Source organism: Electrona antarctica (assembly GCF_951216825.1).
Source record: "Electrona antarctica genome assembly, contig: scaffold_25, whole genome shotgun sequence".
Classification (NCBI taxonomy): domain Eukaryota; kingdom Metazoa; phylum Chordata; class Actinopteri; order Myctophiformes; family Myctophidae; genus Electrona; species Electrona antarctica.
In genome coordinates this window covers 842,077-914,165 of record NW_027637034.1, presented here as the reverse complement: position 1 = coordinate 914,165, position 72,089 = coordinate 842,077, and the positions used below count along the sequence as shown (strand labels likewise).

The window sequence follows — 72,089 nt, the reverse complement described above, 5'->3', positions numbered from 1 at the left end:
GAGGAGGGGGGCATACTCCAGCCCGCAGAAGCAGCACCAGGCGTCACGAGATGTGACATCACGGACCCCTTCGCCAGCGCAGAGACGGGCGGAGCGGACACGGTGCCAGCGGACACGGCCCCTGAGGGGCGAAGAGACAGGGCTACCAGCCATCCAGACTGGGAGCAGATGGAGCCTGTCACAACGGAGGAGCCTGGTGCCTGCAGTATCCATGCAGGGAAGCCAGAGCCCTCTACCATGGGCAACGAACCCACGACAGGACAAGCCCTCAGTCAGTACCGTAGCAGGCCAAGAGCGGCTACGGGCAGAGCTGAGGGAACCGAGCCTGTCACAACGGAGGCACAGCCTGGTGCTTCCTGCAGTAACCATGCAGGGGGCCCAGGGCCCTCTACACCAACCCTCAGTCAGAGTCCTAGCAGGCCAAGAGCGGCTACGGGCAGAGCTGAGGGAACCGACGTTCCGCAGCCTTCGACAGAGGAGGAATGGCCGAACATCGAAGTGGGAAACCAACGAGCGGCAGACGTCGCACCTGTGAACGACACAGGACAAGGAGAACCGACAGCAGCGGCAGAGCAGCTGTCAACAAGAGCGGAACAGGTAAGCGGCCGTCCAGAGAGACTGGAGGCTGTCTACGCCTCACCGTTCATCATCAGAGCCATGCCCACAAACGGCGTGGGCAAGGCCGACGAGTCATCAAACCTTCTCACCACAGAAACGCCGAGCGTGATTTGTGGCATTACTGGTGCCAGTCTACGCGATCAACGGGCGGAGGAGCATGACACACACACCAAGCACCCTGGGGTGACTTTCGTGAGGGGTCCCGTGAGGGGTCCAGGCGAGCCAGAGAAGCACCCTGGGGTGACTTTCGTGAGGGGTCCCGTGAGGGGTCCAGGCGAGCCAGAGAAGCACCCTGGGGTGACTTTCGTGAGGGGTCCCGTGAGGGGTCCAGGCGAGCCAGAGACCGGTCCGGTCTTGAAGTTTGGGTGTGGTTATGAAACGACACATCTGCCGACGCATCTGTTGGGCAGAAATGGCTTTGATAAGAACAAGGCCACAATAACGCCTTTTCTGATTGATCCTGAAAAAGGAACGAGACCATGGAAGAACGCTTTCATGCCAGCGAGATCAGAACTGGGACAGGAGAGTAGCATGTGAAATGCTTCTCCACCCATTTTGTTCCTACAGCAGGGAACAATTGGGGCTTCAGTGACAACAAGATGTCACAAACACAGCACACACACACACACACACACACGCACGCACACACACACACTCACACACGAGATGTGTGTCTGATCTGTGCATAATAAATGTGATGATGTATGTGGGTTCGTTATATCTGTACAATACCAAAGTTGCAGGTAAATGGATTTAATTTGTGCCAATTAAGTCCTTATGGACAATGGACAAATGTGAAAGAATGCTGGTAAAATGATTATGTTTCCTTCGATTGGGAGGGGGGAACACTGTCTCTCAAAGTGCAAGTGGGTTTTGTGCGTGAGCGCGTGTGCGCGCACGCACAAACTAACACAGGCACGAGCACAAAGACTGCATGTGTGAAAGACACATAATGTGGTTAAAATGTTGCAAGGATTTGCAATTTTCAATTGGGTTGCTTTTGGTAAAAGTCAAAGTAAAAAATCCAAAAAGTCAAATGACACCAAGTTGTTGAGATGCAAAATCGATTATTTTGTTAAAAACACAATTTGAGGTTCCTAACACAGTGACAAAATACTAAGGCAAGTTTGTGATCATGATTGATTAGGAAACAACCAGGGGTAATAAACTGCATTGTTTGAACATGTGTTTACCAACTGGGCCCCATTCTGCAACCAAAAGAGTCGTTTCAGGTGGGGGGAGCGCAGGAAGAATGTTTCTTAAGATAAGGAACCAGTCTTGTGTGGAAATAAACTGTCTTCTTAAACAAGGGGGTTGTTTAGATAAGTCTGAAGCTTTGTCCGGGCAAACAGCCATAAAAATTAAACGGACAGAGGTGACCAAAAGTTCATGTCAGTTAGGTGACCCCTAACTGACATGAAACAGCATCTCTCCTACAAAGTGGAGATGCACTGTATCACATTATTACTACAAGTATTACATAAGTTTGATTAGCTGTAACTGAATTTAATACTTAAGGGTGCGTTGGGATAATTACAAAAAATGTCCACGATATCGACGCATGTAAACCTTTTATTATTTTCATTGTTTTATTGATTTATGCAGTTAATGGGTTGTGTTTTATTTTAATGTGTTTTTCAAAGTTGTATAATGTTATAACTTCAGTATGTGGATCCAGTATTATTTAACAGGTTCCGAAATTACTAAAAATGGCATGCGCCCAAATATCAAAAAATAATATTTCCGAAAAAAAATTAATATCAAAAATAATCTTTCAGTTTATGAAAAATGAATAACCATATCAATTTTCATAACTGACGTGAGGAGTGTTTGGTTAATTATGGGTGTGCGAGATGTATTCTCAGATATTGGGGAAGAAAATATATATAGATTATGGTGTCTAGGTGTGTTCCCAAAGAAGAGAGAATTACAGCAATTGGTGAGTTAAGGAGAGCCTAGGAGGTCGTAAATGCCAGGCCACTTCCTTGCTGGGGGGTTGGCTGTTGGCCAGCATTCCAGCTGTGAAGGGTCTAATAGTTTATGGCACCTCTCAGGGCAGTGTCAACTCACACAAATAGAACATGGAAAATGGGGGATGAAGTAACCAATCTTTAATTCCTCTTCAATTGTTTAAATGTGTTCTAATAACCTACCAATATATTGGGTTGGTAAAAAGGCTAAATGATAAATACCTGTAATAATCTAAACAGTTTAAAGTAGTTGGGCATTACAGGGACTGTGTAGGAGCTGCTGTAGCCAGAGGTGCAAGCAGGATGGTCTGTGGGATCTGATTGGCTGAAAGTGTTTGTATGGAGGTGGGATCAGTCAGAAGGCTGCATTGACTATTCTGTATGGCACAAAGTGCAATTAGATTCACCAATACCATCGAACGTGACATGTCTAGGCAGAGACCAGCGGTAATTATATGCTATAATGTATTATGCGATGTAATTGTGCATTATTAATAATTGATGTAATATGATGTTTAGATTGTAACCAAATGTCATCTGTGTTCTTGTCTCCCGATCATTGATCAATTACCATCTGATGAATGCTAAGGTAGATTTAAAACCACTTAATCACTTAATCAATGTGCCACTTAATGTGCCACATGATAAGCGTACCATGATCTGGGACAGTCTTAGAGTGTTCAAATGATAGCTAGAATTCCTACCAACAGAGCAGATAGAACTGTACCAATAGGACTGTAATCCAGAATCCGGGATACTGTCATCTTGTGTTGGGGGAAGTTAGGGGAAGTGTGAACAGAACGTGTGAATGTATGATTGTAAGTGTTTAATTAATATGAATTAATAAAAACCCTATAAAATGCACGTTTGAGTTCATCAAATATAAGCTATCATTGGAGCATTTAGTTCACCTGTGCGTGTTAGTCACTTTAACTCTGCCTAGTGCAAGGGCTGGTCGGAGCCTCGGCACAACATCGCCAAATAACCGAACACTTGGTATGCCAGAGCAATCCCTCTTGGATGCTGGACAAACAACCTGCAGCTATTTCATTCAGGAAGACGATACATGGAGATTTAAGGTATGACTGCAACTAATATTGGAGTAACAACTTCATCTCTGAAATGTTCAAGAATAGGCTGTCTTTGCACGTCATTCAATCAGATCACTAAAAATGTTTTGTTTTGTGTTTTCCAGGAACCAGAGGAGTATTACACAGTGCAGGAGTTAAAGGCAGAACTGCTAATAGAGGATGTTATGTATACACTTACATGTGTGATTTGCTCACTGGAAGAAGTGTTCTCCTCCCTGCGTTGCGATGCTGATGAAACATCTTGTGACGTCTTCATGGACCTGTTGAAACGAATGCTTCATCTGGATCCAGAGGGGAGGATAACACCTGACCAGGTGTTGGACCATCCCTTCATCACCATGCCTCACCTATGACCGTCTCAAGGTGTTTGTGGGGTCAACCATTGCAAATGTAATGCACTCCCAGTTATTGGTATTGGATTTTGTGTACAGTACATGTTTGACAATGACAACGCCACAATATGGTGATGTCGGCCAACACTGATCCAGACAGGACACTATGCTACCTAAGACACTTCAGTCAACTGAAACTGAGATCATGTGTGACCCATGGGGTGTACCATTTGTGATCACAGTACTCTTAGTAGTTATACTGTAAGAACACATGCACTATCACTGACTGTTACTATATGACTATATACTATACACACTGCTGTTGCAGTGCTGCTAATAGATGATGTTATGTATACACTTACATGTGTGATATTATCTGCTGCTAAGTGTTGTCTCTCACCTGCACAACAGACTGTGATTCTATATTAGTATATTATATACATTTCATGTGTTTATTTTACATTTAATATTGCACTTGCAAGTTTATATTGTACATACCAGTACTGTATATGACATCACATCAAACTGCATTTGATTGAGTTTTTCTTTCTCTTCTGCACTGTAATGTTTTATGTATTTTTGTTTTAAAATAAGCATTTCTAATTGTATGTATTATTCCCTTGCACATTATGTAGGCCTATATTAGACATGTTATATTAGACATTGTGTTATGTTCACATCATTGGCTGCATTCCAACTGAGAAGAAATTAGCACAATACATTTTGTAAATAATTGTTCTATTGATATATGTTTTAAGTTGTAAACATGGTTGAAATAAAACGTGTTACCTTGAAATATGCGTTGTGTACGTTCTTAAATATGGCCCAGAACAGGTTTTAAAACATTCATATTTTCCAGTTAACTTATATCTCTACATTTATTGATTGTATACTAGATAGAACGTCCTTGCGGTCATGTTTCCATCCATACATGTCCTATATATGTATTAGTAAAGGCTAACTCTTAGCCTGCCGCCATTAATTAATCCCTCGATTGCGTATTGCCATGGTTTAATCACGCGTGACACTTACTTTGAAGAGCCAAATATCCGTAATCGCATTTTACTATGAAACCATTCCGTGTGTGTTGACGAAGCTGGTGCTCGTTCTCTCGGTCGGTGGTGGAAAAAGTGGACCGCGAGTATCACAGCGCCTGCTACAGGCCGTTGAAAACGCTTGTCTGGGACAAAGCGTCCTCTGCAATGTCGCTTCTGTGAGATAAAGCCGTCTGAAACCAGAGCCGGCAATGTAAGTGGATGCGCGCGCATTTTCAAAATGGCCGCGCCCATTGTGTCAGAAGCATAACAAAGCTAACTGACGGTAGATTTCGATACGATCGTATTAAAACATGCATTAATGAATACATCGCTGTTAAAACGGCTTTTCCGTTTGTGGCAGGCTACAAGATTCTACGTTTTAAAATTCCTATGTTCCTGGCGGCTAAACGATTAAATTAGTGTCTATTTGGGGGTCCTTGGCGTGACGTTTGGGAACCACTGATATACAGCAGGGTATAAAGCCTTTTAAAACAAACAGCAGCATGTTGTGCACTCACTGTAAGTAAACATTGCACTTTAACATTTGTCACCACAAACAATAATAGCAATGATTGTTACAAGAACATATAGCCATTTTAACACACCCGAAAAATTGCACACTAGAAAGCTGAAAGAGTGATAACAGTTCCATGTGATGATAGACCTATTACTGTAGTTCTGCTGAAACTCATCAGAGTCAAAGAGGTGTGAAATGGTCTCAGTTCATCCAAAATGTGATCATTAGCAGGTGATCTGTCCAATGCCAGACAACGAGTGACCATTAACACGTTAATCTCTGCATTTTAATGCATATAGTGAATGAAGCATCAGCCATCATCATTTAGCATGTGTACATTTTAACATGGGGAAAGAATGTGGGGTTTGTTCATTATTTAGCATTTGAAAAACATTGAATACAAGTGCATTCATCACCACCATATTGAGAGAGAACCCTGCAAAAATGTATCAGCTTATGTTTTTGTTCAGTGTATTTTCATTCAATCCCTTCCAGTTTCACTATGACTTATATGACTGGATATGGAGACAGTAACCTCTGTTACTGAACAAACAAATAATTAATATAGGATATAATTGAATAAGTATAATGATGTATCCTGATTTATCTTGACTTATCCTGATCATTTATTAATACTATGGACACATGTTTCTGCACACAGGCCTACACATTACACAATGGGATTTCACTGTAAATATAGATAAGAAATGAAATGAAACCAATAGCGCACAATAGGATATGAGACTTTGATTTGACAATATACTTATTTGCTGTTCCAGTCCTGTACAGAAACCAGACCACTGTCTTCTATACTAAAGTGGAAACAAATTGAACCTACATTACAACCTAACACATAAAATACAAGGGGTGCTGTATATAGGCTACTTGTAAAAGACAAGATGTGAAGGCTTGTCTACTATTTATAAATATTGTTTGAAACAAATAGGCCTAACTGTTTTACTTCCGTTTTCTTGTTTTTAATAAATGTTTAAAGTCAAGATTTGTTTTTTATCTGTGGTTTGTAAGTGTTCCAAGATAAATTAAGATAAATTGGATGTAAATCACAGTATGAGCAGTTGTTTCTTCACCAGAGCTGGTTCTCCTTGGTTCTGATGTTACTGAAATAATGTGGAGAAATCCTCAAGATGAATGGCTCTGCTGCAGTAACAATTAATTCATATCCACTTATTCAATAGTTAGATTGTACATATTTATCCAGATACTGAGTAAGTCATTTTTGGATGAACTACTATACTGCTTTTTAAGGTTTATTATAAACCAGCAGTTGTTATGCACCACATGTGGAAGAACTCCCAGAAAACAGCAGGTATGCTGGCACTCTTATTTATTTTACATCACAATGAAATACTGTTCTGTTTCCCACTGCATTTGATTGAGTTTTTCTTTCTCTTCTGCACTGTAATGTTTTATGTATTTTTGTTTTAGTTATGATTTTATATATGTTTCCTGATGTGTGCAAAGCACATTGAAATGCCTTGTTGGAATTTGCTATACCAATAACGTTATTTTATATTTATGCTGGCTCCTGCTTTGACTTTAAGAAACTCCTCAATGGATCACTAGACTAGTAGACTAAATATTGTTCAACCAAAGTGGACTGTTATGTTCAAGTGGACTCTGTTTTCGACCATTGAATGTTTTTTCTCCAGATTAACTGGAAAACCAGTTCTTAAAGGGGCATTCCACTCATTTTCAACATTTTACTATGTCATTATATACCTTAGACAATATTAGACAAGTTGTTTTGATTTTGTACCAAAACTCCCCAGCCACATAGACAAAGCCAACACTCAATGGAAATCAGACTTTGAATAGGGGACACATTAGCACATTCCAAACCAGCCTGGGACAAGAAGCATAGAGGTGTCACTGACACCAAATGGGCCATTAGACACCGGGCTCAGGAAACAAAAGAGAAACACATGTAAATTTGTCTTTGTTGAAATGGAGCCATGGGGTGAATTAACCCCAATAAGGCTAAATAAACCAAAAGTCCTACAACAATAAGGTAAACTTAAACTCTTAAACTTAAACTGGAGATAAACTAAGAGTGATTGGATTAGGCTTCCTTCAAGTACATGGCGAATGCACTCATTCCTTGCAATGTACTTACATACACTTACCAAAACCAGTTCTTAAAGGGGCATTCCACTCATTTTCAACATTTTACTATGTCATTATATACCTTAGAGCTGTTGTGTGGAAATAATTTTAAAAAAGTCACCCCATTCTGTTTCCTAGAACTGGAGGTCTGAAAAAAACACCATTAACGTGGTGACATCTTGGTGATGTCATCAAGCTTTATTTAAAATCCAGCTTTTAGCAGTGCTTCAGTTGTGCCAATACAAATATTTGTAACAAAAATAATAATAATACACAAAACCAAAACTAATAGACATCAACAACAACAGGGGACAACTAAGCTCTTTCATGTAGGCCAATGGGGGCCACAGCCCAATACCCCCCCCCCCCCCTCCCTGCCTCCCCCTTCCCCTCAACAACAAACACCTTGTGAAAGGTGTTACCTGATTGGCCAGAGAGGGCCGTGCTACTCTGACCAACCAGGTTACAGCTTCACTAAGTACCCTGACTAGACTGCATATATAGTGTTGGTAAATCAGTGTTTTCTTCAGAGCAGATCATTTGAACCTACAGAAAGCAGCAGGAGAAAGATAGAGGACAAACACACCATGACTACATTAATGACCAGGAGACAACAGGAGAGCAAAGGATTAAAACTCAAAGTAGGAGGTCTGAAAAAGCATCGCTTTGAACCATACCAGCGCTCTTCAAGGACATGTACAGGTAAGCATCAACCACACAGTACACTTCTCGTCTTATCTTGAAATAAAATGTATTATGCAACTTGAGTAAATACATGTGAATTACACATGTTTCCATTTACCTGCAGTTTTATTTCTATATATTACTTACTGTCAAGGCTAATGTGAAACTATTCGCCTGCTAGTCAAACTTGTACATAATCGTAGCTTGATGAATTCATTGTGTTAGTGATACAATTAATGTGTAACTCAGCTCATGTATTTGTTGAGCCGAGCGTATCAATCACAGCTTTAATAGTTCACAGCTTTAATTGATCATGTTTGGGGAGTATTATTTTGTGTATGATATTCCATGAGTCACTCACAAGGGTCTAAAATTATCTCTCTTCTCTCTGTAGGTGCTCAGAAGAAGCAGTTGCCTTTTCAAAAACCTTCCGTGGGCAAATCCGTCGAGGTCACCACCCCAATGGCCGACGTCCTGACTACGATCGTCCCCCGACACTCCATAATGTCCTTCCCCACTAGCTCTGATCCAGAGTGGGACAGAGTCGAGCAGGACGCAATGAACTGCTTGTTTAGCTCGGATCCAGAGGGGGGCAGAGTCAAGCTGGACGGCGTGTTCAACACTGTTGATGTCCCGTCCCCAACACCACTGGTCATGGTGACCTCCAGCTCCTCCCAACACTTGGACGGTCCAGAGAGTTACATGGTGTCTGAGATGGACCTGCTGGACAGAGGTCAGTACCTGGTCCAGAGCTTCATGGGGGAAGGAAGCTTTGGGACGGTGGCCAAAGCCATCAGCACGTTCACCGGTGACACAGTGGCCATCAAGATATTGAAGAATCGCCACAATCACGATGAATTGGCAGCACATGAGGTAAGCAATAGCATTGTTCTTGAAGATTTTAATATTTGGCTCTGATTTATCATTAAGTTATCTAATCTAAATCTTTCTTGTATTCCTAGATGGCTGTGTTGCAAATGATGAAAGTCCTGGACCCTGACACGTGTGGAACAGTGAGATTTTACGACAGCTTTGTGCATAAAGGATTGAGATGCATGGTGTTTGAGTCTCTGGATGTTAATCTCCTGGATTTCTTGAACGAGAGACATGCCCCTATGTCCATGATGGAGACGAGATGCATCATACAGCAGGTATGGCTTTGACAATTACATTTTAAAGTGATGGAAAAAATATTGATACAAAGATACTGAGTTGAATTTCTGAATTTCTGATCATGCTCTTTATTCTTGTCTTGCAGCTTGCCATTGCACTCCAGGCCCTGAAGGGAATCGGTCTGATCCACACAGACATCAAACTAGACAACATCATGCTGGTGAACCAACGACAACAACCCCTCAAAGTCAAACTCATTGACTTTGGTCTGGCCGTTCCTGTCTCTGAGACCAAGCAACGGAGGATCAGACCTCCTCTTGAGTATAGGTGAGCCTTATTATCTGCTTCACTGAAAGCTCAATGCAAACAAATATTAAAATGGAAGTGTAACGAGTGCAATTGAGAACTTGAAGAAACTTGAAAGTTGCTAACATTATCCTTTTCTTTTACAACCCACAGATCACCAGAACTCTTCCTGGGCCTCCCGATCACAGAGGCACTTGACATGTGGTCACTGGGCTGTATGGTGGTTAATGGGATGCTGTTCCGTGATCTCTTTGGCGGGAAGACTGAATATGATGTGGTGAGTATTGTGCTGATGCACTGTACATTACTACATGCATCCTGACTGTACTCTTTAATTCATAGTTATAGCCTAACACTGTTAATGAAATATTCTCAATATGTGAAATATCCTGTGTTTTTTCTACAGGTTCAATCCATCCTCTTGACACTTGGTATGCCAGAGCAATCCCTCTTGGATGCTGGACAAACAACCTGCAGCTATTTCATTCAGGAAGACGATACATGGAGATTTAAGGTATGACTGCAACTAATATTGGAGTAACAACTTCATCTCTGAAATGTTCAAGAATAGGCTGTCTTTGCACGTCATTCAATCAGATCACTAAAAATGTTTTGTTTTGTGTTTTCCAGGAACCAGAGGAGTATTACACAGTGCAGGAGTTAAAGGCAGAACTGCTAATAGAGGATGTTATGTATACACTTACATGTGTGATTGGCTCACTGGAAGAAGTGTTCTCCTCCCTGCGTTGCGATGCTGATGAAACATCTTGTGACGTCTTCATGGACCTGTTGAAACGAATGCTTCATCTGGATCCAGAGGGGAGGATAACACCTGACCAGGTGTTGGACCATCCCTTCATCACCATGCCTCACCTATGACCGTCTCAAGGTGTTTGTGGGGTCAACCATTGCAAATGTAATGCACTCCCAGTTATTGGTATTGGATTTTGTGTACAGTACATGTTTGACAATGACAACGCCACAATATGGTGATGTCGGCCAACACTGATCCAGACAGGACACTATGCTACCTAAGACACTTCAGTCAACTGAAACTGAGATCATGTGTGACCCATGGGGTGTACCATTTGTGATCACAGTACTCTTAGTAGTTATACTGTAAGAACACATGCACTATCACTGACTGTTACTATATGACTATATACTATACACACTGCTGTTGCAGTGCTGCTAATAGATGATGTTATGTATACACTTACATGTGTGATATTATCTGCTGCTAAGTGTTGTCTCTCACCTGCACAACAGACTGTGATTCTATATTAGTATATTATATACATTTCATGTGTTTATTTTACATTTTGTATTTAATATTGCACTTGCAAGTTTATATTGTACATACCAGTACTGTATATGACATCACATCAAACTGCATTTGATTGAGTTTTTCTTTCTCTTCTGCACTGTAATGTTTTATGTATTTTTGTTTTAAAATAAGCATTTCTAATTGTATGTATTATTCCCTTGCACATTATGTAGGCCTATATTAGACATGTTATATTAGACATTGTGTTATGTTCACATCATTGGCTGCATTCCAACTGAGAAGAAATTAGCACAATACATTTTGTAAATAATTGTTCTATTGATATATGTTTTAAGTTGTAAACATGGTTGAAATAAAACGTGTTACCTTGAAATATGCGTTGTGTACGTTCTTAAATATGGCCCAGAACAGGTTTTAAAACATTCATATTTTCCAGTTAACTTATATCTCTACATGTATTGATTGTATACTAGATAGAACGTCCTTGCGGTCATGTTTCCATCCATCCATGTCCTATATATGTATTAGTAAAGGCTATTAAATTAGTGTCTATTTGGGGGTCCTTGGCGTGACGTTTGGGAACCACTGATATACAGCAGGGTATAAAGCCTTTTAAAACAAACAGCAGCATGTTGTGCACTCACTGTAAGTAAACATTGCACTTTAACATTTGTCACCACAAACAATAATAGCAATGATTGTTACAAGAACATATAGCCATTTTAACACACCTGAAACATTGCACACTAGAAAGCTGAAAGAGTGATAACAGTTCCATGTGATGATAGACCTATTACTGTAGTTCTGCTGAAACTCATCAGAGTCAAAGAGGTGTGAAATGGTCTCAGTTCATCCAAAATGTGATCATTAGCAGGTGATCTGTCCAATGCCAGACAACGAGTGACCATTAACACGTTAATCTCTGCATTTGAATGCATATAGTGAATGAAGCATCAGCCATCATCATTTAGCATGTGTACATTTTAACATGGGGAAAGAATGTGGGGTTTGTTCATTATTTAGCATTTGAAAAACATTGAATACAAGTGCATTCATCACCACCATATTGAGAGAGAACCCTGCAAAAATGTATCAGCTTATGTTTTTGTTCAGTGTATTTTCATTCAATCCCTTCCAGTTTCACTATGACTTATATGACTGGATATGGAGACAGTAACCTCTGTTACTGAACAAACAAATAATTAATATAGGATATAATTGAATAAGTATAATGATATATCCTGATTTATCTTGACTTATCCTGATCATTTATTAATACTATGGACACATGTTTCTGCACACAGGCCTACACATTACACAATGGGATTTCACTGTAAATATAGATAAGAAATGAAATGAAACCAATAGCGCACAATAGGATATGAGACTTTGATTTGACAATATACTTATTTGCTGTTCCAGTCCTGTACAGAAACCAGACCACTGTCTTCTATACTAAAGTGGAAACAAATTGAACCTACATTACAACCTAACACATAAAATACAAGGGGTGCTGTATATAGGCAAAAGAGAAACACATGTACATTTTTCTTTGTTGAAATGGAGCCATGGGGTGAATTAACCCCAATAAGGCTAAATAAACCAAAAGTCCTACAACAATAAGGTAAACTTAAACTCTTAAACTTAAACTGGAGATAAACTAAGAGTGATTGGATTAGGCTTCCTTCAAGTACATGGCGAATGCACTCATTCCTTGCAATGTACTTACATACACTTACCAAAACCAGTTCTTAAAGGGGCATTCCACTCATTTTCAACATTTTACTATGTCATTATATACCTTAGAGCTGTTGTGTGGAAATAATTTTAAAAAAGTCACCCCATTCTGTTTCCTAGAACTGGAGGTCTGAAAAAAACACCATTAACGTGGTGACATCTTGGTGATGTCATCAAGCTTTATTTAAAATCCAGCTTTTAGCAGTGCTTCAGTTGTGCCAATACAAATATTTGTAACAAAAATAATAATAATACACAAAACCAAAACTAATAGACATCAACAACAACAGGGGACAACTAAGCTCTTTCATGTAGGCCAATGGGGGCCACAGCCCAATACCCCCCCCCCCCCCTCCCTGCCTCCCCCTTCCCCTCAACAACAAACACCTTGTGAAAGGTGTTACCTGATTGGCCAGAGAGGGCCGTGCTACTCTGACCAACCAGGTTACAGCTTCACTAAGTACCCTGACTAGACTGCATATATAGTGTTGGTAAATCAGTGTTTTCTTCAGAGCAGATCATTTGAACCTACAGAAAGCAGCAGGAGAAAGATAGAGGACAAACACACCATGACTACATTAATGACCAGGAGACAACAGGAGAGCAAAGGATTAAAACTCAAAGTAGGAGGTCTGAAAAAGCATCGCTTTGAACCATACCAGCGCTCTTCAAGGACATGTACAGGTAAGCATCAACCACACAGTACACTTCTCGTCTTATCTTGAAATAAAATGTATTATGCAACTTGAGTAAATACATGTGAATTACACATGTTTCCATTTACCTGCAGTTTTATTTCTATATATTACTTACTGTCAAGGCTAATGTGAAACTATTCGCCTGCTAGTCAAACTTGTACATAATCGTAGCTTGATGAATTCATTGTGTTAGTGATACAATTAATGTGTAACTCAGCTCATGTATTTGTTGAGCCGAGCGTATCAATCACAGCTTTAATAGTTCACAGCTTTAATTGATCATGTTTGGGGAGTATTATTTTGTGTATGATATTCCATGAGTCACTCACAAGGGTCTAAAATTATCTCTCTTCTCTCTGTAGGTGCTCAGAAGAAGCAGTTGCCTTTTCAAAAACCTTCCGTGGGCAAATCCGTCGAGGTCACCACCCCAATGGCCGACGTCCTGACTACGATCGTCCCCCGACACTCCATAATGTCCTTCCCCACTAGCTCTGATCCAGAGTGGGACAGAGTCGAGCAGGACGCAATGAACTGCTTGTTTAGCTCGGATCCAGAGGGGGGCAGAGTCAAGCTGGACGGCGTGTTCAACACTGTTGATGTCCCGTCCCCAACACCACTGGTCATGGTGACCTCCAGCTCCTCCCAACACTTGGACGGTCCAGAGAGTTACATGGTGTCTGAGATGGACCTGCTGGACAGAGGCCAGTACCTGGTCCAGAGCTTCATGGGGGAAGGAAGCTTTGGGACGGTGGCCAAAGCCATCAGCACGTTCACCGGTGACACAGTGGCCATCAAGATATTGAAGAATCGCCACAATCACGATGAATTGGCAGCACATGAGGTAAGCAATAGCATTGTTCTTGAAGATTTTAATATTTGGCTCTGATTTATCATTAAGTTATCTAATCTAAATCTTTCTTGTATTCCTAGATGGCTGTGTTGCAAATGATGAAAGTCCTGGACCCTGACACGTGTGGAACAGTGAGATTTTACGACAGCTTTGTGCATAAAGGATTGAGATGCATGGTGTTTGAGTCTCTGGATGTTAATCTCCTGGATTTCTTGAACGAGAGACATGCCCCTATGTCCATGATGGAGACGAGATGCATCATACAGCAGGTATGGCTTTGACAATTACATTTTAAAGTGATGGAAAAAATATTGATACAAAGATACTGAGTTGAATTTCTGAATTTCTGATCATGCTCTTTATTCTTGTCTTGCAGCTTGCCATTGCACTCCAGGCCCTGAAGGGAATCGGTCTGATCCACACAGACATCAAACTAGACAACATCATGCTGGTGAACCAACGACAACAACCCCTCAAAGTCAAACTCATTGACTTTGGTCTGGCCGTTCCTGTCTCTGAGACCAAGCAACGGAGGATCAGACCTCCTCTTGAGTATAGGTGAGCCTTATTATCTGCTTCACTGAAAGCTCAATGCAAACAAATATTAAAATGGAAGTGTAACGAGTGCAATTGAGAACTTGAAGAAACTTGAAAGTTGCTAACATTATCCTTTTCTTTTACAACCCACAGATCACCAGAACTCTTCCTGGGCCTCCCGATCACAGAGGCACTTGACATGTGGTCACTGGGCTGTATGGTGGTTAATGGGATGCTGTTCCGTGATCTCTTTGGCGGGAAGACTGAATATGATGTGGTGAGTATTGTGCTGATGCACTGTACATTACTACATGCATCCTGACTGTACTCTTTAATTCATAGTTATAGCCTAACACTGTTAATGAAATATTCTCAATATGTGAAATATCCTGTGTTTTTTCTACAGGTTCAATCCATCCTCTTGACACTTGGTATGCCAGAGCAATCCCTCTTGGATGCTGGACAAACAACCTGCAGCTATTTCATTCAGGAAGACGATACATGGAGATTTAAGGTATGACTGCAACTAATATTGGAGTAACAACTTCATCTCTGAAATGTTCAAGAATAGGCTGTCTTTGCACGTCATTCAATCAGATCACTAAAAATGTTTTGTTTTGTGTTTTCCAGGAACCAGAGGAGTATTACACAGTGCAGGAGTTAAAGGCAGAACTGCTAATAGAGGATGTTATGTATACACTTACATGTGTGATTGGCTCACTGGAAGAAGTGTTCTCCTCCCTGCGTTGCGATGCTGATGAAACATCTTGTGACGTCTTCATGGACCTGTTGAAACGAATGCTTCATCTGGATCCAGAGGGGAGGATAACACCTGACCAGGTGTTGGACCATCCCTTCATCACCATGCCTCACCTATGACCGTCTCAAGGTGTTTGTGGGGTCAACCATTGCAAATGTAATGCACTCCCAGTTATTGGTATTGGATTTTGTGTACAGTACATGTTTGACAATGACAACGCCACAATATGGTGATGTCGGCCAACACTGATCCAGACAGGACACTATGCTACCTAAGACACTTCAGTCAACTGAAACTGAGATCATGTGTGACCCATGGGGTGTACCATTTGTGATCACAGTACTCTTAGTAGTTATACTGTAAGAACACATGCACTATCACTGACTGTTACTATATGACTATATACTATACACACTGCTGTTGCAGTGCTGCTAATAGATGATGTTATGTATACACTTACATGTGTGATATTATCTGCTGCTAAGTGTTGTCTCTCACCTGCACAACAGACTGTGATTCTATATTAGTATATTATATACATTTCATGTGTTTATTTTACATTTTGTATTTAATATTGCACTTGCAAGTTTATATTGTACATACCAGTACTGTATATGACATCACATCAAACTGCATTTGATTGAGTTTTTCTTTCTCTTCTGCACTGTAATGTTTTATGTATTTTTGTTTTAAAATAAGCATTTCTAATTGTATGTATTATTCCCTTGCACATTATGTAGGCCTATATTAGACATGTTATATTAGACATTGTGTTATGTTCACATCATTGGCTGCATTCCAACTGAGAAGAAATTAGCACAATACATTTTGTAAATAATTGTTCTATTGATATATGTTTTAAGTTGTAAACATGGTTGAAATAAAACGTGTTACCTTGAAATATGCGTTGTGTACGTTCTTAAATATGGCCCAGAACAGGTTTTAAAACATTCATATTTTCCAGTTAACTTATATCTCTACATGTATTGATTGTATACTAGATAGAACGTCCTTGCGGTCATGTTTCCATCCATCCATGTCCTATATATGTATTAGTAAAGGCTATTAAATTAGTGTCTATTTGGGGGTCCTTGGCGTGACGTTTGGGAACCACTGATATACAGCAGGGTATAAAGCCTTTTAAAACAAACAGCAGCATGTTGTGCACTCACTGTAAGTAAACATTGCACTTTAACATTTGTCACCACAAACAATAATAGCAATGATTGTTACAAGAACATATAGCCATTTTAACACACCTGAAACATTGCACACTAGAAAGCTGAAAGAGTGATAACAGTTCCATGTGATGATAGACCTATTACTGTAGTTCTGCTGAAACTCATCAGAGTCAAAGAGGTGTGAAATGGTCTCAGTTCATCCAAAATGTGATCATTAGCAGGTGATCTGTCCAATGCCAGACAACGAGTGACCATTAACACGTTAATCTCTGCATTTGAATGCATATAGTGAATGAAGCATCAGCCATCATCATTTAGCATGTGTACATTTTAACATGGGGAAAGAATGTGGGGTTTGTTCATTATTTAGCATTTGAAAAACATTGAATACAAGTGCATTCATCACCACCATATTGAGAGAGAACCCTGCAAAAATGTATCAGCTTATGTTTTTGTTCAGTGTATTTTCATTCAATCCCTTCCAGTTTCACTATGACTTATATGACTGGATATGGAGACAGTAACCTCTGTTACTGAACAAACAAATAATTAATATAGGATATAATTGAATAAGTATAATGATATATCCTGATTTATCTTGACTTATCCTGATCATTTATTAATACTATGGACACATGTTTCTGCACACAGGCCTACACATTACACAATGGGATTTCACTGTAAATATAGATAAGAAATGAAATGAAACCAATAGCGCACAATAGGATATGAGACTTTGATTTGACAATATACTTATTTGCTGTTCCAGTCCTGTACAGAAACCAGACCACTGTCTTCTATACTAAAGTGGAAACAAATTGAACCTACATTACAACCTAACACATAAAATACAAGGGGTGCTGTATATAGGCAAAAGAGAAACACATGTAAATTTTTCTTTGTTGAAATGGAGCCATGGGGTGAATTAACCCCAATAAGGCTAAATAAACCAAAAGTCCTACAACAATAAGGTAAACTTAAACTCTTAAACCTTAACTGGAGATAAACTAAGAGTGATTGGATTAGGCTTCCTTCAAGTACATGGCGAATGCACTCATTCCTTGCAATGTACTTACATACACTTACCAAAACCAGTTCTTAAAGGGGCATTCCACTCATTTTCAACATTTTACTATGTCATTATATACCTTAGAGCTGTTGTGTGGAAATAATTTTAAAAAAGTCACCCCATTCTGTTTCCTAGAACTGGAGGTCTGAAAAAAACACCATTAACGTGGTGACATCTTGGTGATGTCATCAAGCTTTATTTAAAATCCAGCTTTTAGCAGTGCTTCAGTTGTGCCAATACAAATATTTGTAACAAAAATAATAATAATACACAAAACCAAAACTAATAGACATCAACAACAACAGGGGACAACTAAGCTCTTTCATGTAGGCCAATGGGGGCCACAGCCCAATACCCCCCCCCCCCTCCCTGCCTCCCCCTTCCCCTCAACAACAAACACCTTGTGAAAGGTGTTACCTGATTGGCCAGAGAGGGCCGTGCTACTCTGACCAACCAGGTTACAGCTTCACTAAGTACCCTGACTAGACTGCATATATAGTGTTGGTAAATCAGTGTTTTCTTCAGAGCAGATCATTTGAACCTACAGAAAGCAGCAGGAGAAAGATAGAGGACAAACACACCATGACTACATTAATGACCAGGAGACAACAGGAGAGCAAAGGATTAAAACTCAAAGTAGGAGGTCTGAAAAAGCATCGCTTTGAACCATACCAGCGCTCTTCAAGGACATGTACAGGTAAGCATCAACCACACAGTACACTTCTCGTCTTATCTTGAAATAAAATGTATTATGCAACTTGAGTAAATACATGTGAATTACACATGTTTCCATTTACCTGCAGTTTTATTTCTATATATTACTTACTGTCAAGGCTAATGTGAAACTATTCGCCTGCTAGTCAAACTTGTACATAATCGTAGCTTGATGAATTCATTGTGTTAGTGATACAATTAATGTGTAACTCAGCTCATGTATTTGTTGAGCCGAGCGTATCAATCACAGCTTTAATAGTTCACAGCTTTAATTGATCATGTTTGGGGAGTATTATTTTGTGTATGATATTCCATGAGTCACTCACAAGGGTCTAAAATTATCTCTCTTCTCTCTGTAGGTGCTCAGAAGAAGCAGTTGCCTTTTCAAAAACCTTCCGTGGGCAAATCCGTCGAGGTCACCACCCCAATGGCCGACGTCCTGACTACGATCGTCCCCCGACACTCCATAATGTCCTTCCCCACTAGCTCTGATCCAGAGTGGGACAGAGTCGAGCAGGACGCAATGAACTGCTTGTTTAGCTCGGATCCAGAGGGGGGCAGAGTCAAGCTGGACGGCGTGTTCAACACTGTTGATGTCCCGTCCCCAACACCACTGGTCATGGTGACCTCCAGCTCCTCCCAACACTTGGACGGTCCAGAGAGTTACATGGTGTCTGAGATGGACCTGCTGGACAGAGGCCAGTACCTGGTCCAGAGCTTCATGGGGGAAGGAAGCTTTGGGACGGTGGCCAAAGCCATCAGCACGTTCACCGGTGACACAGTGGCCATCAAGATATTGAAGAATCGCCACAATCACGATGAATTGGCAGCACATGAGGTAAGCAATAGCATTGTTCTTGAAGATTTTAATATTTGGCTCTGATTTATCATTAAGTTATCTAATCTAAATCTTTCTTGTATTCCTAGATGGCTGTGTTGCAAATGATGAAAGTCCTGGACCCTGACACGTGTGGAACAGTGAGATTTTACGACAGCTTTGTGCATAAAGGATTGAGATGCATGGTGTTTGAGTCTCTGGATGTTAATCTCCTGGATTTCTTGAACGAGAGACATGCCCCTATGTCCATGATGGAGACGAGATGCATCATACAGCAGGTATGGCTTTGACAATTACATTTTAAAGTGATGGAAAAAATATTGATACAAAGATACTGAGTTGAATTTCTGAATTTCTGATCATGCTCTTTATTCTTGTCTTGCAGCTTGCCATTGCACTCCAGGCCCTGAAGGGAATCGGTCTGATCCACACAGACATCAAACTAGACAACATCATGCTGGTGAACCAACGACAACAACCCCTCAAAGTCAAACTCATTGACTTTGGTCTGGCCGTTCCTGTCTCTGAGACCAAGCAACGGAGGATCAGACCTCCTCTTGAGTATAGGTGAGCCTTATTATCTGCTTCACTGAAAGCTCAATGCAAACAAATATTAAAATGGAAGTGTAACGAGTGCAATTGAGAACTTGAAGAAACTTGAAAGTTGCTAACATTATCCTTTTCTTTTACAACCCACAGATCACCAGAACTCTTCCTGGGCCTCCCGATCACAGAGGCACTTGACATGTGGTCACTGGGCTGTATGGTGGTTAATGGGATGCTGTTCCGTGATCTCTTTGGCGGGAAGACTGAATATGATGTGGTGAGTATTGTGCTGATGCACTGTACATTACTACATGCATCCTGACTGTACTCTTTAATTCATAGTTATAGCCTAACACTGTTAATGAAATATTCTCAATATGTGAAATATCCTGTGTTTTTTCTACAGGTTCAATCCATCCTCTTGACACTTGGTATGCCAGAGCAATCCCTCTTGGATGCTGGACAAACAACCTGCAGCTATTTCATTCAGGAAGACGATACATGGAGATTTAAGGTATGACTGCAACTAATATTGGAGTAACAACTTCATCTCTGAAATGTTCAAGAATAGGCTGTCTTTGCACGTCATTCAATCAGATCACTAAAAATGTTTTGTTTTGTGTTTTCCAGGAACCAGAGGAGTATTACACAGTGCAGGAGTTAAAGGCAGAACTGCTAATAGAGGATGTTATGTATACACTTACATGTGTGATTGGCTCACTGGAAGAAGTGTTCTCCTCCCTGCGTTGCGATGCTGATGAAACATCTTGTGACGTCTTCATGGACCTGTTGAAACGAATGCTTCATCTGGATCCAGAGGGGAGGATAACACCTGACCAGGTGTTGGACCATCCCTTCATCACCATGCCTCACCTATGACCGTCTCAAGGTGTTTGTGGGGTCAACCATTGCAAATGTAATGCACTCCCAGTTATTGGTATTGGATTTTGTGTACAGTACATGTTTGACAATGACAACGCCACAATATGGTGATGTCGGCCAACACTGATCCAGACAGGACACTATGCTACCTAAGACACTTCAGTCAACTGAAACTGAGATCATGTGTGACCCATGGGGTGTACCATTTGTGATCACAGTACTCTTAGTAGTTATACTGTAAGAACACATGCACTATCACTGACTGTTACTATATGACTATATACTATACACACTGCTGTTGCAGTGCTGCTAATAGATGATGTTATGTATACACTTACATGTGTGATATTATCTGCTGCTAAGTGTTGTCTCTCACCTGCACAACAGACTGTGATTCTATATTAGTATATTATATACATTTCATGTGTTTATTTTACATTTAATATTGCACTTGCAAGTTTATATTGTACATACCAGTACTGTATATGACATCACATCAAACTGCATTTGATTGAGTTTTTCTTTCTCTTCTGCACTGTAATGTTTTATGTATTTTTGTTTTAAAATAAGCATTTCTAATTGTATGTATTATTCCCTTGCACATTATGTAGGCCTATATTAGACATGTTATATTAGACATTGTGTTATGTTCACATCATTGGCTGCATTCCAACTGAGAAGAAATTAGCACAATACATTTTGTAAATAATTGTTCTATTGATATATGTTTTAAGTTGTAAACATGGTTGAAATAAAACGTGTTACCTTGAAATATGCGTTGTGTACGTTCTTAAATATGGCCCAGAACAGGTTTTAAAACATTCATATTTTCCAGTTAACTTATATCTCTACATGTATTGATTGTATACTAGATAGAACGTCCTTGCGGTCATGTTTCCATCCATCCATGTCCTATATATGTATTAGTAAAGGCTATTAAATTAGTGTCTATTTGGGGGTCCTTGGCGTGACGTTTGGGAACCACTGATATACAGCAGGGTATAAAGCCTTTTAAAACAAACAGCAGCATGTTGTGCACTCACTGTAAGTAAACATTGCACTTTAACATTTGTCACCACAAACAATAATAGCAATGATTGTTACAAGAACATATAGCCATTTTAACACACCTGAAACATTGCACACTAGAAAGCTGAAAGAGTGATAACAGTTCCATGTGATGATAGACCTATTACTGTAGTTCTGCTGAAACTCATCAGAGTCAAAGAGGTGTGAAATGGTCTCAGTTCATCCAAAATGTGATCATTAGCAGGTGATCTGTCCAATGCCAGACAACGAGTGACCATTAACACGTTAATCTCTGCATTTGAATGCATATAGTGAATGAAGCATCAGCCATCATCATTTAGCATGTGTACATTTTAACATGGGGAAAGAATGTGGGGTTTGTTCATTATTTAGCATTTGAAAAACATTGAATACAAGTGCATTCATCACCACCATATTGAGAGAGAACCCTGCAAAAATGTATCAGCTTATGTTTTTGTTCAGTGTATTTTCATTCAATCCCTTCCAGTTTCACTATGACTTATATGACTGGATATGGAGACAGTAACCTCTGTTACTGAACAAACAAATAATTAATATAGGATATAATTGAATAAGTATAATGATATATCCTGATTTATCTTGACTTATCCTGATCATTTATTAATACTATGGACACATGTTTCTGCACACAGGCCTACACATTACACAATGGGATTTCACTGTAAATATAGATAAGAAATGAAATGAAACCAATAGCGCACAATAGGATATGAGACTTTGATTTGACAATATACTTATTTGCTGTTCCAGTCCTGTACAGAAACCAGACCACTGTCTTCTATACTAAAGTGGAAACAAATTGAACCTACATTACAACCTAACACATAAAATACAAGGGGTGCTGTATATAGGCAAAAGAGAAACACATGTAAATTTTTCTTTGTTGAAATGGAGCCATGGGGTGAATTAACCCCAATAAGGCTAAATAAACCAAAAGTCCTACAACAATAAGGTAAACTTAAACTCTTAAACTTAAACTGGAGATAAACTAAGAGTGATTGGATTAGGCTTCCTTCAAGTACATGGCGAATGCACTCATTCCTTGCAATGTACTTACATACACTTACCAAAACCAGTTCTTAAAGGGGCATTCCACTCATTTTCAACATTTTACTATGTCATTATATACCTTAGAGCTGTTGTGTGGAAATAATTTTAAAAAAGTCACCCCATTCTGTTTCCTAGAACTGGAGGTCTGAAAAAAACACCATTAACGTGGTGACATCTTGGTGATGTCATCAAGCTTTATTTAAAATCCAGCTTTTAGCAGTGCTTCAGTTGTGCCAATACAAATATTTGTAACAAAAATAATAATAATACACAAAACCAAAACTAATAGACATCAACAACAACAGGGGACAACTAAGCTCTTTCATGTAGGCCAATGGGGGCCACAGCCCAATACCCCCCCCCCCTCCCTGCCTCCCCCTTCCCCTCAACAACAAACACCTTGTGAAAGGTGTTACCTGATTGGCCAGAGAGGGCCGTGCTACTCTGACCAACCAGGTTACAGCTTCACTAAGTACCCTGACTAGACTGCATATATAGTGTTGGTAAATCAGTGTTTTCTTCAGAGCAGATCATTTGAACCTACAGAAAGCAGCAGGAGAAAGATAGAGGACAAACACACCATGACTACATTAATGACCAGGAGACAACAGGAGAGCAAAGGATTAAAACTCAAAGTAGGAGGTCTGAAAAAGCATCGCTTTGAACCATACCAGCGCTCTTCAAGGACATGTACAGGTAAGCATCAACCACACAGTACACTTCTCGTCTTATCTTGAAATAAAATGTATTATGCAACTTGAGTAAATACATGTGAATTACACATGTTTCCATTTACCTGCAGTTTTATTTCTATATATTACTTACTGTCAAGGCTAATGTGAAACTATTCGCCTGCTAGTCAAACTTGTACATAATCGTAGCTTGATGAATTCATTGTGTTAGTGATACAATTAATGTGTAACTCAGCTCATGTATTTGTTGAGCCGAGCGTATCAATCACAGATTTAATAGTTCACAGCTTTAATTGATCATGTTTGGGGAGTATTATTTTGTGTATGATATTCCATGAGTCACTCACAAGGGTCTAAAATTATCTCTCTTCTCTCTGTAGGTGCTCAGAAGAAGCAGTTGCCTTTTCAAAAACCTTCCGTGGGCAAATCCGTCGAGGTCACCACCCCAATGGCCGACGTCCTGACTACGATCGTCCCCCGACACTCCATAATGTCCTTCCCCACTAGCTCTGATCCAGAGTGGGACAGAGTCGAGCAGGACGCAATGAACTGCTTGTTTAGCTCGGATCCAGAGGGGGGCAGAGTCAAGCTGGACGGCGTGTTCAACACTGTTGATGTCCCGTCCCCAACACCACTGGTCATGGTGACCTCCAGCTCCTCCCAACACTTGGACGGTCCAGAGAGTTACATGGTGTCTGAGATGGACCTGCTGGACAGAGGCCAGTACCTGGTCCAGAGCTTCATGGGGGAAGGAAGCTTTGGGACGGTGGCCAAAGCCATCAGCACGTTCACCGGTGACACAGTGGCCATCAAGATATTGAAGAATCGCCACAATCACGATGAATTGGCAGCACATGAGGTAAGCAATAGCATTGTTCTTGAAGATTTTAATATTTGGCTCTGATTTATCATTAAGTTATCTAATCTAAATCTTTCTTGTATTCCTAGATGGCTGTGTTGCAAATGATGAAAGTCCTGGACCCTGACACGTGTGGAACAGTGAGATTTTACGACAGCTTTGTGCATAAAGGATTGAGATGCATGGTGTTTGAGTCTCTGGATGTTAATCTCCTGGATTTCTTGAACGAGAGACATGCCCCTATGTCCATGATGGAGACGAGATGCATCATACAGCAGGTATGGCTTTGACAATTACATTTTAAAGTGATGGAAAAAATATTGATACAAAGATACTGAGTTGAATTTCTGAATTTCTGATCATGCTCTTTATTCTTGTCTTGCAGCTTGCCATTGCACTCCAGGCCCTGAAGGGAATCGGTCTGATCCACACAGACATCAAACTAGACAACATCATGCTGGTGAACCAACGACAACAACCCCTCAAAGTCAAACTCATTGACTTTGGTCTGGCCGTTCCTGTCTCTGAGACCAAGCAACGGAGGATCAGACCTCCTCTTGAGTATAGGTGAGCCTTATTATCTGCTTCACTGAAAGCTCAATGCAAACAAATATTAAAATGGAAGTGTAACGAGTGCAATTGAGAACTTGAAGAAACTTGAAAGTTGCTAACATTATCCTTTTCTTTTACAACCCACAGATCACCAGAACTCTTCCTGGGCCTCCCGATCACAGAGGCACTTGACATGTGGTCACTGGGCTGTATGGTGGTTAATGGGATGCTGTTCCGTGATCTCTTTGGCGGGAAGACTGAATATGATGTGGTGAGTATTGTGCTGATGCACTGTACATTACTACATGCATCCTGACTGTACTCTTTAATTCATAGTTATAGCCTAACACTGTTAATGAAATATTCTCAATATGTGAAATATCCTGTGTTTTTTCTACAGGTTCAATCCATCCTCTTGACACTTGGTATGCCAGAGCAATCCCTCTTGGATGCTGGACAAACAACCTGCAGCTATTTCATTCAGGAAGATGATACATGGAGATTTAAGGTATGACTGCAACTAATATTGGAGTAACAACTTCATCTCTGAAATGTTCAAGAATAGGCTGTCTTTGCACGTCATTCAATCAGATCACTAAAAATGTTTTGTTTTGTGTTTTCCAGGAACCAGAGGAGTATTACACAGTGCAGGAGTTAAAGGCAGAACTGCTAATAGAGGATGTTATGTATACACTTACATGTGTGATTGGCTCACTGGAAGAAGTGTTCTCCTCCCTGCGTTGCGATGCTGATGAAACATCTTGTGACGTCTTCATGGACCTGTTGAAACGAATGCTTCATCTGGATCCAGAGGGGAGGATAACACCTGACCAGGTGTTGGACCATCCCTTCATCACCATGCCTCACCTATGACCGTCTCAAGGTGTTTGTGGGGTCAACCATTGCAAATGTAATGCACTCCCAGTTATTGGTATTGGATTTTGTGTACAGTACATGTTTGACAATGACAACGCCACAATATGGTGATGTCGGCCAACACTGATCCAGACAGGACACTATGCTACCTAAGACACTTCAGTCAACTGAAACTGAGATCATGTGTGACCCATGGGGTGTACCATTTGTGATCACAGTACTCTTAGTAGTTATACTGTAAGAACACATGCACTATCACTGACTGTTACTATATGACTATATACTATACACACTGCTGTTGCAGTGCTGCTAATAGATGATGTTATGTATACACTTACATGTGTGATATTATCTGCTGCTAAGTGTTGTCTCTCACCTGCACAACAGACTGTGATTCTATATTAGTATATTATATACATTTCATGTGTTTATTTTACATTTTGTATTTAATATTGCACTTGCAAGTTTATATTGTACATACCAGTACTGTATATGACATCACATCAAACTGCATTTGATTGAGTTTTTCTTTCTCTTCTGCACTGTAATGTTTTATGTATTTTTGTTTTAAAATAAGCATTTCTAATTGTATGTATTATTCCCTTGCACATTATGTAGGCCTATATTAGACATGTTATATTAGACATTGTGTTATGTTCACATCATTGGCTGCATTCCAACTGAGAAGAAATTAGCACAATACATTTTGTAAATAATTGTTCTATTGATATATGTTTTAAGTTGTAAACATGGTTGAAATAAAACGTGTTACCTTGAAATATGCGTTGTGTACGTTCTTAAATATGGCCCAGAACAGGTTTTAAAACATTCATATTTTCCAGTTAACTTATATCTCTACATGTATTGATTGTATACTAGATAGAACGTCCTTGCGGTCATGTTTCCATCCATCCATGTCCTATATATGTATTAGTAAAGGCTATTAAATTAGTGTCTATTTGGGGGTCCTTGGCGTGACGTTTGGGAACCACTGATATACAGCAGGGTATAAAGCCTTTTAAAACAAACAGCAGCATGTTGTGCACTCACTGTAAGTAAACATTGCACTTTAACATTTGTCACCACAAACAATAATAGCAATGATTGTTACAAGAACATATAGCCATTTTAACACACCTGAAACATTGCACACTAGAAAGCTGAAAGAGTGATAACAGTTCCATGTGATGATAGACCTATTACTGTAGTTCTGCTGAAACTCATCAGAGTCAAAGAGGTGTGAAATGGTCTCAGTTCATCCAAAATGTGATCATTAGCAGGTGATCTGTCCAATGCCAGACAACGAGTGACCATTAACACGTTAATCTCTGCATTTGAATGCATATAGTGAATGAAGCATCAGCCATCATCATTTAGCATGTGTACATTTTAACATGGGGAAAGAATGTGGGGTTTGTTCATTATTTAGCATTTGAAAAACATTGAATACAAGTGCATTCATCACCACCATATTGAGAGAGAACCCTGCAAAAATGTATCAGCTTATGTTTTTGTTCAGTGTATTTTCATTCAATCCCTTCCAGTTTCACTATGACTTATATGACTGGATATGGAGACAGTAACCTCTGTTACTGAACAAACAAATAATTAATATAGGATATAATTGAATAAGTATAATGATATATCCTGATTTATCTTGACTTATCCTGATCATTTATTAATACTATGGACACATGTTTCTGCACACAGGCCTACACATTACACAATGGGATTTCACTGTAAATATAGATAAGAAATGAAATGAAACCAATAGCGCACAATAGGATATGAGACTTTGATTTGACAATATACTTATTTGCTGTTCCAGTCCTGTACAGAAACCAGACCACTGTCTTCTATACTAAAGTGGAAACAAATTGAACCTACATTACAACCTAACACATAAAATACAAGGGGTGCTGTATATAGGCTACTTGTAAAAGACAAGATGTGAAGGCTTGTCTACTATTTATAAATATTGTTTGAAACAAATAGGCCTAACTGTTTTACTTCCGTTTTCTTGTTTTTAATAAATGTTTAAAGTCAAGATTTGTTTTTTATCTGTGGTTTGTAAGTGTTCCAAGATAAATTAAGATAAATTGGATGTAAATCACAGTATGAGCAGTTGTTTCTTCACCAGAGCTGGTTCTCCTTGGTTCTGATGTTACTGAAATAATGTGGAGAAATCCTCAAGATGAATGGCTCTGCTGCAGTAACAATTAATTCATATCCACTTATTCAATAGTTAGATTGTACATATTTATCCAGATACTGAGTAAGTCATTTTTGGATGAACTACTATACTGCTTTTTAAGGTTTATTATAAACCAGCAGTTGTTATGCACCACATGTGGAAGAACTCCCAGAAAACAGCAGGTATGCTGGCACTCTTATTTATTTTACATCACAATGAAATACTGTTCTGTTTCCCACTGCATTTGATTGAGTTTTTCTTTCTCTTCTGCACTGTAATGTTTTATGTATTTTTGTTTTAGTTATGATTTTATATATGTTTCCTGATGTGTGCAAAGCACATGGAAATGCCTTGTTGGAATTTGCTATACCAATAACGTTATTTTATATTTATGCTGGCTCCTGCTTTGACTTTAAGAAACTCCTCAATGGATCACTAGACTAGTAGACTAAATATTGTTCAACCAAAGTGGACTGTTATGTTCAAGTGGACTCTGTTTTCGACCATTGAATGGTTTTTCTCCAGATTAACTGGAAAACCAGTTCTTAAAGGGGCATTCCACTCATTTTCAACATTTTACTATGTCATTATATACCTTAGACAATATTAGACAAGTTGTTTTGATTTTGTACCAAAACTCCCCAGCCACATAGACAAAGCCAACACTCAATGGAAATCAGACTTTGAATAGGGGACACATTAGCACATTCCAAACCAGCCTGGGACAAGAAGCATAGAGGTGTCACTGACACCAAATGGGCCATTAGACACCGGGCTCAGGAAACAAAAGAGAAACACATGTACATTTTTCTTTGTTGAAATGGAGCCATGGGGTGAATTAACCCCAATAAGGCTAAATAAACCAAAAGTCCTACAACAATAAGGTAAACTTAAACTCTTAAACTTAAACTGGAGATAATCTAAGAGTGATTGGATTAGGCTTCCTTCAAATACATGGCGAATGCACTCATTCCTTGCAATGTACTTACATACACTTACCAAAACCAGTTCTTAAAGGGGCATTCCACTCATTTTCAACATTTTACTATGTCATTATATACCTTAGAGCTGTTGTGTGGAAATAATTTTAAAAAAGTCACCCCATTCTGTTTCCTAGAACTGGAGGTCTGAAAAAAACACCATTAACGTGGTGACATCTTGGTGATGTCATCAAGCTTTATTTAAAATCCAGCTTTTAGCAGTGCTTCAGTTGTGCCAATACAAATATTTGTAACAAAAATAATAATAATACACAAAACCAAAACTAATAGACATCAACAACAACAGGGGACAACTAAGCTCTTTCATGTAGGCCAATGGGGGCCACGGCCCAATACCCCCCCCCCTCCCTGCCTCCCCCTTCCCCTCAACAACAAACACCTTGTGAAAGGTGTTACCTGATTGGCCAGAGAGGGCCGTGCTACTCTGACCAACCAGGTTACAGCTTCACTAAGTACCCTGACTAGACTGCATATATAGTGTTGGTAAATCAGTGTTTTCTTCAGAGCAGATCATTTGAACCTACAGAAAGCAGCAGGAGAAAGATAGAGGACAAACACACCATGACTACATTAATGACCAGGAGACAACAGGAGAGCAAAGGATTAAAACTCAAAGTAGGAGGTCTGAAAAAGCATCACTTTGAACCATACTAGCGCTCTTCAAGGACATGTACAGGTAAGCATCAACCACACAGTACACTTCTCGTCTTATCTTGAAATAAAATGTATTATGCAACTTGAGTAAATACATGTGAATTACACATGTTTCCATTTACCTGCAGTTTTATTTCTATATATTACTTACTGTCAAGGCTAATGTGAAACTATTCGCCTGCTAGTCAAACTTGTACATAATCGTAGCTTGATGAATTCATTGTGTTAGTGATACAATTAATGTGTAACTCAGCTCATGTATTTGTTGAGCCGAGCGTATCAATCACAGATTTAATAGTTCACAGCTTTAATTGATCATGTTTGGGGAGTATTATTTTGTGTATGATATTCCATGAGTCACTCACAAGGGTCTAAAATTAATCTCTCTTCTCTCTGTAGGTGCTCAGAAGAAGCAGTTGCCTTTTCAAAAACCTTCCGTGGGCAAATCCGTCGAGGTCACCACCCCAATGGCCGACGTCCTGACTACGATCGTCCCCCGACCCTCCATAATGTCCTTCCCCACTAGCTCTGATCCAGAGTGGGACAGAGTCGAGCAGGACGCAATGAACTGCTTGTTTAGCTCGGATCCAGAGGGGGGCAGAGTCAAGCTGGACGGCGTGTTCAACACTGTTGATGTCCCGTCCCCAACACCACTGGTCATGGTGACCTCCAGCTCCTCCCAACACTTGGACGGTCCAGAGAGTTACATGGTGTCTGAGATGGACCTGCTGGACAGAGGCCAGTACCTGGTCCAGAGCTTCATGGGGGAAGGAAGCTTTGGGACGGTGGCCAAAGCCATCAGCACGTTCACCGGTGACACAGTGGCCATCAAGATATTGAAGAATCGCCACAATCACGATGAATTGGCAGCACATGAGGTAAGCAATAGCATTGTTCTTGAAGATTTTAATATTTGGCTCTGATTTATCATTAAGTTATCTAATCTAAATCTTTCTTGTATTCCTAGATGGCTGTGTTGCAAATGATGAAAGTCCTGGACCCTGACACGTGTGGAACAGTGAGATTTTACGACAGCTTTGTGCATAAAGGATTGAGATGCATGGTGTTTGAGTCTCTGGATGTTAATCTCCTGGATTTCTTGAACGAGAGACATGCCCCTATGTCCATGATGGAGACGAGATGCATCATACAGCAGGTATGGCTTTGACAATTACATTTTAAAGTGATGGAAAAAATATTGATACAAAGATACTGAGTTGAATTTCTGAATTTCTGATCATGCTCTTTATTCTTGTCTTGCAGCTTGCCATTGCACTCCAGGCCCTGAAGGGAATCGGTCTGATCCACACAGACATCAAACTAGACAACATCATGCTGGTGAACCAACGACAACAACCCCTCAAAGTCAAACTCATTGACTTTGGTCTGGCCGTTCCTGTCTCTGAGACCAAGCAACGGAGGATCAGACCTCCTCTTGAGTATAGGTGAGCCTTATTATCTGCTTCACTGAAAGCTCAATGCAAACAAATATTAAAATGGAAGTGTAACGAGTGCAATTGAGAACTTGAAGAAACTTGAAAGTTGCTAACATTATCCTTTTCTTTTACAACCCACAGATCACCAGAACTCTTCCTGGGCCTCCCGATCACAGAGGCACTTGACATGTGGTCACTGGGCTGTATGGTGGTTAATGGGATGCTGTTCCGTGATCTCTTTGGCGGGAAGACTGAATATGATGTGGTGAGTATTGTGCTGATGCACTGTACATTACTACATGCATCCTGACTGTACTCTTTAATTCATAGTTATAGCCTAACACTGTTAATGAAATATTCTCAATATGTGAAATATCCTGTGTTTTTTCTACAGGTTCAATCCATCCTCTTGACACTTGGTATGCCAGAGCAATCCCTCTTGGATGCTGGACAAACAACCTGCAGCTATTTCATTCAGGAAGACGATACATGGAGATTTAAGGTATGACTGCAACTAATATTGGAGTAACAACTTCATCTCTGAAATGTTCAAGAATAGGCTGTCTTTGCACGTCATTCAATCAGATCACTAAAAATGTTTTGTTTTGTGTTTTCCAGGAACCAGAGGAGTATTACACAGTGCAGGAGTTAAAGGCAGAACTGCTAATAGAGGATGTTATGTATACACTTACATGTGTGATTGGCTCACTGGAAGAAGTGTTCTCCTCCCTGCGTTGCGATGCTGATGAAACATCTTGTGACGTCTTCATGGACCTGTTGAAACGAATGCTTCATCTGGATCCAGAGGGGAGGATAACACCTGACCAGGTGTTGGACCATCCCTTCATCACCATGCCTCACCTATGACCGTCTCAAGGTGTTTGTGGGGTCAACCATTGCAAATGTAATGCACTCCCAGTTATTGGTATTGGATTTTGTGTACAGTACATGTTTGACAATGACAACGCCACAATATGGTGATGTCGGCCAACACTGATCCAGACAGGACACTATGCTACCTAAGACACTTCAGTCAACTGAAACTGAGATCATGTGTGACCCATGGGGTGTACCATTTGTGATCACAGTACTCTTAGTAGTTATACTGTAAGAACACATGCACTATCACTGACTGTTACTATATGACTATATACTATACACACTGCTGTTGCAGTGCTGCTAATAGATGATGTTATGTATACACTTACATGTGTGATATTATCTGCTGCTAAGTGTTGTCTCTCACCTGCACAACAGACTGTGATTCTATATTAGTATATTATATACATTTAATGTGTTTATTTTACATTTTGTATTTAATATTGCACTTGCAAGTTTATATTGTACATACCAGTACTGTATATGACATCACATCAAACTGCATTTGATTGAGTTTTTCTTTCTCTTCTGCACTGTAATGTTTTATGTATTTTTGTTTTAAAATAAGCATTTCTAATTGTATGTATTATTCCCTTGCACATTATGTAGGCCTATATTAGACATGTTATATTAGACATTGTGTTATGTTCACATCATTGGCTGCATTCCAACTGAGAAGAAATTAGCACAATACATTTTGTAAATAATTGTTCTATTGATATATGTTTTAAGTTGTAAACATGGTTGAAATAAAACGTGTTACCTTGAAATATGCGTTGTGTACGTTCTTAAATATGGCCCAGAACAGGTTTTAAAACATTCATATTTTCCAGTTAACTTATATCTCTACATTTATTGATTGTATACTAGATAGAACGTCCTTGCGGTCATGTTTCCATCCATCCATGTCCTATATATGTATTAGTAAAGGCTATTAAATTAGTGTCTATTTGGGGGTCCTTGGCGTGACGTTTGGGAACCACTGATATACAGCAGGGTATAAAGCCTTTTAAAACAAACAGCAGCATGTTGTGCACTCACTGTAAGTAAACATTGCACTTTAACATTTGTCACCACAAACAATAATAGCAATGATTGTTACAAGAACATATAGCCATTTTAACACACCTGAAACATTGCACACTAGAAAGCTGAAAGAGTGATAACAGTTCCATGTGATGATAGACCTATTACTGTAGTTCTGCTGAAACTCATCAGAGTCAAAGAGGTGTGAAATGGTCTCAGTTCATCCAAAATGTGATCATTAGCAGGTGATCTGTCCAATGCCAGACAACGAGTGACCATTAACACGTTAATCTCTGCATTTGAATGCATATAGTGAATGAAGCATCAGCCATCATCATTTAGCATGTGTACATTTTAACATGGGGAAAGAATGTGGGGTTTGTTCATTATTTAGCATTTGAAAAACATTGAATAAAAGTGCATTCATCACCACCATATTGAGAGAGAACCCTGCAAAAATGTATCAGCTTATGTTTTTGTTCAGTGTATTTTCATTCAATCCCTTCCAGTTTCACTATGACTTATATGACTGGATATGGAGACAGTAACCTCTGTTACTGAACAAACAAATAATTAATATAGGATATAATTGAATAAGTATAATGATATATCCTGATTTATCTTGACTTATCCTGATCATTTATTAATACTATGGACACATGTTTCTGCACACAGGCCTACACATTACACAATGGGATTTCACTGTAAATATAGATAAGAAATTAAATGAAACCAATAGCGCACAATAGGATATGAGACTTTGATTTGACAATATACTTATTTGCTGTTCCAGTCCTGTACAGAAACCAGACCACTGTCTTCTATACTAAAGTGGAAACAAATTGAACCTACATTACAACCTAACACATAAAATACAAGGGGTGCTGTATATAGGCTACTTGTAAAAGACAAGATGTGAAGGCTTGTCTACTATTTATAAATATTGTTTGAAACAAATAGGCCTAACTGTTTTACTTCCGTTTTCTTGTTTTTAATAAATGTTTAAAGTCAAGATTTGTTTTTTATCTGTGGTTTGTAAGTGTTCCAAGATAAATTAAGATAAATGGGATGTAAATCACAGTATGAGCAGTTGTTTCTTCACCAGAGCTGGTTCTCCTTGGTTCTGATGTTACTGAAATAATGTGGAGAAATCCTCAAGATGAATGGCTCTGCTGCAGTAACAATTAATTCATATCCACTTATTCAATAGTTAGATTGTACATATTTATCCAGATACTGAGTAAGTCATTTTTGGATTAACTACTATACTGCTTTTTAAGGTTTATTATAAACCAGCAGTTGTTATGCACCACATGTGGAAGAACTCCCAGAAAACAGCAGGTATGCTGGCACTCTTATTTATTTTACATCACAATGAAATACTGTTCTGTTTCCCACTGCATTTGATTGAGTTTTTCTTTCTCTTCTGCACTGTAATGTTTTATGTATTTTTGTTTTAGTTATGATTTTATATATGTTTCCTGATGTGTGCAAAGCACATTGAAATGCCTTGTTGGAATTTGCTATACCAATAACGTTATTTTATATTTATGCTGGCTCCTGCTTTGACTTTAAGAAACTCCTCAATGGATCACTAGACTAGTAGACTAAATATTGTTCAACCAAAGTGGACTGTTATGTTCAAGTGGACTCTGTTTTCGACCATTGAATGGTTTTTCTCCAGATTAACTGGAAAACCAGTTCTTAAAGGGGCATTCCACTCATTTTCAACATTTTACTATGTCATTATATACCTTAGAGCTGCATTAAACATGCCAAAATATTAGACAAGTTGTTCTGATTTTGTACCAAAACTCCCCAGCCACATAGACAAAGCCAACACTCAATGGAAATCAGACTTTGAATAGGGGACACATTAGCACATTCCAAACCAGCCTGGGACAAGAAGCATAGAGGTGTCACTGACACCAAATGGGCCATTAGACACCGGGCTCAGGAAACAAAAGAGAAACACATGTAAATTTGTCTTTGTTGAAATGGAGCCATGGGGTGAATTAACCCCAATAAGGCTAAATAAACCAAAAGTCCTACAACAATAAGGTAAACTTAAACTCTTAAACTTAAACTGGAGATAATCTAAGAGTGATTGGATTAGGCTTCCTTCAAGTACATGGCGAATGCACTCATTCCTTGCAATGTACTTACATACATACACTTACATACACTTACATATGTTGCGACCTTCGGTCGCAACATATGTAGGTACATTGCACTGAAGTCCCCAGGTCCCCCCAGTCGAGCTTGTACCTGTAACTTGGGGGAAGTCTATTATAATTATTACTGATTCTCCAGTAAAGACATGTTGCCTCTACAAAAACCACACTACAAATGAAAGAAATGAAAGAGAACACACACCCATTGATTCTGATTGGACGGAATTAAACAATGGCCAAGTAAACCACACCCATCAACAAAGCTAATTGGCCGAATGACTATGAGTCACGCCCACCATTAGGAACACATAAAACCAGGGCTCCAGCACAACTAATCATTCTCTAACAGAATCTTGCCTGAGGAAGGACCAACCAGTCCGAAACGTCTACTTTTCCAGCTCTCCTTTATATTTGATTCCGTCGTGAGTGAAGCGCCACCGTCGAGTCATGAGAGGTATTCTGAAAAGAAAGTTTGAGGAGGTCGACGATGAAGATCCATTCTACTCCTCACCTCCATCATCGTCCCTGCCTTCTCCTGCCTCCACGGAATGGGATTCTGATGGGGAGAGCAGCTCCTCAGAAAGCCAGGACTTTACAACTAATGGTTCTGCTTCACCTGCTGCCAGTCAACCCATCCAGTCTATTCTGAAGAGGCCAAAGCTGGAAGGGAGGCAGAGCAACGTGCGCTTTGATCTGGTGACGGTGTTCTACTTCCCACAATGCCAGGGTTTCACTAGCGTACCCTTTCGCGGGGGTGCCAGTCTGGGCATGTTGCACAGGCACAGCACTCTCCGCAGATACACAATGGCAGAGCACGCCCTGGAACAACGGAGTTGGCGCAGAGAGAGACTACGAGAGAGACGGAGAGAGGAGAAGCTTGAGGCTTTGAGACACCAGTTGATGGCCAATGTTATCATTGACCAGAGAGAATATGAGCGACTGACTGCAGACCAGGTCCCAGACGGAGACACTGACGTCCACATCACAGACGCCGAGCTGGAGGATGGGAACAGCTTCCTGCAGCCGTACTCCTACAAGCACAGACAGGCACTCCTGCGAGCAGCAGGTGTGAAGCACATTGACAAAGAGGAGAAGAGACAGCTGCATTCCCTGCGTGTCTTCAGGGAGGACTCTGGATGCAATTGCCAGGGTTTCTGTGAGCCAGAGACTTGTGAATGCAGTCTGGCAGGAATCAAGTGCCAGATGGACGCATGCCTCCCATGCTGCACTAAAGACGGCTGCGCAAACATTCAGGGACGCGTAGAGTTCAACTCCAGACGCGTGCAGACCCACTACATCGACACCGTCATGAGGCTAGAACTAGAGAGGCTACTACAAGATGATACGCCTGACCGTAGAGACAAGCTGGACGGCGTGTTCAACTCTGTTGATGTCCCGTCCCCAACACCACTGGTCATGGTGACCTCCAGCTCCTCCCAACACTCGGACGGTCCAGAGAGTTACATGGTGTCTGAGATGGACCTGCTGGACAGAGGCCAGTACCTGGTCCAGAGCTTCATGGGGGAAGGAAGCTTTGGGACGGTGGCCAAAGCCATCAGCACGTTCACCGGTGACACAGTGGCCATCAAGATATTGAAGAATCGCCACAATCACGATGAATTGGCAGCACATGAGGTAAGCAATAGCATTGTTCTTGAAGATTTTAATATTTGGCTCTGATTTATCATTAAGTTATCTAATCTAAATCTTTCTTGTATTCCTAGATGGCTGTGTTGCAAATGATGAAAGTCCTGGACCCTGACACGTGTGGAACAGTGAGATTTTACGACAGCTTTGTGCATAAAGGATTGAGATGCATGGTGTTTGAGTCTCTGGATGTTAATCTCCTGGATTTCTTGAACGAGAGACATGTCCATATGTCCATGATGGAGACGAGATGCATCATACAGCAGGTATGGCTTTGACAATTACATTTTAAAGTAATGGAAAAAATATTGATACAAAGATACTGAGTTGAATTTCTGAATTTCTGATCATGCTCTTTATTCTTGTCTTGCAGCTTGCCATTGCACTCCAGGCCCTGAAGGGAATCGGTCTGATCCACACAGACATCAAACTAGACAACATCATGCTGGTGAACCAACGAGAACAACCCCTCAAAGTCAAACTCATTGACTTTGGTCTGGCCGTTCCTGTCTCTGAGACCAAGCAACGGAGGATCAGACCTCCTCTTCAGTATAGGTGAGCCTTATTATCTGCTTCACTGAAAGCTCAATGCAAACAAATATTAAAATGGAAAGTGTAACGAGTGCAATTGAGAACTTGAAGAAACTTGAAAGTTGCTAACATTATCCTTTTCTTTTACAACCCACAGATCACCAGAACTCTTCCTGGGCCTCCCGATCACAGAGGCACTTGACATGTGGTCACTGGGCTGTATGGTGGTTAATGGGATGCTGTTCCGTGATCTCTTTGGCGGGAAGACTGAATATGATGTGGTGAGTATTGTGCTGATGCACTGTACATTACTACATGCATCCTGACTGTACTCTTTAATCCATAGTTATAGCCTAACACTGTTAATGAAATATTCTCAATATGTGAAATATCCTGTGTTTTTTCTACAGGTTCAATCCATCCTCTTGACACTTGGTATGCCAGAGCAATCCCTCTTGGATGCTGGACAAACAACCTGCAGCTATTTCATTCAGGAAGACGATACATGGAGATTTAAGGTATGACTGCAACTAATATTGGAGTAACAACTTCATCTCTGAAATGTTCAAGAATAGGCTGTCTTTGCACGTCATTCAATCAGATCACTAAAAATGTTTTGTTTTGTGTTTTCCAGGAACCAGAGGAGTATTACACAGTGCAGGAGTTAAAGGCAGAACTGCTAATAGAGGATGTTATGTATACACTTACATGTGTGATTTGCTCACTGGAAGAAGTGTTCTCCTCCCTGCGTTGCGATGCTGATTAAACATCTTGTGACGTCTTCATGGACCTGTTGAAACGAATGCTTCATCTGGATCCAGAGGGGAGGATAACACCTGACCAGGTGTTGGACCATCCCTTCATCACCATGCCTCACCTATGACCGTCTCAAGGTGTTTGTGGGGTCAACCATTGCAAATGTAATGCACTCCCAGTTATTGGTATTGGATTTTGTGTACAGTACATGTTTGACTATGACAACGCCACAATATGGTGATGTCGGCCAACACTGATCCAGACAGGACACTATGCTACCTAAGACACTTCAGTCAACTGAAACTGAGATCATGTGTGACCCATGGGGTGTACCATTTGTGATCACAGTACTCTTAGTAGTTATACTGTAAGAACACATGCACTATCACTGACTGTTACTATATGACTATATACTATACACACTGCTGTTGCAGTGCTGCTAATAGATGATGTTATGTATACACTTACATGTGTGATATTATCTGCTGCTAAGTGTTGTCTCTCACCTGCACAACAGACTGTGATTCTATATTAGTATATTATATACATTTCATGTGTTTATTTTACATTTTGTATTTAATATTGCACTTGCAAGTTTATATTGTACATACCAGTACTGTATATGACATCACATCAAACTGCATTTGATTGAGTTTTTCTTTCTCTTCTGCACTGTAATGTGTTATGTATTTTTGTTTTAAAATAAGCATTTCTAATTGTATGTATTATTCCCTTGCACATTATACTATATTAGACATGTTATATTAGACATTGTGTTATGTTCACATCATTGGCTGCATTCCAACTGAGAAGAAATTAGCACAATACATTTTGTAAATAATTGTTCTATTGATATATGTTTTAAGTTGTAAACATGGTTGAAATAAAACGTGTTACCTTGAAATATGCGTTGTGTACGTTCTTAAATATGGCCCAGAACAGGTTTTAAAACATTCATATTTTCCAGTTAACTTATATCTCTACATTTATTGATTGTATACTAGATAGAACGTCCTTGCGGTCATGTTTCCATCCATACATGTCCTATATATGTATTAGTAAAGGCTATTAAATTAGTGTCTATTTGGGGGTCCTTGGCGTGACGTTTGGGAACCACTGATATACAGCAGGGTATAAAGCCTTTTAAAACAAACAGCAGCATGTTGTGCACTCACTGTAAGTAAACATTGCACTTTAACATTGTCACCACAAACAATAATAGCAATGATTGTTACAAGAAAATATAGCCATTTTAACACACCTGAAACATTGGACACTAGAAAGCTGAAAGAGTGATAACAGTTCCATGTGATGATAGACCTATTACTGTAGTTCTGCTGAAACTCATCAGAGTCAAAGAGGTGTGAAATGGTCTCAGTTCATCCAAAATGTGATCATTAGCAGGTGATCTGTCCAATGCCAGACAACGAGTGACCATTAACACGTTAATCTCTGCATTTGAATGCATATAGTGAATGAAGCATCAGCCATCATCATTTAGCATGTGTACATTTTAACATGGGGAAAGAATGTGGGGTTTGTTCATTATTTAGCATTTGAAAAACATTGAATAAAAGTGCATTCATCACCACCATATTGAGAGAGAACCCTGCAAAAATGTATCAGCTTATGTTTTTGTTCAGTGTATTTTCATTCAATCCCTTCCAGTTTCACTATGACTTATATGACTGGATATGGAGACAGTAACCTCTGTTACTGAACAAACAAATAATTAATATAGGATATAATTGAATAAGTATAATGATATATCCTGATTTATCTTGACTTATCCTGATCATTTATTAATACTATGGACACATGTTTCTGCACACAGGCCTACACATTACACAATGGGATTTCACTGTAAATATAGATAAGAAATGAAATGAAACCAATAGCGCACAATAGGATATGAGACTTTGATTTGACAATATACTTATTTGCTGTTCCAGTCCTGTACAGAAACCAGACCACTGTCTTCTATACTAAAGTGGAAACAAATTGAACCTACATTACAACCTAACACATAAAATACAAGGGGTGCTGTATATAGGCTACTTGTAAAAGACAAGATGTGAAGGCTTGTCTACTATTTATAAATATTGTTTGAAACAAATAGGCCTAACTGTTTTACTTCCGTTTTCTTGTTTTTAATAAATGTTTAAAGTCAAGATTTGTTTTTTATCTGTGGTTTGTAAGTGTTCCAAGATAAATTAAGATAAATGGGATGTAAATCACAGTATGAGCAGTTGTTTCTTCACCAGAGCTGGTTCTCCTTGGTTCTGATGTTACTGAAATAATGTGGAGAAATCCTCAAGATGAATGGCTCTGCTGCAGTAACAATTAATTCATATCCACTTATTCAATAGTTAGATTGTACATATTTATCCAGATACTGAGTAAGTCATTTTTGGATTAACTACTATACTGCTTTTTAAGGTTTATTATAAACCAGCAGTTGTTATGCACCACATGTGGAAGAACTCCCAGAAAACAGCAGGTATGCTGGCACTCTTATTTATTTTACATCACAATGAAATACTGTTCTGTTTCCCACTGCATTTGATTGAGTTTTTCTTTCTCTTCTGCACTGTAATGTTTTATGTATTTTTGTTTTAGTTATGATTTTATATATGTTTCCTGATGTGTGCAAAGCACATTGAAATGCCTTGTTGGAATTTGCTATACCAATAACGTTATTTTATATTTATGCTGGCTCCTGCTTTGACTTTAAGAAACTCCTCAATGGATCACTAGACTAGTAGACTAAATATTGTTCAACCAAAGTGGACTGTTATGTTCAAGTGGACTCTGTTTTCGACCATTGAATGGTTTTTCTCCAGATTAACTGGAAAACCAGTTCTTAAAGGGGCATTCCACTCATTTTCAACATTTTACTATGTCATTATATACCTTAGAGCTGCATTAAACATGCCAAATATTAGACAAGTTGTTCTGATTTTGTACCAAAACTCCCCAGCCACATAGACAAAGCCAACACTCAATGGAAATCAGACTTTGAATAGGGGACACATTAGCACATTCCAAACCAGCCTGGGACAAGAAGCAACATATGTAGGTACATTGCACTGAAGTCCCCAGGTCCCCCCAGTCGAGCTTGTACCTGTAACTTGGGGGAAGTCTATTATAATTATTACTGATTCTCCAGTAAAGACATGTTGCCTCTACAAAAACCACACTACAAATGAAAGAAACCAGAACAAGAGAACACACACCCATTGATTCTGATTGGACGGAATTAAACAATGGCCAAGTAAACCACACCCATCAACAAAGCTAATTGGCCGAATGACTATGAGTCACGCCCACCATTAGGAACACATAAAACCAGGGCTCCAGCACAACTAATCATTCTCTAACAGAATCTTGCCTGAGGAAGGACCAACCAGTCCGAAACGTCTACTTTTCCAGCTCTCCTTTATATTTGATTCCGTCGTGAGTGAAGCGCCACCGTCGAGTCATGAGAGGTATTCTGAAAAGAAAGTTTGAGGAGGTCGACGATGAAGATCCATTCTACTCCTCACCTCCATCATCGTCCCTGCCTTCTCCTGCCTCCACGGAATGGGATTCTGATGGGGAGAGCAGCTCCTCAGAAAGCCAGGACTTTACAACTAATGGTTCTGCTTCACCTGCTGCCAGTCAACCCATCCAGTCTATTCTGAAGAGGCCAAAGCTGGAAGGGAGGCAGAGCAACGTGCGCTTTGATCTGGTGACGGTGTTCTACTTCCCACAATGCCAGGGTTTCACTAGCGTACCCTTTCGCGGGGGTGCCAGTCTGGGCATGTTGCACAGGCACAGCACTCTCCGCAGATACACAATGGCAGAGCACGCCCTGGAACAACGGAGTTGGCGCAGAGAGAGACTATGAGAGAGACGGAGAGAGGAGAAGCTTGAGGCTTTGAGACACCAGTTGATGGCCAATGTTATCATTGACCAGAGAGAATATGAGCGACTGACTGCAGACCAGGTCCCAGACGGAGACACTGACGTCCACATCACCGACGCCGAGCTGGAGGATGGGAACAGCTTCCTGCAGCCGTACTCCTACAAGCACAGACAGGCACTCCTGCGAGCAGCAGGTGTGAAGCACATTGACAAAGAGGAGAAGAGACAGCTGCATTCCCTGCGTGTCTTCAGGGAGGACTCTGGATGCAATTGCCAGGGTTTCTGTGAGCCAGAGACTTGTGAATGCAGTCTGGCAGGAATCAAGTGCCAGATGGACGCATGCCTCCCATGCTGCACTAAAGACGGCTGCGCAAACATTCAGGGACGCGTAGAGTTCAACTCCAGACGCGTGCAGACCCACTACATCGACACCGTCATGAGGCTAGAACTAGAGAGGCTACTACAAGATGATACGCCTGACCGTAGAGACAAGCTGGACGGCGTGTTCAACTCTGTTGATGTCCCGTCCCCAACACCACTGGTCATGGTGACCTCCAGCTCCTCCCAACACTCGGACGGTCCAGAGAGTTACATGGTGTCTGAGATGGACCTGCTGGACAGAGGCCAGTACCTGGTCCAGAGCTTCATGGGGGAAGGAAGCTTTGGGACGGTGGCCAAAGCCATCAGCACGTTCACCGGTGACACAGTGGCCATCAAGATATTGAAGAATCGCCACAATCACGATGAATTGGCAGCACATGAGGTAAGCAATAGCATTGTTCTTGAAGATTTTAATATTTGGCTCTGATTTATCATTAAGTTATCTAATCTAAATCTTTCTTGTATTCCTAGATGGCTGTGTTGCAAATGATGAAAGTCCTGGACCCTGACACGTGTGGAACAGTGAGATTTTACGACAGCTTTGTGCATAAAGGATTGAGATGCATGGTGTTTGAGTCTCTGGATGTTAATCTCCTGGATTTCTTGAACGAGAGACATGTCCATATGTCCATGATGGAGACGAGATGCATCATACAGCAGGTATGGCTTTGACAATTACATTTTAAAGTAATGGAAAAAATATTGATACAAAGATACTGAGTTGAATTTCTGAATTTCTGATCATGCTCTTTATTCTTGTCTTGCAGCTTGCCATTGCACTCCAGGCCCTGAAGGGAATCGGTCTGATCCACACAGACATCAAACTAGACAACATCATGCTGGTGAACCAACGACAACAACCCCTCAAAGTCAAACTCATTGACATTGGTCTGGCCGTTCCTGTCTCTGAGACCAAGCAACGGAGGATCAGACCTCCTCTTCAGTATAGGTGAGCCTTATTATCTGCTTCACTGAAAGCTCAATGCAAACAAATATTAAAATGGAAAGTGTAACGAGTGCAATTGAGAACTTGAAGAAACTTGAAAGTTGCTAACATTATCCTTTTCTTTTACAACCCACAGATCACCAGAACTCTTCCTGGGCCTCCCGATCACAGAGGCACTTGACATGTGGTCACTGGGCTGTATGGTGGTTAATGGGATGCTGTTCCGTGATCTCTTTGGCGGGAAGACTGAATATGATGTGGTGAGTATTGTGCTGATGCACTGTACATTACTACATGCATCCTGACTGTACTCTTTAATCCATAGTTATAGCCTAACACTGTTAATGAAATATTCTCAATATGTGAAATATCCTGTGTTTTTTCTACAGGTTCAATCCATCCTCTTGACACTTGGTATGCCAGAGCAATCCCTCTTGGATGCTGGACAAACAACCTGCAGCTATTTCATTCAGGAAGACGATACATGGAGATTTAAGGTATGACTGCAACTAATATTGGAGTAACAACTTCATCTCTGAAATGTTCAAGAATAGGCTGTCTTTGCACGTCATTCAATCAGATCACTAAAAATGTTTTGTTTTGTGTTTTCCAGGAACCAGAGGAGTATTACACAGTGCAGGAGTTAAAGGCAGAACTGCTAATAGAGGATGTTATGTATACACTTACATGTGTGATTTGCTCACTGGAAGAAGTGTTCTCCTCCCTGCGTTGCGATGCTGATGAAACATCTTGTGACGTCTTCATGGACCTGTTGAAACGAATGCTTCATCTGGATCCAGAGGGGAGGATAACACCTGACCAGGTGTTGGACCATCCCTTCATCACCATGCCTCACCTATGACCGTCTCAAGGTGTTTGTGGGGTCAACCATTGCAAATGTAATGCACTCCCAGTTATTGGTATTGGATTTTGTGTACAGTACATGTTTGACTATGACAACGCCACAATATGGTGATGTCGGCCAACACTGATCCAGACAGGACACTATGCTACCTAAGACACTTCAGTCAACTGAAACTGAGATCATGTGTGACCCATGGGGTGTACCATTTGTGATCACAGTACTCTTAGTAGTTATACTGTAAGAACACATGCACTATCACTGACTGTTACTATATGACTATATACTATACACACTGCTGTTGCAGTGCTGCTAATAGATGATGTTATGTATACACTTACATGTGTGATATTATCTGCTGCTAAGTGTTGTCTCTCACCTGCACAACAGACTGTGATTCTATATTAGTATATTATATACATTTCATGTGTTTATTTTACATTTTGTATTTAATATTGCACTTGCAAGTTTATATTGTACATACCAGTACTGTATATGACATCACATCAAACTGCATTTGATTGAGTTTTTCTTTCTCTTCTGCACTGTAATGTGTTATGTATTTTTGTTTTAAAATAAGCATTTCTAATTGTATGTATTATTCCCTTGCACATTATACTATATTAGACATGTTATATTAGACATTGTGTTATGTTCACATCATTGGCTGCATTCCAACTGAGAAGAAATTAGCACAATACATTTTGTAAATAATTGTTCTATTGATATATGTTTTAAGTTGTAAACATGGTTGAAATAAAACGTGTTACCTTGAAATATGCGTTGTGTACGTTCTTAAATATGGCCCAGAACAGGTTTTAAAACATTCATATTTTCCAGTTAACTTATATCTCTACATTTATTGATTGTATACTAGATAGAACGTCCTTGCGGTCATGTTTCCATCCATACATGTCCTATATATGTATTAGTAAAGGCTATTAAATTAGTGTCTATTTGGGGGTCCTTGGCGTGACGTTTGGGAACCACTGATATACAGCAGGGTATAAAGCCTTTTAAAACAAACAGCAGCATGTTGTGCACTCACTGTAAGTAAACATTGCACTTTAACATTGTCACCACAAACAATAATAGCAATGATTGTTACAAGAAAATATAGCCATTTTAACACACCTGAAACATTGGACACTAGAAAGCTGAAAGAGTGATAACAGTTCCATGTGATGATAGACCTATTACTGTAGTTCTGCTGAAACTCATCAGAGTCAAAGAGGTGTGAAATGGTCTCAGTTCATCCAAAATGTGATCATTAGCAGGTGATCTGTCCAATGCCAGACAACGAGTGACCATTAACACGTTAATCTCTGCATTTGAATGCATATAGTGAATGAAGCATCAGCCATCATCATTTAGCATGTGTACATTTTAACATGGGGAAAGAATGTGGGGTTTGTTCATTATTTAGCATTTGAAAAACATTGAATAAAAGTGCATTCATCACCACCATATTGAGAGAGAACCCTGCAAAAATGTATCAGCTTATGTTTTTGTTCAGTGTATTTTCATTCAATCCCTTCCAGTTTCACTATGACTTATATGACTGGATATGGAGACAGTAACCTCTGTTACTGAACAAACAAATAATTAATATAGGATATAATTGAATAAGTATAATGATATATCCTGATTTATCTTGACTTATCCTGATCATTTATTAATACTATGGACACATGTTTCTGCACACAGGCCTACACATTACACAATGGGATTTCACTGTAAATATAGATAAGAAATGAAATGAAACCAATAGCGCACAATAGGATATGAGACTTTGATTTGACAATATACTTATTTGCTGTTCCAGTCCTGTACAGAAACCAGACCACTGTCTTCTATACTAAAGTGGAAACAAATTGAACCTACATTACAACCTAACACATAAAATACAAGGGGTGCTGTATATAGGCTACTTGTAAAAGACAAGATGTGAAGGCTTGTCTACTATTTATAAATATTGTTTGAAACAAATAGGCCTAACTGTTTTACTTCCGTTTTCTTGTTTTTAATAAATGTTTAAAGTCAAGATTTGTTTTTTATCTGTGGTTTGTAAGTGTTCCAAGATAAATTAAGATAAATGGGATGTAAATCACAGTATGAGCAGTTGTTTCTTCACCAGAGCTGGTTCTCCTTGGTTCTGATGTTACTGAAATAATGTGGAGAAATCCTCAAGATGAATGGCTCTGCTGCAGTAACAATTAATTCATATCCACTTATTCAATAGTTAGATTGTACATATTTATCCAGATACTGAGTAAGTCATTTTTGGATTAACTACTATACTGCTTTTTAAGGTTTATTATAAACCAGCAGTTGTTATGCACCACATGTGGAAGAACTCCCAGAAAACAGCAGGTATGCTGGCACTCTTATTTATTTTACATCACAATGAAATACTGTTCTGTTTCCCACTGCATTTGATTGAGTTTTTCTTTCTCTTCTGCACTGTAATGTTTTATGTATTTTTGTTTTAGTTATGATTTTATATATGTTTCCTGATGTGTGCAAAGCACATTGAAATGCCTTGTTGGAATTTGCTATACCAATAACGTTATTTTATATTTATGCTGGCTCCTGCTTTGACTTTAAGAAACTCCTCAATGGATCACTAGACTAGTAGACTAAATATTGTTCAACCAAAGTGGACTGTTATGTTCAAGTGGACTCTGTTTTCGACCATTGAATGGTTTTTCTCCAGATTAACTGGAAAACCAGTTCTTAAAGGGGCATTCCACTCATTTTCAACATTTTACTATGTCATTATATACCTTAGAGCTGCATTAAACATGCCAAATATTAGACAAGTTGTTCTGATTTTGTACCAAAACTCCCCAGCCACATAGACAAAGCCAACACTCAATGGAAATCAGACTTTGAATAGGGGACACATTAGCACATTCCAAACCAGCCTGGGACAAGAAGCATAGAGGTGTCACTGACACCAAATGGGCCATTAGACACCGGGCTCAGGAAACAAAAGAGAAACACATGTAAATTTTTCTTTGTTGAAATGGAGCCATGGGGTGAATTAACCCCAATAAGGCTAAATAAACCAAAAGTCCTACAACAATAAGGTAAACTTAAACTCTTAAACTTAAACTGGAGATAATCTAAGAGTGATTGGATTAGGCTTCCTTCAAGTACATGGCGAATGCACTCATTCCTTGCAATGTACTTACATACACTTACATATGTTGCGACCTTCGGTCGCAACATATGTAGGTACATTGCACTGAAGTCCCCAGGTCCCCCCAGTCGAGCTTGTACCTGTAACTTGGGGGAAGTCTATTATAATTATTACTGATTCTCCAGTAAAGACATGTTGCCTCTACAAAAACCACACTACAAATGAAAGAAACCAGAACAAGAGAACACACACCCATTGATTCTGATTGGACGGAATTAAACAATGGCCAAGTAAACCACACCCATCAACAAAGCTAATTGGCCGAATGACTATGAGTCACGCCCACCATTAGGAACACATAAAACCAGGGCTCCAGCACAACTAATCATTCTCTAACAGAATCTTGCCTGAGGAAGGACCAACCAGTCCGAAACGTCTACTTTTCCAGCTCTCCTTTATATTTGATTCCGTCGTGAGTGAAGCGCCACCGTCGAGTCATGAGAGGTATTCTGAAAAGAAAGTTTGAGGAGGTCGACGATGAAGATCCATTCTACTCCTCACCTCCATCATCGTCCCTGCCTTCTCCTGCCTCCACGGAATGGGATTCTGATGGGGAGAGCAGCTCCTCAGAAAGCCAGGACTTTACAACTAATGGTTCTGCTTCACCTGCTGCCAGTCAACCCATCCAGTCTATTCTGAAGAGGCCAAAGCTGGAAGGGAGGCAGAGCAACGTGCGCTTTGATCTGGTGACGGTGTTCTACTTCCCACAATGCCAGGGTTTCACTAGCGTACCCTTTCGCGGGGGTGCCAGTCTGGGCATGTTGCACAGGCACAGCACTCTCCGCAGATACACAATGGCAGAGCACGCCCTGGAACAACGGAGTTGGCGCAGAGAGAGACTACGAGAGAGACGGAGAGAGGAGAAGCTTGAGGCTTTGAGACACCAGTTGATGGCCAATGTTATCATTGACCAGAGAGAATATGAGCGACTGACTGCAGACCAGGTCCCAGACGGAGACACTGACGTCCACATCACCGACGCCGAGCTGGAGGATGGGAACAGCTTCCTGCAGCCGTACTCCTACAAGCACAGACAGGCACTCCTGCGAGCAGCAGGTGTGAAGCACATTGACAAAGAGGAGAAGAGACAGCTGCATTCCCTGCGTGTCTTCAGGGAGGACTCTGGATGCAATTGCCAGGGTTTCTGTGAGCCAGAGACTTGTGAATGCAGTCTGGCAGGAATCAAGTGCCAGATGGACGCATGCCTCCCATGCTGCACTAAAGACGGCTGCGCAAACATTCAGGGACGCGTAGAGTTCAACTCCAGACGCGTGCAGACCCACTACATCGACACCGTCATGAGGCTAGAACTAGAGAGGCTACTACAAGATGATACGCCTGACCGTAGAGACAAGCTGGACGGCGTGTTCAACTCTGTTGATGTCCCGTCCCCAACACCACTGGTCATGGTGACCTCCAGCTCCTCCCAACACTCGGACGGTCCAGAGAGTTACATGGTGTCTGAGATGGACCTGCTGGACAGAGGCCAGTACCTGGTCCAGAGCTTCATGGGGGAAGGAAGCTTTGGGACGGTGGCCAAAGCCATCAGCACGTTCACCGGTGACACAGTGGCCATCAAGATATTGAAGAATCGCCACAATCACGATGAATTGGCAGCACATGAGGTAAGCAATAGCATTGTTCTTGAAGATTTTAATATTTGGCTCTGATTTATCATTAAGTTATCTAATCTAAATCTTTCTTGTATTCCTAGATGGCTGTGTTGCAAATGATGAAAGTCCTGGACCCTGACACGTGTGGAACAGTGAGATTTTACGACAGCTTTGTGCATAAAGGATTGAGATGCATGGTGTTTGAGTCTCTGGATGTTAATCTCCTGGATTTCTTGAACGAGAGACATGTCCATATGTCCATGATGGAGACGAGATGCATCATACAGCAGGTATGGCTTTGACAATTACATTTTAAAGTAATGGAAAAAATATTGATACAAAGATACTGAGTTGAATTTCTGAATTTCTGATCATGCTCTTTATTCTTGTCTTGCAGCTTGCCATTGCACTCCAGGCCCTGAAGGGAATCGGTCTGATCCACACAGACATCAAACTAGACAACATCATGCTGGTGAACCAACGACAACAACCCCTCAAAGTCAAACTCATTGACTTTGGTCTGGCCGTTCCTGTCTCTGAGACCAAGCAACGGAGGATCAGACCTCCTCTTCAGTATAGGTGAGCCTTATTATCTGCTTCACTGAAAGCTCAATGCAAACAAATATTAAAATGGAAAGTGTAACGAGTGCAATTGAGAACTTGAAGAAACTTGAAAGTTGCTAACATTATCCTTTTCTTTTACAACCCACAGATCACCAGAACTCTTCCTGGGCCTCCCGATCACAGAGGCACTTGACATGTGGTCACTGGGCTGTATGGTGGTTAATGGGATGCTGTTCCGTGATCTCTTTGGCGGGAAGACTGAATATGATGTGGTGAGTATTGTGCTGATGCACTGTACATTACTACATGCATCCTGACTGTACTCTTTAATCCATAGTTATAGCCTAACACTGTTAATGAAATAGTCTCAATATGTGAAATATCCTGTGTTTTTTCTACAGGTTCAATCCATCCTCTTGACACTTGGTATGCCAGAGCAATCCCTCTTGGATGCTGGACAAACAACCTGCAGCTATTTCATTCAGGAAGACGATACATGGAGATTTAAGGTATGACTGCAACTAATATTGGAGTAACAACTTCATCTCTGAAATGTTCAAGAATAGGCTGTCTTTGCACGTCATTCAATCAGATCACTAAAAATGTTTTGTTTTGTGTTTTCCAGGAACCAGAGGAGTATTACACAGTGCAGGAGTTAAAGGCAGAACTGCTAATAGAGGATGTTATGTATACACTTACATGTGTGATTTGCTCACTGGAAGAAGTGTTCTCCTCCCTGCGTTGCGATGCTGATGAAACATCTTGTGACGTCTTCATGGACCTGTTGAAACGAATGCTTCATCTGGATCCAGAGGGGAGGATAACACCTGACCAGGTGTTGGACCATCCCTTCATCACCATGCCTCACCTATGACCGTCTCAAGGTGTTTGTGGGGTCAACCATTGCAAATGTAATGCACTCCCAGTTATTGGTATTGGATTTTGTGTACAGTACATGTTTGACTATGACAACGCCACAATATGGTGATGTCGGCCAACACTGATCCAGACAGGACACTATGCTACCTAAGACACTTCAGTCAACTGAAACTGAGATCATGTGTGACCCATGGGGTGTACCATTTGTGATCACAGTACTCTTAGTAGTTATACTGTAAGAACACATGCACTATCACTGACTGTTACTATATGACTATATACTATACACACTGCTGTTGCAGTGCTGCTAATAGATGATGTTATGTATACACTTACATGTGTGATATTATCTGCTGCTAAGTGTTGTCTCTCACCTGCACAACAGACTGTGATTCTATATTAGTATATTATATACATTTCATGTGTTTATTTTACATTTTGTATTTAATATTGCACTTGCAAGTTTATATTGCACATACCAGTACTGTATATGACATCACATCAAACTACAGTGCAGAAGAGAAAGAAAAACTTGATTGAGTTTTTCTTTCTCTTCTGCACTGTAATGTGTTATGTATTTTTGTTTTAAAATAAGCATTTCTAATTGTATGTATTATTCCCTTGCACATTATACTATATTAGACATGTTATATTAGACATTGTGTTATGTTCACATCATTGGCTGCATTCCAACTGAGAAGAAATTAGCACAATACATTTTGTAAATAATTGTTCTATTGATATATGTTTTAAGTTGTAAACATGGTTGAAATAAAACGTGTTACCTTGAAATATGCGTTGTGTACGTTCTTAAATATGGCCCAGAACAGGTTTTAAAACATTCATATTTTCCAGTTAACTTATATCTCTACATGTATTGATTGTATACTAGATAGAACGTCCTTGCGGTCATGTTTCCATCCATCCATGTCCTATATATGTATTAGTAAAGGCTATTAAATTAGTGTCTATTTGGGGGTCCTTGGCGTGACGTTTGGGAACCACTGATATACAGCAGGGTATAAAGCCTTTTAAAACAAACAGCAGCATGTTGTGCACTCACTGTAAGTAAACATTGCACTTTAACATTGTCACCACAAACAATAATAGCAATGATTGTTACAAGAAAATATAGCCATTTTAACACACCTGAAACATTGGACACTAGAAAGCTGAAAGAGTGATAACAGTTCCATGTGATGATAGACCTATTACTGTAGTTCTGCTGAAACTCATCAGAGTCAAAGAGGTGTGAAATGGTCTCAGTTCATCCAAAATGTGATCATTAGCAGGTGATCTGTCCAATGCCAGACAACGAGTGACCATTAACACGTTAATCTCTGCATTTGAATGCATATAGTGAATGAAGCATCAGCCATCATCATTTAGCATGTGTACATTTTAACATGTGGAAAGAATGTGGGGTTTGTTCATTATTTAGCATTTGAAAAACATTGAATAAAAGTGCATTCATCACCACCATATTGAGAGAGAACCCTGCAAAAATGTATCAGCTTATGTTTTTGTTCAGTGTATTTTCATTCAATCCCTTCCAGTTTCACTATGACTTATATGACTGGATATGGAGACAGTAACCTCTGTTACTGAACAAACAAATAATTAATATAGGATATAATTGAATAAGTATAATGATATATCCTGATTTATCTTGACTTATCCTGATCATTTATTAATACTATGGACACATGTTTCTGCACACAGGCCTACACATTACACAATGGGATTTCACTGTAAATATAGATAAGAAATGAAATGAAACCAATAGCGCACAATAGGATATGAGACTTTGATTTGACAATATACTTATTTGCTGTTCCAGTCCTGTACAGAAACCAGACCACTGTCTTCTATACTAAAGTGGAAACAAATTGAACCTACATTACAACCTAACACATAAAATACAAGGGGTGCTGTATATAGGCTACTTGTAAAAGACAAGATGTGAAGGCTTGTCTACTATTTATAAATATTGTTTGAAACAAATAGGCCTAACTGTTTTACTTCCGTTTTCTTGTTTTTAATAAATGTTTAAAGTCAAGATTTGTTTTTTATCTGTGGTTTGTAAGTGTTCCAAGATAAATTAAGATAAATGGGATGTAAATCACAGTATGAGCAGTTGTTTCTTCACCAGAGCTGGTTCTCCTTGGTTCTGATGTTACTGAATTAATGTGGAGAAATCCTCAAGATGAATGGCTCTGCTGCAGTAACAATTAATTCATATCCACTTATTCAATAGTTAGATTGTACATATTTATCCAGATACTGAGTAAGTCATTTTTGGATTAACTACTATACTGCTTTTTAAGGTTTATTATAAACCAGCAGTTGTTATGCACCACATGTGGAAGAACTCCCAGAAAACAGCAGGTATGCTGGCACTCTTATTTATTTTACATCACAATGAAATACTGTTCTGTTTCCCACTGCATTTGATTGAGTTTTTCTTTCTCTTCTGCACTGTAATGTTTTATGTATTTTTGTTTTAGTTATGATTTTATATATGTTTCCTGATGTGTGCAAAGCACATTGAAATGCCTTGTTGGTATTTGCTATACCAATAACGTTATTTTATATTTATGCTGGCTCCTGCTTTGACTTTAAGAAACTCCTCAATGGATCACTAGACTAGTAGACTAAATATTGTTCAACCAAAGTGGACTGTTATGTTCAAGTGGACTCTGTTTTCGACCATTGAATGGTTTTTCTCCAGATTAACTGGAAAACCAGTTCTTAAAGGGGCATTCCACTCATTTTCAACATTTTACTATGTCATTATATACCTTAGAGCTGCATTAAACATGCCAAATATTAGACAAGTTGTTCTGATTTTGTACCAAAACTCCCCAGCCACATAGACAAAGCCAACACTCAATGGAAATCAGACTTTGAATAGGGGACACATTAGCACATTCCAAACCAGCCTGGGACAAGAAGCATAGAGGTGTCACTGACACCAAATGGGCCATTAGACACCGGGCTCAGGAAACAAAAGAGAAACACATGTAAATTTGTCTTTGTTGAAATGGAGCCATGGGGTGAATTAACCCCAATAAGGCTAAATAAACCAAAAGTCCTACAACAATAAGGTAAACTTAAACTCTTAAACTTAAACTGGAGATAATCTAAGAGTGATTGGATTAGGCTTCCTTCAAGTACATGGCGAATGCACTCATTCCTTGCAATGTACTTACATACACTTACATATGTTGCGACCTTCGGTCGCAACATATGTAGGTACATTGCACTGAAGTCCCCAGGTCCCCCCAGTCGAGCTTGTACCTGTAACTTGGGGGAAGTCTATTATAATTATTACTGATTCTCCAGTAAAGACATGTTGCCTCTACAAAAACCACACTACAAATGAAAGAAACCAGAACAAGAGAACACACACCCATTGATTCTGATTGGACGGAATTAAACAATGGCCAAGTAAACCACACCCATCAACAAAGCTAATTGGCCGAATGACTATGAGTCACGCCCACCATTAGGAACACATAAAACCAGGGCTCCAGCACAACTAATCATTCTCTAACAGAATCTTGCCTGAGGAAGGACCAACCAGTCCGAAACGTCTACTTTTCCAGCTCTCCTTTATATTTGATTCCGTCGTGAGTGAAGCGCCACCGTCGAGTCATGAGAGGTATTCTGAAAAGAAAGTTTGAGGAGGTCGACGATGAAGTTCCATTGTACTCCTCACCTCCATCATCGTCCCTGCCTTCTCCTGCCTCCACGGAATGGGATTCTGATGGGGAGAGCAGCTCCTCAGAAAGCCAGGACTTTACAACTAATGGTTCTGCTTCACCTGCTGCCAGTCAACCCATCCAGTCTATTCTGAAGAGGCCAAAGCTGGAAGGGAGGCAGAGCAACGTGCGCTTTGATCTGGTGACGGTGTTCTACTTCCCACAATGCCAGGGTTTCACTAGCGTACCCTTTCGCGGGGGTGCCAGTCTGGGCATGTTGCACAGGCACAGCACTCTCCGCAGATACACAATGGCAGAGCACGCCCTGGAACAACGGAGTTGGCGCAGAGAGAGACTACGAGAGAGACGGAGAGAGGAGAAGCTTGAGGCTTTGAGACACCAGTTGATGGCCAATGTTATCATTGACCAGAGAGAATATGAGCGACTGACTGCAGACCAGGTCCCAGACGGAGACACTGACGTCCACATCACCGACGCCGAGCTGGAGGATGGGAACAGCTTCCTGCAGCCGTACTCCTACAAGCACAGACAGGCACTCCTGCGAGCAGCAGGTGTGAAGCACATTGACAAAGAGGAGAAGAGACAGCTGCATTCCCTGCGTGTCTTCAGGGAGGACTCTGGATGCAATTGCCAGGGTTTCTGTGAGCCAGAGACTTGTGAATGCAGTCTGGCAGGAATCAAGTGCCAGATGGACGCATGCCTCCCATGCTGCACTAAAGACGGCTGCGCAAACATTCAGGGACGCGTAGAGTTCAACTCCAGACGCGTGCAGACCCACTACATCGACACCGTCATGAGGCTAGAACTAGAGAGGCTACTACAAGCTGATACGCCTGACCGTAGAGACAAGCTGGACGGCGTGTTCAACTCTGTTGATGTCCCGTCCCCAACACCACTGGTCATGGTGACCTCCAGCTCCTCCCAACACTCGGACGGTCCAGAGAGTTACATGGTGTCTGAGATGGACCTGCTGGACAGAGGCCAGTACCTGGTCCAGAGCTTCATGGGGGAAGGAAGCTTTGGGACGGTGGCCAAAGCCATCAGCACGTTCACCGGTGACACAGTGGCCATCAAGATATTGAAGAATCGCCACAATCACGATGAATTGGCAGCACATGAGGTAAGCAATAGCATTGTTCTTGAAGATTTTAATATTTGGCTCTGATTTATCATTAAGTTATCTAATCTAAATCTTTCTTGTATTCCTAGATGGCTGTGTTGCAAATGATGAAAGTCCTGGACCCTGACACGTGTGGAACAGTGAGATTTTACGACAGCTTTGTGCATAAAGGATTGAGATGCATGGTGTTTGAGTCTCTGGATGTTAATCTCCTGGATTTCTTGAACGAGAGACCATCCCTTCATCACCATGCCTCACCTATGACCGTCTCAAGGTGTTTGTGGGGTCAACCATTGCAAATGTAATGCACTCCCAGTTATTGGTATTGGATTTTGTGTACAGTACATGTTTGACTATGACAACGCCACAATATGGTGATGTCGGCCAACACTGATCCAGACAGGACACTATGCTACCTAAGACACTTCAGTCAACTGAAACTGAGATCATGTGTGACCCATGGGGTGTACCATTTGTGATCACAGTACTCTTAGTAGTTATACTGTAAGAACACATGCACTATCACTGACTGTTACTATATGACTATATACTATACACACTGCTGTTGCAGTGCTGCTAATAGATGATGTTATGTATACACTTACATGTGTGATATTATCTGCTGCTAAGTGTTGTCTCTCACCTGCACAACAGACTGTGATTCTATATTAGTATATTATATACATTTCATGTGTTTATTTTACATTTTGTATTTAATATTGCACTTGCAAGTTTATATTGTACATACCAGTACTGTATATGACATCACATCAAACTGCATTTGATTGAGTTTTTCTTTCTCTTCTGCACTGTAATGTGTTATGTATTTTTGTTTTAAAATAAGCATTTCTAATTGTATGTATTATTCCCTTGCACATTATACTATATTAGACATGTTATATTAGACATTGTGTTATGTTCACATCATTGGCTGCATTCCAACTGAGAAGAAATTAGCACAATACATTTTGTAAATAATTGTTCTATTGATATATGTTTTAAGTTGTAAACATGGTTGAAATAAAACGTGTTACCTTGAAATATGCGTTGTGTACGTTCTTAAATATGGCCCAGAACAGGTTTTAAAAAATTCATATTTTCCAGTTAACTTATATCTCTACATGTATTGATTGTATACTAGATAGAACGTCCTTGCGGTCATGTTTCCATCCATCCATGTCCTATATATGTATTAGTAAAGGCTATTAAATTAGTGTCTATTTGGGGGTCCTTGGCGTGACGTTTGGGAACCACTGATATACAGCAGGGTATAAAGCCTTTTAAAACAAACAGCAGCATGTTGTGCACTCACTGTAAGTAAACATTGCACTTTAACATTGTCACCACAAACAATAATAGCAATGATTGTTACAAGAAAATATAGCCATTTTAACACACCTGAAACATTGGACACTAGAAAGCTGAAAGAGTGATAACAGTTCCATGTGATGATAGACCTATTACTGTAGTTCTGCTGAAACTCATCAGAGTCAAAGAGGTGTGAAATGGTCTCAGTTCATCCAAAATGTGATCATTAGCAGGTGATCTGTCCAATGCCAGACAACGAGTGACCATTAACACGTTAATCTCTGCATTTGAATGCATATAGTGAATGAAGCATCAGCCATCATCATTTAGCATGTGTACATTTTAACATGGGGAAAGAATGTGGGGTTTGTTCATTATTTAGCATTTGAAAAACATTGAATAAAAGTGCATTCATCACCACCATATTGAGAGAGAACCCTGCAAAAATGTATCAGCTTATGTTTTTGTTCAGTGTATTTTCATTCAATCCCTTCCAGTTTCACTATGACTTATATGACTGGATATGGAGACAGTAACCTCTGTTACTGAACAAACAAATAATTAATATAGGATATAATTGAATAAGTATAATGATATATCCTGATTTATCTTGACTTATCCTGATCATTTATTAATACTATGGACACATGTTTCTGCACACAGGCCTACACATTACACAATGGGATTTCACTGTAAATATAGATAAGAAATGAAATGAAACCAATAGCGCACAATAGGATATGAGACTTTGATTTGACAATATACTTATTTGCTGTTCCAGTCCTGTACAGAAACCAGACCACTGTCTTCTATACTAAAGTGGAAACAAATTGAACCTACATTACAACCTAACACATAAAATACAAGGGGTGCTGTATATAGGCTACTTGTAAAAGACAAGATGTGAAGGCTTGTCTACTATTTATAAATATTGTTTGAAACAAATAGGCCTAACTGTTTTACTTCCGTTTTCTTGTTTTTAATAAATGTTTAAAGTCAAGATTTGTTTTTTATCTGTGGTTTGTAAGTGTTCCAAGATAAATTAAGATAAATGGGATGTAAATCACAGTATGAGCAGTTGTTTCTTCACCAGAGCTGGTTCTCCTTGGTTCTGATGTTACTGAAATAATGTGGAGAAATCCTCAAGATGAATGGCTCTGCTGCAGTAACAATTAATTCATATCCACTTATTCAATAGTTAGATTGTACATATTTATCCAGATACTGAGTAAGTCATTTTTGGATTAACTACTATACTGCTTTTTAAGGTTTATTATAAACCAGCAGTTGTTATGCACCACATGTGGAAGAACTCCCAGAAAACAGCAGGTATGCTGGCACTCTTATTTATTTTACATCACAATGAAATACTGTTCTGTTTCCCACTGCATTTGATTGAGTTTTTCTTTCTCTTCTGCACTGTAATGTTTTATGTATTTTTGTTTTAGTTATGATTTTATATATGTTTCCTGATGTGTGCAAAGCACATTGAAATGCCTTGTTGGTATTTGCTATACCAATAACGTTATTTTATATTTATGCTGGCTCCTGCTTTGACTTTAAGAAACTCCTCAATGGATCACTAGACTAGTAGACTAAATATTGTTCAACCAAAGTGGACTGTTATGTTCAAGTGGACTCTGTTTTCGACCATTGAATGGTTTTTCTCCAGATTAACTGGAAAACCAGTTCTTAAAGGGGCATTCCACTCATTTTCAACATTTTACTATGTCATTATATACCTTAGAGCTGCATTAAACATGCCAAATATTAGACAAGTTGTTCTGATTTTGTACCAAAACTCCCCAGCCACATAGACAAAGCCAACACTCAATGGAAATCAGACTTTGAATAGGGGACACATTAGCACATTCCAAACCAGCCTGGGACAAGAAGCATAGAGGTGTCACTGACACCAAATGGGCCATTAGACACCGGGCTCAGGAAACAAAAGAGAAACACATGTAAATTTTTCTTTGTTGAAATGGAGCCATGGGGTGAATTAACCCCAATAAGGCTAAATAAACCAAAAGTCCTACAACAATAAGGTAAACTTAAACTCTTAAACTTAAACTGGAGATAATCTAAGAGTGATTGGATTAGGCTTCCTTCAAGTACATGGCGAATGCACTCATTCCTTGCAATGTACTAACATACACTTACATATGTTGCGACCTTCGGTCGCAACATATGTAGGTACATTGCACTGAAGTCCCCAGGTCCCCCCAGTCGAGCTTGTACCTGTAACTTGGGGGAAGTCTATTATAATTATTACTGATTCTCCAGTAAAGACATGTTGCCTCTACAAAAACCACACTACAAATGAAAGAAACCAGAACAAGAGAACACACACCCATTGATTCTGATTGGACGGAATTCAACAATGGCCAAGTAAACCACACCCATCAACAAAGCTAATTGGCCGAATGACTATGAGTCACGCCCACCATTAGGAACACATAAAACCAGGGCTCCAGCACAACTAATCATTCTCTAACAGAATCTTGCCTGAGGAAGGACCAACCAGTCCGAAACGTCTACTTTTCCAGCTCTCCTTTATATTTGATTCCGTCGTGAGTGAAGCGCCACCGTCGAGTCATGAGAGGTATTCTGAAAAGAAAGTTTGAGGAGGTCGACGATGAAGATCCATTGTACTCCTCACCTCCATCATCGTCCCTGCCTTCTCCTGCCTCCACGGAATGGGATTCTGATGGGGAGAGCAGCTCCTCAGAAAGCCAGGACTTTACAACTAATGGTTCTGCTTCACCTGCTGCCAGTCAACCCATCCAGTCTATTCTGAAGAGGCCAAAGCTGGAAGGGAGGCAGAGCAACGTGCGCTTTGATCTGGTGACGGTGTTCTACTTCCCACAATGCCAGGGTTTCACTAGCGTACCCTTTCGCGGGGGTGCCAGTCTGGGCATGTTGCACAGGCACAGCACTCTCCGCAGATACACAATGGCAGAGCACGCCCTGGAACAACGGAGTTGGCGCAGAGAGAGACTACGAGAGAGACGGAGAGAGGAGAAGCTTGAGGCTTTGAGACACCAGTTGATGGCCAATGTTATCATTGACCAGAGAGAATATGAGCGACTGACTGCAGACCAGGTCCCAGACGGAGACACTGACGTCCACATCACCGACGCCGAGCTGGAGGATGGGAACAGCTTCCTGCAGCCGTACTCCTACAAGCACAGACAGGCACTCCTGCAAGCAGCAGGTGTGAAGCACATTGACAAAGAGGAGAAGAGACAGCTGCATTCCCTGCGTGTCTTCAGGGAGGACTCTGGATGCAATTGCCAGGGTTTCTGTGAGCCAGAGACTTGTGAATGCAGTCTGGCAGGAATCAAGTGCCAGATGGACGCATGCCTCCCATGCTGCACTAAAGACGGCTGCGCAAACATTCAGGGACGCGTAGAGTTCAACTCCAGACGCGTGCAGACCCACTACATCGACACCGTCATGAGGCTAGAACTAGAGAGGCTACTACAAGATGATACGCCTGACCGTAGAGACAAGCTGGACGGCGTGTTCAACTCTGTTGATGTCCCGTCCCCAACACCACTGGTCATGGTGACCTCCAGCTCCTCCCAACACTCGGACGGTCCAGAGAGTTACATGGTGTCTGAGATGGACCTGCTGGACAGAGGCCAGTACCTGGTCCAGAGCTTCATGGGGGAAGGAAGCTTTGGGACGGTGGCCAAAGCCATCAGCACGTTCACCGGTGACACAGTGGCCATCAAGATATTGAAGAATCGCCACAATCACGATGAATTGGCAGCACATGAGGTAAGCAATAGCATTGTTCTTGAAGATTTTAATATTTGGCTCTGATTTATCATTAAGTTATCTAATCTAAATCTTTCTTGTATTCCTAGATGGCTGTGTTGCAAATGATGAAAGTCCTGGACCCTGACACGTGTGGAACAGTGAGATTTTACGACAGCTTTGTGCATAAAGGATTGAGATGCATGGTGTTTGAGTCTCTGGATGTTAATCTCCTGGATTTCTTGAACGAGAGACATGTCCATATGTCCATGATGGAGACGAGATGCATCATACAGCAGGTATGGCTTTGACAATTACATTTTAAAGTAATGGAAAAAATATTGATACAAAGATACTGAGTTGAATTTCTGAATTTCTGATCATGCTCTTTATTCTTGTCTTGCAGCTTGCCATTGCACTCCAGGCCCTGAAGGGAATCGGTCTGATCCACACAGACATCAAACTAGACAACATCATGCTGGTGAACCAACGACAACAACCCCTCAAAGTCAAACTCATTGACTTTGGTCTGGCCGTTCCTGTCTCTGAGACCAAGCAACGGAGGATCAGACCTCCTCTTCAGTATAGGTGAGCCTTATTATCTGCTTCACTGAAAGCTCAATGCAAACAAATATTAAAATGGAAAGTGTAACGAGTGCAATTGAGAACTTGAAGAAACTTGAAAGTTGCTAACATTATCCTTTTCTTTTACAACCCACAGATCACCAGAACTCTTCCTGGGCCTCCCGATCACAGAGGCACTTGACATGTGGTCACTGGGCTGTATGGTGGTTAATGGGATGCTGTTCCGTGATCTCTTTGGCGGGAAGACTGAATATGATGTGGTGAGTATTGTGCTGATGCACTGTACATTACTACATGCATCCTGACTGTACTCTTTAATCCATAGTTATATCCTAACACTGTTAATGAAATATTCTCAATATGTGAAATATCCTGTGTTTTTTCTACAGGTTCAATCCATCCTCTTGACACTTGGTATGCCAGAGCAATCCCTCTTGGATGCTGGACAAACAACCTGCAGCTATTTCATTCAGGAAGACGATACATGGAGATTTAAGGTATGACTGCAACTAATATTGGAGTAACAACTTCATCTCTGAAATGTTCAAGAATAGGCTGTCTTTGCACGTCATTCAATCAGATCACTAAAAATGTTTTGTTTTGTGTTTTCCAGGAACCAGAGGAGTATTACACAGTGCAGGAGTTAAAGGCAGAACTGCTAATAGAGGATGTTATGTATACACTTACATGTGTGATTTGCTCACTGGAAGAAGTGTTCTCCTCCCTGCGTTGCGATGCTGATGAAACATCTTGTGACGTCTTCATGGACCTGTTGAAACGAATGCTTCATCTGGATCCAGAGGGGAGGATAACACCTGACCAGGTGTTGGACCATCCCTTCATCACCATGCCTCACCTATGACCGTCTCAAGGTGTTTGTGGGGTCAACCATTGCAAATGTAATGCACTCCCAGTTATTGGTATTGGATTTTGTGTACAGTACATGTTTGACTATGACAACGCCACAATATGGTGATGTCGGCCAACACTGATCCAGACAGGACACTATGCTACCTAAGACACTTCAGTCAACTGAAACTGAGATCATGTGTGACCCATGGGGTGTACCATTTGTGATCACAGTACTCTTAGTAGTTATACTGTAAGAACACATGCACTATCACTGACTGTTACTATATGACTATATACTATACACACTGCTGTTGCAGTGCTGCTAATAGATGATGTTATGTATACACTTACATGTGTGATATTATCTGCTGCTAAGTGTTGTCTCTCACCTGCACAACAGACTGTGATTCTATATTAGTATATTATATACATTTCATGTGTTTATTTTACATTTTGTATTTAATATTGCACTTGCAAGTTTATATTGTACATACCAGTACTGTATATGACATCACATCAAACTGCATTTGATTGAGTTTTTCTTTCTCTTCTGCACTGTAATGTGTTATGTATTTTTGTTTTAAAATAAGCATTTCTAATTGTATGTATTATTCCCTTGCACATTATACTATATTAGACATGTTATATTAGACATTGTGTTATGTTCACATCATTGGCTGCATTCCAACTGAGAAGAAATTAGCACAATACATTTTGTAAATAATTGTTCTATTGATATATGTTTTAAGTTGTAAACATGGTTGAAATAAAACGTGTTACCTTGAAATATGCGTTGTGTACGTTCTTAAATATGGCCCAGAACAGGTTTTAAAACATTCATATTTTCCAGTTAACTTATATCTCTACATGTATTGATTGTATACTAGATAGAACGTCCTTGCGGTCATGTTTCCATCCATCCATGTCCTATATATGTATTAGTAAAGGCTATTAAATTAGTGTCTATTTGGGGGTCCTTGGCGTGACGTTTGGGAACCACTGATATACAGCAGGGTATAAAGCCTTTTAAAACAAACAGCAGCATGTTGTGCACTCACTGTAAGTAAACATTGCACTTTAACATTGTCACCACAAACAATAATAGCAATGATTGTTACAAGAAAATATAGCCATTTTAACACACCTGAAACATTGGACACTAGAAAGCTGAAAGAGTGATAACAGTTCCATGTGATGATAGACCTATTACTGTAGTTCTGCTGAAACTCATCAGAGTCAAAGAGGTGTGAAATGGTCTCAGTTCATCCAAAATGTGATCATTAGCAGGTGATCTGTCCAATGCCAGACAACGAGTGACCATTAACACGTTAATCTCTGCATTTGAATGCATATAGTGAATGAAGCATCAGCCATCATCATTTAGCATGTGTACATTTTAACATGGGGAAAGAATGTGGGGTTTGTTCATTATTTAGCATTTGAAAAACATTGAATAAAAGTGCATTCATCACCACCATATTGAGAGAGAACCCTGCAAAAATGTATCAGCTTATGTTTTTGTTCAGTGTATTTTCATTCAATCCCTTCCAGTTTCACTATGACTTATATGACTGGATATGGAGACAGTAACCTCTGTTACTGAACAAACAAATAATTAATATAGGATATAATTGAATAAGTATAATGATATATCCTGATTTATCTTGACTTATCCTGATCATTTATTAATACTATGGACACATGTTTCTGCACACAGGCCTACACATTACACAATGGGATTTCACTGTAAATATAGATAAGAAATGAAATGAAACCAATAGCGCACAATAGGATATGAGACTTTGATTTGACAATATACTTATTTGCTGTTCCAGTCCTGTACAGAAACCAGACCACTGTCTTCTATACTAAAGTGGAAACAAATTGAACCTACATTACAACCTAACACATAAAATACAAGGGGTGCTGTATATAGGCTACTTGTAAAAGACAAGATGTGAAGGCTTGTCTACTATTTATAAATATTGTTTGAAACAAATAGGCCTAACTGTTTTACTTCCGTTTTCTTGTTTTTAATAAATGTTTAAAGTCAAGATTTGTTTTTTATCTGTGGTTTGTAAGTGTTCCAAGATAAATTAAGATAAATGGGATGTAAATCACAGTATGAGCAGTTGTTTCTTCACCAGAGCTGGTTCTCCTTGGTTCTGATGTTACTGAAATAATGTGGAGAAATCCTCAAGATGAATGGCTCTGCTGCAGTAACAATTAATTCATATCCACTTATTCAATAGTTAGATTGTACATATTTATCCAGATACTGAGTAAGTCATTTTTGGATTAACTACTATACTGCTTTTTAAGGTTTAATATAAACCAGCAGTTGTTATGCACCACATGTGGAAGAACTCCCAGAAAACAGCAGGTATGCTGGCACTCTTATTTATTTTACATCACAATGAAATACTGTTCTGTTTCCCACTGCATTTGATTGAGTTTTTCTTTCTCTTCTGCACTGTAATGTTTTATGTATTTTTGTTTTAGTTATGATTTTATATATGTTTCCTGATGTGTGCAAAGCACATTGAAATGCCTTGTTGGTATTTGCTATACCAATAACGTTATTTTATATTTATGCTGGCTCCTGCTTTGACTTTAAGAAACTCCTCAATGGATCACTAGACTAGTAGACTAAATATTGTTCAACCAAAGTGGACTGTTATGTTCAAGTGGACTCTGTTTTCGACCATTGAATGGTTTTTCTCCAGATTAACTGGAAAACCAGTTCTTAAAGGCATTCCACTCATTTTCAACATTTTACTATGTCATTATATACCTTAGAGCTGCATTAAACATGCCAAATATTAGACAAGTTGTTCTGATTTTGTACCAAAACTCCCCAGCCACATAGACAAAGCCAACACTCAATGGAAATCAGACTTTGAATAGGGGACACATTAGCACATTCCAAACCAGCCTGGGACAAGAAGCATAGAGGTGTCACTGACACCAAATGGGCCATTAGACACCGGGCTCAGGAAACAAAAGAGAAACACATGTACATTTTTCTTTGTTGAAATGGAGCCATGGGGTGAATTAACCCCAATAAGGCTAAATAAACCAAAAGTCCTACAACAATAAGGTAAACTTAAACTCTTAAACTTAAACTGGAGATAATCTAAGAGTGATTGGATTAGGCTTCCTTCAAGTACATGGCGAATGCACTCATTCCTTGCAATGTACTAACATACACTTACATATGTTGCGACCTTCGGTCGCAACATATGTAGGTACATTGCACTGAAGTCCCCAGGTCCCCCCAGTCGAGCTTGTACCTGTAACTTGGGGGAAGTCTATTATAATTATTACTGATTCTCCAGTAAAGACATGTTGCCTCTACAAAAACCACACTACAAATGAAAGAAACCAGAACAAGAGAACACACACCCATTGATTCTGATTGGACGGAATTAAACAATGGCCAAGTAAACCACACCCATCAACAAAGCTAATTGGCCGAATGACTATGAGTCACGCCCACCATTAGGAACACATAAAACCAGGGCTCCAGCACAACTAATCATTCTCTAACAGAATCTTGCCTGAGGAAGGACCAACCAGTCCGAAACGTCTACTTTTCCAGCTCTCCTTTATATTTGATTCCGTCGTGAGTGAAGCGCCACCGTCGAGTCATGAGAGGTATTCTGAAAAGAAAGTTTGAGGAGGTCGACGATGAAGATCCATTGTACTCCTCACCTCCATCATCGTCCCTGCCTTCTCCTGCCTCCACGGAATGGGATTCTGATGGGGAGAGCAGCTCCTCAGAAAGCCAGGACTTTACAACTAATGGTTCTGCTTCACCTGCTGCCAGTCAACCCATCCAGTCTATTCTGAAGAGGCCAAAGCTGGAAGGGAGGCAGAGCAACGTGCGCTTTGATCTGGTGACGGTGTTCTACTTCCCACAATGCCAGGGTTTCACTAGCGTACCCTTTCGCGGGGGTGCCAGTCTGGGCATGTTGCACAGGCACAGCACTCTCCGCAGATACACAATGGCAGAGCACGCCCTGGAACAACGGAGTTGGCGCAGAGAGAGACTACGAGAGAGACGGAGAGAGGAGAAGCTTGAGGCTTTGAGACACCAGTTGATGGCCAATGTTATCATTGACCAGAGAGAATATGAGCGACTGACTGCAGACCAGGTCCCAGACGGAGACACTGACGTCCACATCACCGACGCCGAGCTGGAGGATGGGAACAGCTTCCTGCAGCCGTACTCCTACAAGCACAGACAGGCACTCCTGCAAGCAGCAGGTGTGAAGCACATTGACAAAGAGGAGAAGAGACAGCTGCATTCCCTGCGTGTCTTCAGGGAGGACTCTGGATGCAATTGCCAGGGTTTCTGTGAGCCAGAGACTTGTGAATGCAGTCTGGCAGGAATCAAGTGCCAGATGGACGCATGCCTCCCATGCTGCACTAAAGACGGCTGCGCAAACATTCAGGGATGCGTAGAGTTCAACTCCAGACGCGTGCAGACCCACTACATCGACACCGTCATGAGGCTAGAACTAGAGAGGCTACTACAAGATGATACGCCTGACCGTAGAGACAAGCTGGACGGCGTGTTCAACTCTGTTGATGTCCCGTCCCCAACACCACTGGTCATGGTGACCTCCAGCTCCTCCCAACACTCGGACGGTCCAGAGAGTTACATGGTGTCTGAGATGGACCTGCTGGACAGAGGCCAGTACCTGGTCCAGAGCTTCATGGGGGAAGGAAGCTTTGGGACGGTGGCCAAAGCCATCAGCACGTTCACCGGTGACACAGTGGCCATCAAGATATTGAAGAATCGCCACAATCACGATGAATTGGCAGCACATGAGGTAAGCAATAGCATTGTTCTTGAAGATTTTAATATTTGGCTCTGATTTATCATTAAGTTATCTAATCTAAATCTTTCTTGTATTCCTAGATGGCTGTGTTGCAAATGATGAAAGTCCTGGACCCTGACACGTGTGGAACAGTGAGATTTTACGACAGCTTTGTGCATAAAGGATTGAGATGCATGGTGTTTGAGTCTCTGGATGTTAATCTCCTGGATTTCTTGAACGAGAGACATGTCCATATGTCCATGATGGAGACGAGATGCATCATACAGCAGGTATGGCTTTGACAATTACATTTTAAAGTAATGGAACAAATATTGATACAAAGATACTGAGTTGAATTTCTGAATTTCTGATCATGCTCTTTATTCTTGTCTTGCAGCTTGCCATTGCACTCCAGGCCCTGAAGGGAATCGGTCTGATCCACACAGACATCAAACTAGACAACATCATGCTGGTGAACCAACGACAACAACCCCTCAAAGTCAAACTCATTGACTTTGGTCTGGCCGTTCCTGTCTCTGAGACCAAGCAACGGAGGATCAGACCTCCTCTTCAGTATAGGTGAGCCTTATTATCTGCTTCACTGAAAGCTCAATGCAAACAAATATTAAAATGGAAAGTGTAACGAGTGCAATTGAGAACTTGAAGAAACTTGAAAGTTGCTAACATTATCCTTTTCTTTTACAACCCACAGATCACCAGAACTCTTCCTGGGCCTCCCGATCACAGAGGCACTTGACATGTGGTCACTGGGCTGTATGGTGGTTAATGGGATGCTGTTCCGTGATCTCTTTGGCGGGAAGACTGAATATGATGTGGTGAGTATTGTGCTGATGCACTGTACATTACTACATGCATCCTGACTGTACTCTTTAATCCATAGTTATATCCTAACACTGTTAATGAAATATTCTCAATATGTGAAATATCCTGTGTTTTTTCTACAGGTTCAATCCATCCTCTTGACACTTGGTATGCCAGAGCAATCCCTCTTGGATGCTGGACAAACAACCTGCAGCTATTTCATTCAGGAAGACGATACATGGAGATTTAAGGTATGACTGCAACTAATATTGGAGTAACAACTTCATCTCTGAAATGTTCAAGAATAGGCTGTCTTTGCACGTCATTCAATCAGATCACTAAAAATGTTTTGTTTTGTGTTTTCCAGGAACCAGAGGAGTATTACACAGTGCAGGAGTTAAAGGCAGAACTGCTAATAGAGGATGTTATGTATACACTTACATGTGTGATTTGCTCACTGGAAGAAGTGTTCTCCTCCCTGCGTTGCGATGCTGATGAAACATCTTGTGACGTCTTCATGGACCTGTTGAAACGAATGCTTCATCTGGATCCAGAGGGGAGGATAACACCTGACCAGGTGTTGGACCATCCCTTCATCACCATGCCTCACCTATGACCGTCTCAAGGTGTTTGTGGGGTCAACCATTGCAAATGTAATGCACTCCCAGTTATTGGTATTGGATTTTGTGTACAGTACATGTTTGACTATGACAACGCCACAATATGGTGATGTCGGCCAACACTGATCCAGACAGGACACTATGCTACCTAAGACACTTCAGTCAACTGAAACTGAGATCATGTGTGACCCATGGGGTGTACCATTTGTGATCACAGTACTCTTAGTAGTTATACTGTAAGAACACATGCACTATCACTGACTGTTACTATATGACTATATACTATACACACTGCTGTTGCAGTGCTGCTAATAGATGATGTTATGTATACACTTACATGTGTGATATTATCTGCTGCTAAGTGTTGTCTCTCACCTGCACAACAGACTGTGATTCTATATTAGTATATTATATACATTTCATGTGTTTATTTTACATTTTGTATTTAATATTGCACTTGCAAGTTTATATTGTACATACCAGTACTGTATATGACATCACATCAAACTGCATTTGATTGAGTTTTTCTTTCTCTTCTGCACTGTAATGTGTTATGTATTTTTGTTTTAAAATAAGCATTTCTAATTGTATGTATTATTCCCTTGCACATTATACTATATTAGACATGTTATATTAGACATTGTGTTATGTTCACATCATTGGCTGCATTCCAACTGAGAAGAAATTAGCACAATACATTTTGTAAATAATTGTTCTATTGATATATGTTTTAAGTTGTAAACATGGTTGAAATAAAACGTGTTACCTTGAAATATGCGTTGTGTACGTTCTTAAATATGGCCCAGAACAGGTTTTAAAACATTCATATTTTCCAGTTAACTTATATCTCTACATGTATTGATTGTATACTAGATAGAACGTCCTTGCGGTCATGTTTCCATCCATCCATGTCCTATATATGTATTAGTAAAGGCTATTAAATTAGTGTCTATTTGGGGGTCCTTGGCGTGACGTTTGGGAACCACTGATATACAGCAGGGTATAAAGCCTTTTAAAACAAACAGCAGCATGTTGTGCACTCACTGTAAGTAAACATTGCACTTTAACATTGTCACCACAAACAATAATAGCAATGATTGTTACAAGAAAATATAGCCATTTTAACACACCTGAAACATTGGACACTAGAAAGCTGAAAGAGTGATAACAGTTCCATGTGATGATAGACCTATTACTGTAGTTCTGCTGAAACTCATCAGAGTCAAAGAGGTGTGAAATGGTCTCAGTTCATCCAAAATGTGATCATTAGCAGGTGATCTGTCCAATGCCAGACAACGAGTGACCATTAACACGTTAATCTCTGCATTTGAATGCATATAGTGAATGAAGCATCAGCCATCATCATTTAGCATGTGTACATTTTAACATGGGGAAAGAATGTGGGGTTTGTTCATTATTTAGCATTTGAAAAACATTGAATAAAAGTGCATTCATCACCACCATATTGAGAGAGAACCCTGCAAAAATGTATCAGCTTATGTTTTTGTTCAGTGTATTTTCATTCAATCCCTTCCAGTTTCACTATGACTTATATGACTGGATATGGAGACAGTAACCTCTGTTACTGAACAAACAAATAATTAATATAGGATATAATTGAATAAGTATAATGATATATCCTGATTTATCTTGACTTATCCTGATCATTTATTAATACTATGGACACATGTTTCTGCACACAGGCCTACACATTACACAATGGGATTTCACTGTAAATATAGATAAGAAATGAAATGAAACCAATAGCGCACAATAGGATATGAGACTTTGATTTGACAATATACTTATTTGCTGTTCCAGTCCTGTACAGAAACCAGACCACTGTCTTCTATACTAAAGTGGAAACAAATTGAACCTACATTACAACCTAACACATAAAATACAAGGGGTGCTGTATATAGGCTACTTGTAAAAGACAAGATGTGAAGGCTTGTCTACTATTTATAAATATTGTTTGAAACAAATAGGCCTAACTGTTTTACTTCCGTTTTCTTGTTTTTAATAAATGTTTAAAGTCAAGATTTGTTTTTTATCTGTGGTTTGTAAGTGTTCCAAGATAAATTAAGATAAATGGGATGTAAATCACAGTATGAGCAGTTGTTTCTTCACCAGAGCTGGTTCTCCTTGGTTCTGATGTTACTGAAATAATGTGGAGAAATCCTCAAGATGAATGGCTCTGCTGCAGTAACAATTAATTCATATCCACTTATTCAATAGTTAGATTGTACATATTTATCCAGATACTGAGTAAGTCATTTTTGGATTAACTACTATACTGCTTTTTAAGGTTTATTATAAACCAGCAGTTGTTATGCACCACATGTGGAAGAACTCCCAGAAAACAGCAGGTATGCTGGCACTCTTATTTATTTTACATCACAATGAAATACTGTTCTGTTTCCCACTGCATTTGATTGAGTTTTTCTTGCTCTTCTGCACTGTAATGTTTTATGTATTTTTGTTTTAGTTATGATTTTATATATGTTTCCTGATGTGTGCAAAGCACATTGAAATGCCTTGTTGGTATTTGCTATACCAATAACGTTATTTTATATTTATGCTGGCTCCTGCTTTGACTTTAAGAAACTCCTCAATGGATCACTAGACTAGTAGACTAAATATTGTTCAACCAAAGTGGACTGTTATGTTCAAGTGGACTCTGTTTTCGACCATTGAATGGTTTTTCTCCAGATTAACTGGAAAACCAGTTCTTAAAGGGGCATTCCACTCATTTTCAACATTTTACTATGTCATTATATACCTTAGAGCTGCATTAAACATGCCAAATATTAGACAAGTTGTTCTGATTTTGTACCAAAACTCCCCAGCCACATAGACAAAGCCAACACTCAATGGAAATCAGACTTTGAATAGGGGACACATTAGCACATTCCAAACCAGCCTGGGACAAGAAGCATAGAGGTGTCACTGACACCAAATGGGCCATTAGACACCGGGCTCAGGAAACAAAAGAGAAACACATGTACATTTTTCTTTGTTGAAATGGAGCCATGGGGTGAATTAACCCCAATAAGGCTAAATAAACCAAAAGTCCTACAACAATAAGGTAAACTTAAACTCTTAAACTTAAACTGGAGATAATCTAAGAGTGATTGGATTAGGCTTCCTTCAAGTACATGGCGAATGCACTCATTCCTTGCAATGTACTAACATACACTTACATATGTTGCGACCTTCGGTCGCAACATATGTAGGTACATTGCACTGAAGTCCCCAGGTCCCCCCAGTCGAGCTTGTACCTGTAACTTGGGGGAAGTCTATTATAATTATTACTGATTCTCCAGTAAAGACATGTTGCCTCTACAAAAACCACACTACAAATGAAAGAAACCAGAACAAGAGAACACACACCCATTGATTCTGATTGGACGGAATTAAACAATGGCCAAGTAAACCACACCCATCAACAAAGCTAATTGGCCGAATGACTATGAGTCACGCCCACCATTAGGAACACATAAAACCAGGGCTCCAGCACAACTAATCATTCTCTAACAGAATCTTGCCTGAGGAAGGACCAACCAGTCCGAAACGTCTACTTTTCCAGCTCTCCTTTATATTTGATTCCGTCGTGAGTGAAGCGCCACCGTCGAGTCATGAGAGGTATTCTGAAAAGAAAGTTTGAGGAGGTCGACGATGAAGATCCATTGTACTCCTCACCTCCATCATCGTCCCTGCCTTCTCCTGCCTCCACGGAATGGGATTCTGATGGGGAGAGCAGCTCCTCAGAAAGCCAGGACTTTACAACTAATGGTTCTGCTTCACCTGCTGCCAGTCA

The 72,089-nt window shown here is 40.1% G+C and overlaps 5 protein-coding genes across 5 annotated transcripts in view; all 5 read left to right on the top strand.

The window, feature by feature from the left end:
- Nucleotides 1–41,771: 41,771 nt before the first annotated feature.
- LOC306919347 (cysteine/serine-rich nuclear protein 3-like) lies at nt 41,772–42,704 on the top strand (the record flags this gene model as incomplete). The annotated part of the gene is given in 2 exon segments (XM_079532142.1): nt 41,772–42,176; nt 42,180–42,704. Coding segments are annotated over 2 exon segments (930 nt in total), but the record flags the coding sequence as incomplete, so codon positions are not given.
- A 5,323-nt stretch (nt 42,705–48,027) lies between these two features.
- Nucleotides 48,028–48,960, top strand: LOC306919346 (cysteine/serine-rich nuclear protein 3-like; the record flags this gene model as incomplete). The annotated part of the gene is made up of 1 exon (XM_079532141.1): nt 48,028–48,960. A coding segment is annotated over one exon (933 nt), but the record flags the coding sequence as incomplete, so codon positions are not given.
- A 5,343-nt stretch (nt 48,961–54,303) lies between these two features.
- Nucleotides 54,304–55,236, top strand: LOC306919345 (cysteine/serine-rich nuclear protein 3-like; the record flags this gene model as incomplete). Its single annotated transcript, XM_079532140.1, has 1 exon — nt 54,304–55,236. A coding segment is annotated over one exon (933 nt), but the record flags the coding sequence as incomplete, so codon positions are not given.
- A 4,161-nt stretch (nt 55,237–59,397) lies between these two features.
- Nucleotides 59,398–60,330, top strand: LOC306919344 (cysteine/serine-rich nuclear protein 3-like; the record flags this gene model as incomplete). Its single annotated transcript, XM_079532139.1, has 1 exon — nt 59,398–60,330. A coding segment is annotated over one exon (933 nt), but the record flags the coding sequence as incomplete, so codon positions are not given.
- An 11,577-nt stretch (nt 60,331–71,907) lies between these two features.
- Nucleotides 71,908–72,089, top strand: part of LOC306919343 (cysteine/serine-rich nuclear protein 1-like) — a gene marked incomplete at both ends in the record, with an annotated part of 7,712 nt that continues 7,530 nt past the window's right edge. The window contains one exon of the mRNA XM_079532138.1: nt 71,908–72,089. This exon is cut by the window's right edge and continues 256 nt beyond it. Coding sequence (XP_079388264.1) covers nt 71,908–72,089 — 182 coding nt within the window.